Source organism: Pieris napi, chromosome 11 (genome assembly GCF_905475465.1).
Source record: "Pieris napi chromosome 11, ilPieNapi1.2, whole genome shotgun sequence".
NCBI classification, from domain to species: Eukaryota; Metazoa; Arthropoda; class Insecta; order Lepidoptera; family Pieridae; genus Pieris; species Pieris napi.
The window spans coordinates 144840-214738 of record NC_062244.1 but is presented as its reverse complement, the minus strand read 5'-3'; the positions used below and the strand labels follow the sequence as shown (position 1 = coordinate 214738).

The following is a 69899-nucleotide window of genomic DNA, read 5'->3' as shown; positions in this document are numbered from 1 at the left end:
TATTACAAACAGCAGATTGGAGAGGCTGCGCAAGGTCTCAAAAGTCGTGATAAACTCAACAATTACTATTTGGATACGAAAGATAAAAGAATAAATAATTACACATGACACAGGCACAAATTCAATTATACAGACTTTGATGGCCATTCTATATGCGTTTTTATTAAATAATTTGCAATCATAAATAATCTCATAACATTGTTTGACAATACGAAAGATAAATTTTGCCGCTTAGGAATACGCAAAACTTAAACACATTTCAATAATAGGTACACCTATTTACAATTATTTAGTTTTGCTTTAATACAAGCTCTTCGTGGATCATATCAATACGGCAGAACAAAAGAGCGCAACGCGCGCACCGAGAAAGGTAAAGGCGAGCGAAGATGAGCCTGGCACCACCGCTCTGCCTAATTTTGTTATCGTTTCACAATCCTATTATTACTGTTAATTTACATCTTAAATATTACTTCTCGTTGCGTATTAAAGTAGCACAACTCTATAGTTTAATTCTTTTATTGCCGTAATCGAGAAGCAACACTAGATTTTGATTTCAATTCCCAGGAAAGTAATTATTCTGTCGTGTTGCGCAGGTTACGTGCTTGTGAAAAAAAATTAGAGCAACAAATGCAGATATGTCTTTTCCGTGACTTCTTTTGAAATAGGGAACTTTATTAACATCTCTACTTAAAACATAAAAATGTACTCAATTAGATTCATTCAATTTGTACCTATGGTTTCTCGCTCCAAAATAAAACGCTACTTGATTAAATAAAGATAAATATATTTTTATTATTATTGCTGGTTTGAAACTTTTTGATTATTTAAATGTAACGTACCTTTGAAGTGTAGAACGGGTGCAGCACAATATGGCGCGTGTATATTGTTCGCGCTTTGCTCACTTACTGCCCAATACCGAATGGCAAGTGCCGCCGTGAACCCGCCGCGCCGGGCCCACCACCTCGGGGAAAACTGCTGCTCACAAGGGTAGAAGATATAAATGTATCATCAATCGTATATAAAAGAAACAATTACCATTATGGCATTTAATTTTATAAATGCTTTATTCTTTTATGTAAGGCTCTATTCTGAATCAATATTCAAACTCAAATATATATATATATATATATATATAGGTAAACAAGTACACTTATGAACGTCAAAAGAAGTTAAATTAATTGTAAATTTACATTTACTACCAGTTCGCAAGTCAAGGACGTAGAGCGGGTAAGAAGAACTGGCAAGAAATTTTCTGCCACTTTTTTTAATCGCCAAGTATTGAGTCATACAAATTGTTTGAACTGGAGAAAATCAATCCCAAGGATTAGGATCATTTAAGTATTCGTCAAATTTATAAAAAGCTTTATTGATTAATTTACGTTTAACAAGGGCTTTGAATTTATTTAGTGATAATACTCTAACTTCCCTTAGGAGTTTGTTGTAAAAACGAATACAATTTCCATATAAGGAGTGGTTTATCTTCTGGAGCCTGGTTGCTCGTACACTCAAATTAGTTCTATTTCACGTATTATATTGGTGAAAGTCACCATTTGTTTTAAAATCGTTTATATTTTTTTGTACATACAACAAGGCTTCAAAAATATATTGACCAGATAGTGTCATAATATTTAATTTCTTAAAATAATTCCGTACTGACTTCCTCGGAGAAACACAACAAATACCCCGAACAGCCCGCTTCTGCAGTACAAATATGGATTGAACCTCTGCAGCAGCACCCCACAGTAAAATACCGTACGACATAACGCTGTGAAAGTAGCTATGATACACAATTTTAGCCGTGTCCTTATCAGTAAACTGTCGGATTTTCTTTACCGCATAGTGCATATGCTGCAGAGTTCAGCCTATTCGAAAGAGTCTCTATGTGTGGGCACTGGAGTTTACTATCTATTATTCATAAACTGTATTCTAGAGAGGAATTACGTAAAGTATCTTGGTAACAAATAGATGATACAATTTTTCAACTTCGGCATATTCATTAAGTATGCAGAATTTAAAAACATGTGTTATGAGTAAATGAGGGTAAGATTTTATGGTTGAATTTATTTGTAGATCAGTTTAATTGCTATAAAACAAGTAAACTGTTGGCGGTGGCTAATGAGGTGAAGGAATTGTCAAATGCACCCCGAGGGAAAGCCTCATTGAGACTAGATAGTGCACGTGGGCGTGCCGCTTGCGTCATATCTGCGATCTACACGCATGCGCAATACATATGCTTTTCTCACCGGTACCGTCAGCATTTCTGACCAGAAACAGCCGATTTTGAGTAATAAATAGAAATATAACTTATTCTATTTGTAAAATACACATATAACAACTGCTTTAACCATGTAATGTGAATTTTGTAAGTGAATTATTTAATAAAGATGCCTATTTGGAGGTTAGTGAAAAAGGCGAGATTTAAAAGAAGTTGCAGATGCGGACGGTCCCCACAGCGAGCGGGACTGTGACGACTCTATTATCTAATTAGCGAGACAATGCATGCAATGCATATTCACTTCGAATTAATCCGCTATACACGAGTCTCGGAACTTTGCCTCTCTCCACTTAGCACCTTGTTAAGTAATTACTTAAAATTAGAATGAATTTATTCCTTATACCTATGAGAGCAGCCAAGGTTTTTTGTGAAGAGATAATCAAATCATTGAGACTAGATATTGTAAGTGTAGTCTCTTTATTTAAACCTTCAGAGTTAACTACCGTGAAGGCAGCCAATGGTTAAGGTGATGGTTTCAACTGAGTAATTGACAATTTTATTGTGGACTATTAAGCTTTTCTTCAGAGTTAGCTTAGATTTCGTATAAACATAAAAGTCAATATGTTTTAATTACAAGGGAGTTTATCCAGCTTCTATCTTATTTCTTAATGTTTTAATGAAAATCTCGGAATAACCAATATAATTAAAACACAGTATTACTTACGTGTTATTTACATAGAAATAAATAAAGTTTTCTAAATATAATATGCAATGTTTCAGAAGATAACTATAATCTCAAATGTCATTTGAGCCGTGGCATTTTGCCCAATAAATGTTAAAAACATTAGTAGAAGCTGATTGACATTATTTTATGCAGCAGTCGTTAAGGCGATAATACAATTATTGTAATAATTAAAAATGTCGTGCAAAGATCTCGTCATGATTGTAGACAGCATAATGTAAATTACAAAAACTAATATTTTACGCGAAAAAATCCATGACAACTGAGATAATTTTGAAAGATTTATAGCCGTAAATGAAGGTTTACTTTAATTGCCTAACAAATATTGTTTATAATTTCCTTTTAAATGATGTTCAAGTTCTGTAAGGCTGATATATATCAACCCGAGATGTGTCGGTGTACAACAGAGGCAAATATAATTTCATTTATTTGTGTTTTTATCGTTGTGGCACCATGTCGATAGCTGAGTTTGTACAATATAAGTGAAGGTTTTAAAAGCTCAAATTCATAGTTTAGAAAAACGTGATTTTATGTAATTGAGCAAGCTTCGATTGTGGTATACATTAAGGTTAACTAGTTTGTAGAACTTACGTACGCCCGCGGGTTTCGTACACGCGGAGGGCGTGCGTATTAGCTCTTAAGACTAGTTTTTCTCGAGATGTGTTACACAATTACAAAACCAGTACAAATTAGATGTGTGTGCTGGGCTAGCAGGATGTGTAATTAGGTTCAGTTACACTTAGGATGGTGAACTTTTCTATTCCCCTCATGGATTAATCAAAAGATAACTACGATCACATTTTATTTACAATATTTTGGCTGTAATAATATCGCAGTTTCCCACGGACGGGCATCGCTTGCAGTTCACGCACTGAGAGGTCACGATGTAGTGATGCAACGCTTGGTCGATGGTGTATAAATAAAATATACTTTTTTATGTGATTTACTTATAAACAAGAGATCGAAAGTACTTAACTTTTTCTTGTATGTTTTTATAATACCTAGTTAAGGTTAAAAACAATGTAGGTACCTATAGACTCACACGTTCATTGCGTGATAAATCCATTTTTCTTCTCTATTCATTATAAAAAAATAAAATAAAATAAAAAAGCCTTTTTATTTCTTGCAAAAGAACAGAGTTAACTTAATACTATTTTTACAAATATATTTTAAGAAAGTAAATTAGACAATTATTATTATTATTATTTTTTCCTAATATTTGTATATATTTCTCAATTATTATTTTGCAAGAACCCTTCCGCAGGTGTAGGCCTCCTCCAGGGATCTCCATGTTTCTTGATTTTGGGTGAGCTGCATCCAGCTCGGGCCAGCCGTTTGAGCAATGTCGTCCGCCCATCTCGTGAGCGGTCTTCCTCTGTTTCGTTTCCCAATAGGGCCACCCCACCTGGTCACCCTTATGGTCCATCGATCGTCAGAGAGTCTTGCTACATGACCTGCCCATCTCCATTTAAGCTTTAGAGCATAGTTTAGGGCATCAGTAGCTTTAGTAACGCTTCTTATTTTTGAGTGTCTTATTTTATTAATTTTTCTAATGTTAAGCATGCTCCGTTCTAGGCCCCTTTGACAAGTTCTGATTTTTCTTTTTATCTTCTCTGTATATTTCCAAGTCTGGCAAGCATATGTTAGACATGGCAAGAGACAGCTCGACATGGCTTTGGTTTTAAGTGATACTGGCATATTGCTTTTAAAAATTTCCTTTAGACTCCAGAACTTGTTCCAAGTGTGTTGAATTCGCCTTTCAATTTCTAAATAGTTGTTGTCCTTTTCAAAGCTGATTTGTTTTCCTAGGTAAACATAATTGTTTGTATATTTCAGAATTTCTCTATCGACCGATACTGTCATTTCTATACTGTTTGTCATTAACATTGTCTTTGTGAGGTTCATCTCTAGACCTACCTTCTTGCTAGCCGCATTTAATGATTGAATCATGACTTGTAATTGTGAGCTTGATTCGGATACAAGCACTAAGTCATCAGCAAAGCGCAGGTGACTCAGGTATTTTCCGTTAATATTAAGGCCGCTTGTGCCCCAGTCTAGATTTCTTATTATCGACTCGAGGATGGCAATAAACAGCATAGGTGATGTCGGGTCGCCTTGTCTCACACCTCTTTTTATGGGAAAGCTTGGGCCGACTTTCTCTAGTTTGACTCTGCCCGTGTTGTTACTATATATACTCTTTAATATTTGTATATACTCCGTCGCTACCCCTTGCTCCGTTAGTGCTTTCCAGATGCTTGCATGTGAGACGGTGTCGAATGCTTTTTTGTAGTCAATGTAAGCGATATAAAGTGCTCGGTGTCTCTCTTGGTATTTTTCAATGAGAAGTTCCAGAGTGTGGATGTGGTCAACAGTTGAGAAACTCTTTCTGAATCCCGCTTGCTCCATTGGTTGTTCTGCATCTAGTATGATACTTATTCTTCGGTTTATAAGAGATGAGAATAGTTTGTATAAGCACGGTAGTAAGCTTATTGGTCTATAATTAGCAACATCACATGGGTCGCCCTTTTTATAAATCAGTATTATATCTGACTCTGACCATTGTGTCGGTGTTTTAGCATTTTCCAAAATACGGTTGAACAATTGAGTTAGCGGTACTGCCAGTAATGACTGCACTGATTTTATAGACTCGTTTGTGATGTGGTCTGAGCCAGGACTTTTGTTTGTTTTTAGTCTATTAATTGCTTGCATAACTTCTGGTACGGTGAATTCTATACATCGAGTTGAGATTAGGTCGGACTGTAGTATATTATGGTCAGTGGCATTTTCGCACAAATCTACGCTGTAGAGTGTTTTATAGAAGTTAGTTGCTATTCCTATGATATCGTTGCGATTGCTTAGGATTGTTCCTTTACTTTTTAAACCGTCTATCCATGTTTTGTTTGTCCTCAACTGTTTGTATGCTTTTTTTGAGCTTCCTGATCGCATTAGATGTTTTTCCAGCGCTTCCGATCTATACTTTGTATAGTCGCTTTTTATACGCCTGCTTACTAACTTGTATAACGCTGAAAGTTCGTTTTTCATAGACCTAGACTTATTCTTGGTATTTTGCAGAAGCTTTCTTCTCTTCAAAAGTGCTAAAGTACGCTGTGATAAAATCGTATGTCTTGTGTCTTTATTACTTATTCTAGCTTCTTGGAGGCTGTGTGTGATTGCTCTTAGTATGTTGTCGTGTAAATTTTGTACCGATAAACTATTTTCTTCTAGTATGTTTGGTAGATGGGCTGTGATGCATTCCTTATATTTGTTTATTTCTTCTTCGCTTTGTAGGGTGGCATTAGGAGTGCTATTAAATCTAGTCCGGTTCTTTTTTATTTTTGACAATGTTATTGTTGCTCTTACTGGTCTATGGTCCGACGAAAAATTGAGATTCAAAACATCCATGTTGTGTACAATACTAGGTCTGTTTGATAGAATATAATCTATTTCGTTTTTGTACTCTCCGTTAGGTGAGCGCCATGTCCATCTACGTTCCGGTTTTTTCTTGAAGAACGTATTTAGGATCGCAAGTTTATTTTCGACGGCGAAGTCAATGAGTCTTTGTCCTCTTAAGTTCCTTTTGCCATAACCATGTGATTTCATTATCATATACTCATCTGCCCTAGGTTGGCCTATTTTTGCATTTAGGTCGCCCATAACTATATATGTATTATGTGCAAGATCCAAGGCTCGATACAAGTTTGCATAAAACGCTTCGAGCTCGTCTTCTTTTGCTGCTTCTGTGGGGGCGTACACTTGTATAAACGAGATTTTGGTGCCCTGCATATTCATGTTTAGTAGTGCTACTCTGTCAGAAATTCCAGTGAAGCTTTCAATGTTTTTTCTCTGGTGTAGGTTTATTAAAAAGCCGACTCCATATTGACCTTGCGTGAATCCTGCACAACAGAGTATACAATTATTATATTCTTCAATTTTTGTTCCTAGACGTCGAGTTTCCGATAAACCAATTATATCGTAATTTATATTTTTGAGTGCCTCTGTTAATTCTAAGAGTCGCCCATAAGATGACAGGGTTCTGACATTGTATGTCAGTATGTAGAGGTTGTTTGTTGCTCTTACAATATAGTTACGTTTTTGAACACTTTTGCTTGCATTGTGCGTACAGATAATTTGAGAGTGGAGTGGAGGGTTGTGGTCTGGCTCTCCCGCGGGGACCAGCCGTGGTGGGAGAGGTGGAGGGGGCGCTGGTAGTTGTTATTTAGCGATGTTTGTAGATGTTGTAGCTTCATCTAAAGCGGGGCGTTTTGAATTTATTGCTTTTGTCAGGTAGTTATCGATATGGTTGTTTTTATTTATTATTTTCGCGACTTTTCGAAGTTTATTGGTGTCGCGGTTGGCTTCTATCGGCTTTGGTGACGACGACTGGTTTCTCTTCTTTTTTTCTGGTCTTGACCTTTCAGTGTCAGTACTTTTATTCTTTAAGAAAATAATTTTATCGTACTTTAGAATCGCTAGTCTTCCTTTTTCTCGTTCAGTATTAACAACTATTTGCAATTCCTTGCGTTTGTTAAGAATTTCTAAAGGAAAATCTTCTTTAACATAGTACGGTGTTGATTCAAATTTTTTCTTTTGTTTAAGGATGTTTATTTTTATCCCCATCGTTGCTAGTGTGATAACTATGGGTCTGGTATTCTCTCCCTTTTTTCCTAGTCTTCTCATGTATCCAATGCTGTTTTTGTCGAATTTTATACCTAAACATTTATCGAAAATGTCCACAACGCTTTTTTCTAAGTCCCAGTAGCTTTGTTCATTTTCCTCTACTCCAAAAATAAGCAGGTTTTTTCGACGCGAGTTTCTCTCTAGTGTGTTTATTTTACTTGTTTGGATTTCGAGTTTTTCTTCTAATATTTTGTTTTGGTTTTCCAGCTCTCTAAACTTTTCATTTATGCTTCTATTAATTGTCTCTTTAATATCTTCCTTCATATCCTGCATGTCGCGTTTTTGTTGGTTTATTGCCTCCTGCATTGATTTTAATATACTTTTAATTTCTTCCATTGTACCCGTTCTTTTACTCAGAATGGAATAGAATATAAAACAAAATAAAAAAATAAAAAATAATATAAAATAAAAGATACACTATAAATTGAACAAGAATAAGTAACTAGATTTGATCTTTGATCCGTTGATAAAGCGTCGTCGTCGTACTGAGGCGGCCAGCTACAGGTTTGACGAAGTGGTTGAATTTCTTCTATATATATTTTGGTTTGGTAGTGACATTTAATGTGATAACTAATAATTATAAATGTTATCAGTCACGTATGCACTTTCACTGTGAAATATATTAATTAACGTTCCACTCCACAATAGATAGTAGCTTTTGACTCCTTTTTTTTTCCACTTCCAACATCACATGTCATTAAAAATGTTAATATTTGCAGGTCGGTCCGTGCTGAGTCACTTTTTCAATGCGTCGCAGATAATTTTGTTATTTCAAGCATTTGTTCGAAGTTTCTGCATTGAACAATTTTTTAAATCTTCTCTATTCATTATATCCGTTATTAAATTAACCAAGTCAAATAAAATGCAATTATATAAAAAAAACGAATACTTAATAATAATATAATATTTATATCTTTTAAAAATAATAATGTCGTTTAAATAAATATGTTATAATGGCCATCACTATCGATAATAACGATGTTTAAACAAACCGTGAGTTTAGTTCGCTCCAAATGATGTCTTGGAAACTCAGGACAGTGACATTTTAAATACGATGAAGGCCAGAACTGACAATGAGAAGGGATCTACTTCCTACAAGCTTTGCTGAGTAAAGTAGGTTTTCACTAAATAATAATCAAATTACTTTAAGTAAGATTCAATATTCAATACTTATCGAATACAGTCAAATTAAAAGGATCCTTAGTTCTGATAGTTCTCTCAAATCAAGGCCGTAGAACGGACAAATAGAACTAGCAATAACCACTCTCCCCACTCTTTTTGATTGCCAAGTTTCTCGTTAACAAACGAAAACATTAATACTTGTCAAACTTTTAGGTTTAGGCATCAGATTTCTGTTTCCAGATCAATTGTTTTTTCAATAGGCAAGTTAATGATCCGTCTTCTGTTCTTGACACACGCCGTTGACTTTTTTTTACATAAGAAAGCATTTATTCCAATCAATAATTAGTTTATATATAATATTTCGAAAACTTGAGCACTTTGTTAGCTACATGGACTGGATTTGTTGGGCATTTTCTCGATAGATGCGAATTGTAGACCAGTGCAGATAGCCTTTAAAATAAATAAAAAGTGAAAAAAATTACAGTAGGATGAAACCCATTAGAAAAGGAGGGGAATATGATCAAAATGAAAGGAAAAATAAATTACGGTCGATCTGAGGTCGGGAAGGGGTAGGGGGGGGAGTTTTAAGGGTAAAAACGGTTTATCTCGATTTCCGATTCCCCTTCCCTACTTCTCTATGAAATACGAAAATTTTAGCCCATCTAATGGCTAAAAATTTTTTTTAAGGTCACTCAGGTATATATAAGTTATCTTAAAATAGTAATAAATAGGCATCTAATTATAATTTAAAGAAGATTCATAGAGAAGTAGGGAAGGGGATGACGGGTCTGGGCGTTACTGCATACGATTTTTTGCATTTTCTGAGAAGATTTACTATGGTAATATATATATTTTTTTACCATAGGAAAGAAGAGATTTCAACGAACTGAAAGCACACCAACTTTTTGAAAAAAGCTGAAATTTTGACGTCAGAATTTTCGATTGAAAATTAGGGTGTTTTTTCGATATTAATTCAAAATAAGATTTTTAATCAAATAAATTACAGTATATTTGGGATATAATAAGGTAAGTTTTCACCAAATTTCGTTTAAAAAAATAATTTTTTGTAAAAGATAGAAATAAAAAACCAAAAAAATGGTTTTTTGAATTTTTCACATAAATTTTGAGGTTATGTGAAAAATGTGTGAATATAAAAGTTGTAGATCTTTTTATGACCTACAACTTTGCCATTTAGTTTTCTTCGATAGGACTTTTAGTTTTGCCGGAAATCGAGATAAACCGTTTTATACCCTTAAACTTCCCCCCCCTACCCCTTCCCGACCTCAGATCGACCGTAATTTATTTTTCCTTTCATTTTGATCATATTCCCCTGCTTTTCTAATGGGTTTCATCCTACTGTAATTTTTTTTTGTTTCAAAAATTATCGGCACTGGTCTATTGTTTGACACCTAAATTATCAAATTCATAATATATTTTGTGTATGTGGACATACAAAAAAACACATGTTTCGACTTGTAACCTTCGGGGTTTTACCTGTTTTAAATTATAGGAAGCATCAATCATTATTGAAATTCATAACAAATTGTGCCTTATAAAGCTAACTGGGACATAGTTATTTATGTTAACTGCATTGCTTTAAAATTATTTTCAGGCGCTTTTTTTCTTCTAGCGAAACTAGGATACGTTTAATCTTTTTGCATGTAAATTTAAAACAAATGCGTTTATTGTAACTAAATTATAAATAAAATTTGAATATATATTTTAATTTTAAGATATAATAAAATCTTATCTATATGAAAAATAATTGATACGAACAGATTTTGAAAGAATGTTTTTCTACTTTTTATTGTTTAGTTCATTTATATATATTTTTTTAAAAGTGACCTAAAAATGTTCTGAATAATTTACGTTAATTCTCTAAGAATCCCTCTACCATATGCGACAAGATATTTGCAATTGTTCCATGTACCCTGTACAAACACGAATTATCTGCATAATTCGCCAAAGTTTCGAGTTTTATCTAGCTATAACACTAATTATGAGGATGTTGATATTTTCCACCTCACCAAAGGGGATCTGTGGAAATATTTGAAGAGGGGAAGAACCTTGACTTTTGTTTAAGTAGGTATTAATAATTGTCGTTTGTTTAAGTTTCAATTTCTTCTTTTCTATATGTCTATTAATGTACCGCTGTTTTCAGTTTTACATATTTTGTTTATCAATGTAATGTGTTTTGGCTTTGTGTATTCTTTTACGTCTACGTGTTTTCTTATATTATATGGATAATGCATATGTGTTAGCTGTAACATAACTTACATAAATAAATAAAAAAAAGGAGAAACATAAAAAGGAAGCGAATATTTGTCGTACTTGTTTTAAAAGGCTTACTTGGAGTAAAATACTTTAGTGTTAGTCTCAGTTGCGCCGACAGTCGCACGCGCAGGCGCTGTCACAACGCCCTTTTCTAGACCGCAATAATTATTGATATTGTCACCTTATCGCTTTGTTTATATTAAAATCATTATATAGTGTGCCGTCGTCGAAGTAAGCGGCTTAGAAATAGTGGAAAGTGCATAATATAAGGTAATATTAGTTTTAATACTAGTGTTACTTGATAATAATACTATTATTCTTATTGACGAGGCGAACATTAATTATTGTAACCTTATATTTATAAATTTATAAAATATATCCTTTCTAAAATAAATCCTTTAATATATAAAACGAGATAAAATACCACTAAAACGATAAGTGCCGTTAAAACGCAAACAATTATTGCTTTTTGAACACTCGTTGCGTAAATAGTAAAAGTTACGCAGAATTCGTGTGTGATATATTATGCGTAAGGGTATTTTTACATTAGCCTTTTATGGTAATGGAGATTGTTCAAATAAATACATTATTAGAGGAGGTGTCTTTATAAATGACATATTTATTACATTTATATTTTAGCTGCTAAAATAGTCCTATCGTACGTAAATTCTCGGGTAATAGTTACAATAGGTAAATTAGATAAGACTGCCAATAGGTTTTATTGACTTTCCGTGGTTTAACAATACTCATTCAAAGTTTCATGTAAACGATAACAGTTAATGTTTTATTATTTCATATCAACTCAATGTTTATATAAAAGAAAACATCACACACATACTTAAATTAACCATTTACTTCAAAATGTTTCTCCCGAATTTCATTTTCTTTAACAACAATTCACATCACCAAAACCTACTTTGTTTTGAAGAGAGTGAGATTAATCTAATTTAATCTAAATATAATATTAATGTAATTACTGTAATTATGACTATTATGTGTGCCCGGCAAAACTTAATGGCCCTTATTGGCGGATATTCATTGTCCATAATTAATACTCCGACAATTAAATATCATTATTTTCAATAACACCGTTTCGCAACGCTTTAAACAAGTGTTTTTACAATAGTTAAATGATATTAAACCTTAAGAAAACCGAAAGACCGATTCAATACACTCAATCCCTTGAAAAGCCTTTTGTAGGCTTGGACGATCGCTCTGATCCGTTCATCTTTCGCCCATAAGTAAAACCTCCTCTTTTTTTAAAATAAAAACTCCTGAGGTATCTAGAGGGCCACCAGCAGATTAACGTTTATCAGTACGGTTTTCGTCGTGGTCGCTCAGCTGGTGACCTTCTTGTATATCTTGCACATAGATGGGCAGAAGCAATTGCTTCCAAGGGGGAGGTAAGTTTAGACATAGCTAAGATCCCCTTCGATCGGGTGTGGCATAAAGCGCTTCTCTCGAAGCTCCGAGTTCATCCAGCCAAGCAAGAAGACACAAGTTTGCGCGTTTTAAGCTAAAACACCCTTTGTCTGTCGCTACGCCTCTCTTCAAAGACACTCTCCTTAATGCCTCAGCTAGCACCGGAATACTGGGCGTTGACATATCGAATGAAATTAGGGTAAATTAGCCTTAAAGAAGCTTGGGGTGCTCAGCAAGGTGGGACGGTACATCACAACGTGCCAACTCAACTCAAAGCGCAAATTTGGATTTGAATTTCAATAAAAATCGATAAAACATTGGTTATTTATCAATATTCAAATCCAAGTTTAAAAATTCGAGTGAAAAACTATTTTTGAAAAATGCTTTTAAAATGCCTTTCCCGCTGTTCGGTTATTCTTGCAAATAAGTTAAATGCGTATGTAGGCCAATGCAGGAAGCAAACTGGCAGGTTAAGTAAGAAAAAAAACAAAGTTGTCAAAGAGTTCTTTTTTTTTCAAAAACTATTCACGCGTGCTTTGGTTTTGTTTTATTATTATAATATATATATTATTTTGTTATAATAAATATCCTCACGATTGTATTTTAATATCTAATTTTAATTGAAATATGGAAGTGCTTGATCAAAATGAAAAGCGTACGTTCCTAAATTATACTAATGAAGAATTAAGCTACTCGTCAAGATTATTGGCGTCTGTTTTCTTACCGCCGATTACCCGAAGTACATGACTTACCCAATTTGTAAAATGCCTTCCATGTTCACCATACATACATGCAAAATTGCACGAAACGATCTTTTTTTCTGCAACATTTTAGGTTTGGTTTCGAATATCTTCAAATAAATTAAACTTCAACTTTACAATTTCCAGTTATGACTTTAATTGGGTCACAATTATCCAATTTTTTCACAATTATAGAGAAAATGGAATGAAGAAAAAGAAATGAATCTATTTTTGTTTAGTTTTCTTGAGTACTTAGCTCGATGTTTAGTTACTAACAGGGCTATAGTCAATTCATTGTAGTAAAAACATACTATCGGTATTTATGATATAGCTATAAAAGCTATAGAACTCGAAATTCTTGTGACAAAGGTTCGACAACTTTGTGATTAGTTTCTGGTAATACGATCTAGTTATTTTTGCAAATAAAATATTTTTTCAAACATCCTGCTTCTGGGAATCAGTTTAAGATTGATTCCTGTGTCGCCTATTCACCCTGGCATCTTGACATCTTGATGTTATAAATTATAAAGTCTTATGAGAAATTATTAAGTTCTAACAAATCGTCCCATATTTTGAGTAGAATATAGGTTTAGAAATAACCAACCTAACGTTACATTTTTATCAGTTTGTTACAGAGCAAAATGTATCGTGTGAAGGCGATTGAGGTGGCAGAGGAATACCAAAAGAACCCTGGATTGACACCTGATGACATTGGAAAGCTACGTGAATGGCTCACTACACAACCCCACCTACCGTCCAAATATATCACTGGTACGTATGTATTAATAATATCTATGTTACCCTAAATAATACTACAACCTATCTGTTATTATCCATTTCATTACATTATAACCAAATATTTCTGAGTAAATACTTATACTACCAATATTTTTTTAATATAGCAAAAACTAAAACATTCAGCATGCATTATTGTTGCTTAAAAATCCTTTTAAATTTTTAAATGACTCAGAGCATATTTAAAAGTCAAAATACTCATCGTATATAATACATTATATTATTATTATTATTATTTATAATTAAATAATGCAGATTATCTTTCGCTGGAAGTATTTTTTACTATCATCAAAGATGAGATCTAAAGGCGTTCTTCGTCTCGTGCAATCTAATATTTATTAATACTTTAAATTTATGTTGTTAGGTATGTCTTTTGTCTTCTGTCCGTCTGATTTTTTCTTAATTTTTATTAAAATAGAAATCATATTCTGTGTGCACCTTAAACTACCAGTTGTTAAATATGGTATAACTAAATAACTAACTAATAGTGTAGCTTAGTCTGGGAAGCGTCTCTCCGTAAAGAATAAGCAATATTTATTGTTTTACTGGCTGGCCCGCGTGGATACCGTATTAGAGTTAATATAATTACAGCGAATAAGTACATTACAGAAATGTACTTGTGAAAAATGTGCTTGATCTTAAAAACAAGATAAGAGGCTCCTATTAAACACATATACTTACGGATTTAATATTTTGATATTTATCATGATCACGTACCTCAGATCTAGTCGGGAAACCTTGGAATCGGGTCTTAACTTTACTCGTACGTGTTTTATCACTATGCCATAAAGGGTAAGTTCGTGTAACTTTTGTTAAGTCGCTTCAAACCCTTTTATTTTTCAATTATGAAATGAAATATTGTTCATACACCTTCAACGATCTTAATCATAATTTATTAAGGTACAATAATTGTGTGATTCGACAGACTTGGATCTAATCCTAACGTACCACTGCTGCGAGAATAGTGCCGAGGTGAGCAAGCAGGTGTTGGACTTGCATTTCACGCTAAAGACCCTTTTCACTGCTTTCTTCAGCCAACGCGTCCTCGATCAACGCCTGCGCACTGCACTCAGAACTGCGTATGTACCTATCAGACCGGCCAAGCTGTGTGGACTTGCGCTTTCTTAATCTCTTCAACGTTTGGTCACGGTTACAGGCTGATCCAGCCGCTGCCCACACCTTCCGTAAACGGCTACAGAGTCATATACTGCCGTCTGCTCGACACTGACTCTAAAAACTTCATCTTTTCTGACATCGTCAAGCTTTTCTTAATGGTATTCGAGCTGTGGCAGTACGAAGAAGGAACCTGGCCAGGGTTAGTACGATTTGAAAGACCGCGAATAAAATACACACATTACATGGTAACACTAGGAGAGTCTCTTTTGAAACAAAATTAACCGAATAATAATGAAATATGTTGATTTGCTATAATATTTAAATTAAATTTCAGTTTCGTAATAATGGTCGATATGGACCAGGCGACGTTGGCCCATATCGCCCAACTGGACGTCATGAGCGTAAAGCAGGTGCTATACTTCTTGCAGGTTAGACTTATAATTGGCCTACTTTCTTAGAATAATGGTTACTTTGAACTTTAAAAACCACTTTTATTAAGTAAGAGTCTTTTTAAAAGCACTATACGACCAAATGATTAACGCTGTATTTTTGTCAACCGAAGAGATTGTATGAGTAAAATAGTATCCTATATATGCAGGAGAGTATGCTTGTGAAACTAAAGGAGGTGCACTTCCTGAACGCAACATCTTTGATCGACAAACTGATGATGCTTATCAAGCCCTTCATGAAGAAGGAGCTGCTTGACATCCTTCGTATTCACCAGCGAGATTCTGACACGCTAGACCCTTTCGTGCATTCTCACTCTCTACCCAAAGAGGACGGGGGCGACTTTAAGAGTAGGAACATACTTAAAGGTATTTACATAATATTATGTTAAATATATATTTTGTGATTACGTGAAATAAACTTATTAAAATACATCTCAGACACAAAACATATGGACACATAGAAATAATTATAATTAAAGTACATTTTCCGATATATAATTATTTTCCTCAATTGCGAATAAAGCGTTGCTATTTACCTGTCCCACATGAATGGAACTGCCGAGGACTCTTACAGTCGTTAAACTCACCAAGTGAGCGTGAAACGAGGAGTTGTCTATTATTTATATTTTAATACTCATAGCACTTAGGTCATCGGATGTGTAGTTATTTGTCAATTTAAGTCTTTTATCGCCGGAAAATTGTAAAAAGTATTCCTGTTTGCTGCTTATAACGTGTTCCATTTAAAACTTTCTATTTAATATATAACATAGTATGTATCTTTACAGTCTAACATTTCAATTTATACCGATAAAAGCGACATTAACTTACTTCTCTTGTTCATTTACTTTAACATCAACTATATTCTCCTCTTAGATGTGTATCTAGAAATTTCACCCCACAGCTCTTCTTTTTAAGGCTTACTTAGTCAATCGGTCTCTATAGCGATGACTTTATAAATTTAAATAATACAATATTAAAATTATTTAGTATTCTTTTAATATTTCAGAAGAGCAGTTGAGTCGAATCGAGGCAAACCTGGAGTTTTTCGAGAAAGAAAGTAAGAAGCGAGTGGACGAGTCAGTTCGGCCGGGCAAGAAGACCACCATCGAAGATGTGTTCGGAATACAAGGCAGCTTTAAGAAACTCGATATAGATTGACAGCGATCACAGATCACATGCCTACGTCAGTTGAAGGCCTAATCGCACCGGAGCCCAAAGAGGTTCACTGAGATGTTTTAGTCAATTTATGGGCGAACGGTTTAGTTAAGTTTTATTAAGTAGGTACTCAAGACTGGGGAATTTTAAAGCACTTGAATATGCAAAATGCAAATAATTGTTTAATTTATAATTGCTAAAAAAATATGATTGAGGAAATAAGGTAAACTACGCCGAAAGAATTCTCGGCGACTGTAATATTATGTATGACTCTATTTCCGTGTTTTATTCCAATTTCGTGCAACATTTAAACGTAAGAAAAACCAGCGAAAGCAGATAACCTTACCTTACATTGTCTATAAATTAATTAAGCTTCAGATCACTATTAAAAGACAATTTCATATATATATTAAATTATACCTTTTGCTATTTAAAATATTATATAACCCCACACACAAAACGAGTATTATGTAGACGAGTGCACCATCAAGTGAACTGTCGCTCTGTTAATGGTGCGAGTGTGTGAATTTCAATTTGCAATTAGACAACGTAATCGCACTCGATTCAAGTGCTTTTTATGAAAATTTGCTAAATATTCTATCAAGTAATTACTATAATGGACTCTATAAACGCTTCGTCGCCCATACAAACAGATTTAAATGCACCAATTATTTACAATCATTCATCACACAAGGATAATGCTATTTTTGACTTTGCAACATTGACTTTGGGACTAGTTTTGTGTGAAACGATAAGCGGCTTAAACAGTGATGTTCGGCCTATATAAAGTGATGAAGTATCGGTGTCCAGTTGTATTTCATTGTCGCAATGAAGGTTCTGGTGCTGTTGTTTGCGTTGTTGGCGGTCATAGTCGCAGCTGTGGTAAGTACATTAGTAAGTTGCTGTAAAGTGTTTATCAAGTATGCTTAGTGATAGATATTAGTGGATCATGTAAAAGTGGTTCTATAGGGCGTGAAAGGAAATGATCTGAGCAGGTATACTTTTAAAAGCTATTGTGTGCAGGGCGGTATGAGTGTGGGCCGCAGCGCGGGCTTTCAAGGTCCTGAGGCGCCCGCCGGCTGCAACGGCCGGGGACCGCCGCCACCACCACCACCGTCCAGTAAGTTGGTTTTATACAATTCTTTGTAGAGTTTTATGAGCCTAGTACCGCTAGTAAGCGGTTAGGTCTTCGACAGACAACCCCGACACACACAGTGTAACCCTCACTTGTACCGTGAAGGTGACCCAAAAACGCATATCGGGCACAGAAGGCTGATTCCTGCCGAATAGAGAATTTATTTACAGGATCACTTGGCAGATGTTTGACCATATTCTACACACACATAGTTGTAAGTACAGACCGAATAGATCTCCTGCTGACGCCTAATTTTGTTGCCACAACGATTACGGGCCACCACGACGACGATTTATGAGATGTTTCAATTTACTTTCAGATTCAACGGGCTAAATGCCGATAACCAGGACATCTTCTGGCTCAACACAAGCTCTCGACAACGGATACTGAATAAACTGTACAACTCTGTCTCTGATGTTTTCTTTCAAGTTCCAATTCGATTTTTGTAGGTTGCCGATGGTGTATGTAATCACACAAACAAACAAAAAACAATTTATTTATATTTATAATATAATATAAGATTGCGTTACAAATCGTCTTATTCCCTGAGTACTAATTAGTAATATTGTTTAACACTTACTTAAAATGTTTCAGAAAACGTATAAAAATATAAAAGTATGAAATGGTAACATTGGTAAAAATAAATAATTTATACATTTATTTTCATCGTGAACTTCTAGAAATATATTTTATACTATAGAGACATAACGTATAAACGAGAATTAATTACATTTCAATCAATTCTCTATGTAAAAGTGTAATGTTGGCTTTTAATACGCTTATCACAAATTATGATGCATAATAATTAATAGATTTATGAAAGACATACATTTTACATATTAGATATGTAATTCGCATACAAGATGACAATTTACATAACACGACATGTCACTGGACATGTACATATGTTAAGCTAAATCACTCGGCTTTATCCAATTACCGAAATTCACCGCTATGCTGTTCAAACAAAACAAACAAAAATATAATTATACAAATTGAGTAAATATGTGTTACAAATAGTCAATTTTGTTTAGTAATTTTTCTGAACACTGCATGTGTTTTCTTTAATATGCTGCGGTTTGAATCATAAAGAATAGACCGAGTCATAAGTCGGTCTATTCGAGCTGTTCTTCCTGCTGAAGCGCGTCTCGCTCGGCGGCGATGCGCGCGTGTTGCTCGGCGATGACGCGGAACAAGGACGCGTGGCGCGCCGCCGCCGCCACAACCGCTGCGGACTGACGCGGCACGTACGACTCTGAAATTTATACATTTCGAGTAAATAAAGAGAATACATTAGTAACATTATCGTTATGTTATTGATTACGTAAGAAAATTATACAAGCAAATAAACGCAGACATAAGAGCTAGAACAGGTGTGTCAGACATTCTCACTAAGATAGACCAAAGATGAGAGAGATGGACGGATCATATGCTACGGAGCTCCCATGTAAATGGGGCAAAATATTGACGGAATGGTATCATGGAGACGGAAAACGAAGAAGAGGTCGACCACGCAAGAGTTGGGAGGACGAACTGAAACTAACGGCAGGCTACAACTGGAGAGCTCCGAGATATACTGGAGTGAAAATATATTAAAGTTCATATATATAAAATCACAGAGTTTCGGAATTTAAAGGCTATATTATTATTGATTATGTAAGAGTTGGTTTACCAGTTAAAGGTTTTATATTTGCCACTACTCTTAATTAAGCCGCGTACGTAAGAAGCATTTACCGTCAGGATGCGGGTGAGTCGCGTGGTCCTCGGCGATGCGAGCGTAGAGAGAGAGATGCCGGTCTTTGGCGGCAGCCACGGCCTCGGAGTCTTGGGGCAGGGCGGGCAGTGGATCACTCAGCACTGGGTGAAATCCCTCCCGGTCAGCCACGTAGTCCACGGTACGAACACGTTGCGCCGGATCCACGTACGAAAATGTACCTGATATTAGATGTAAAGCTTCATTAGAGAATTATTCATTTGTCCGTAAATTACTTAAAGCAATAAAGGAATTTATCCCTTTTAGCGTAGATGTACGAAGTTTATTATATTAGTGGTACTATCTTCGAGTGTTTCACTTTTTATTAAAAAACAGAAATTAATGCGACGTTGGAACAAGAGTTGGTATTAATTTTTTTGTCCACCGAAGCGTCGACCTTCACTACAATAGTAATATTATGTAGGTATAATATTGGGAATAAAATTTAGTACTAAAAATTAAAAAGTAAAATAATTTTTTTTTGTCATAAAATAGATATGAATCTTTTAATATAATCTCTATAAAGCATATTCGCCCGCAAGGCTCGAAAAGGTCACTAATGAGCCGAAAACTGGACGCAAGAATTTATTCAAATGAATCGAATATACGACGACATCATCAGAACGGGTTTTAGGTCGTTTACTCTTAATATTTTGCCTCCATAAAATAATACTTTTTTGGCCAGATATTCTGCAATACACAGACTGGACACAAAAAGCAAATATGGTAGAAACAAGCACCTCTCACAACGCCACTGCCATCGCTGACCTCGGCATGCTGTCGGTCTGTGTGTCCGGGATAGCGTCCCGCCGTGTAAGAGAAGGCGTAGGGTCGCGGCGGCGGTTCCGTCGTCGTGATCTCTTGATCATCGGCGTCAGCGCGCACACCGCTCAGCGCCACCGAGCATAATAATAACGTCGCTGCTAACATCTGAAACCATCAATATTTCTGTTAGTCCACACGGAAAGTCGGAGTACGTTTAGTCTTTAAACTTTGCAACGAATTTTTTTAAATAATAGTTCCACATTTGGCCCATTTTTAAAGGGCAATAGGTTTCATTGAATGTTTGATAACATAGAGCGAGGCGCCACGGCCGGAATGTGAACTTAAAGCTGACGTCACTCTTCCGCATCGAGGACGATACACGAGGTGGTCTCCAAAAGATCCAATGCCGCTGCACTGCGTACTTTTCTTTAATAATAAACCCCAAATAATTATTGTTAAAGTCAACAATGTTTGCGATACATAATGTGTCCGCTATCCGCGAAACGTTTCAAGAAATAAGTGAAACATAGAAACATTAGCGAAATGATTGTAGCTTAAAGGTAATAAGTAATTGTGACCGAGTTAAGCTCGCAAAGAAACATTAGTTTCGCAGGAAGATCCTGTTTCGCGTCAGTGATCTAGAGGTTTCCGCACTTCGGGTCGATATTGCGCATCATGATACATTATTATCTATAGATCTCTCCGACGATGACATCAGATCATGATTTTTACGACTAATACTTTGAACAGATTATTGAAAATTGTATTTTGATATTATTAAGTTTTATTAAATTAACGTAAATGGTGTTTAATGATTTGCTTATTTATATATCTATGGTCACGCGTCACTCGGTTAGCGCAACTTATTACATATTTGTGTGAAATCCTTTGGCAGTTAGAAGGCTAAAGAACTTTTACTTTTAGTAGTACCAATTCCGCATGTATTTTTGAGACTTGACTCTCGATAGAAACAATTTCAGTCAATGTATATCAATTGTTGTCGAGAGCATTACGGAGCGGTGTGTGCGAGCCCAGCGAAAGTGCAAAGGCGCCCTTGACCGGCACCTATCACTTTCATCTGGACCTTGGCCCACTTGAGCAGCAGCTCGTGTACGCAACCCGATCGCTCGACCACTGATACTAACCGATACACTGTGACGCCCGCACCTAATTCTGCTCGGATGCTGCTGCTATTTGTTTACCACAATAATTATTTTATTATAGAAAGAGTCTTATTTTATCTTATAACAGAAAGAGGCAAAACGTGTGTTGGCCTCCCACCAACTTCCGCATCACATTTTAAACCCTCCCACTGAGGCATTGTCTCCACTCCTCCATTCGCCTACAACCGTTTAGTTGTTTTATTAAATTATTCATTAATTATATATTATATTATATATTATTTCATATGCATAAGAAACGCTAATGTATAAGGCAAAAATTTAAACCCTTTATTAGGATAAGTTGGAGGCCTATTTCAACCCTTAATCATGAATAATTGCGACATCTAACTGGTATTGAATTAAGACTTTGCTACCTATATTATATTGTTAAATCGGTAAACACGAGAGTTAGGATAGGGGTAGGATGAAATCGAAATGCAGTTAACGACGTCAGTGCTACTGACGTGGACTTCGGATTGGTAAAACAACAGTTGACCTTGTTCAGGCGTATGTTAGAAGTGAGATGAGCTGCTAATGTGGAGGAAAGGTCGCACTGCGTGGCTTACGTAACTCATTTTATCGGATCTAGTGTTGTTTTGCTCTATGCGAAATCTCCTCAATCCACAATAAGTAAGTAAATGTCCTATCCTCAATTTTTCAGTCCTCACTTCAGTTTGTTACAATTCCAAAGGTTGAAAAAATTATTATAAGTTATAATGCCTAGTTAAATAATTACGCAATTGATACTGATTACTTAATTTAGTAACAGAAAGGGTTATATAAATATTTTAGCTCGGTATAATATCGGCGAGTTAGATCAGCCTTGTGCAATCCCGGCATTCAGATGAGAGGCACCTCTTTGCGACGTCACTCATATTGTCATGTTAAGTATTTTAAGTTGTTGAGAGTAGAATTCTACTTGAAATAGCACAACTACTTTTACCAATCAAGCAAATAGGACAGCTGACATATTTTCTACCAACAATTACAGTAAAGAAACAAATACTTATTGAAGAAGCGTTTGCGATAAAAATGATTACACGGAAAGAAACTGCCTGGTTCATGTGTAAGTATATTGAACCAGGAATTAAATAATTACCGAGTTTGGAGTCGATAAAGCGGAGTTTATTAATACAGAACTGATGAGCACATTTTATTATAAAAATGTTTGTTACCCAGATATAAGCACATATCCACATGGAATCTTTGAACGGCATGCATTTCAAATAAAGCTTAGAATATGATAAGATACACATACTGAAGTTTAAGACAACGGTCACTATCATAATGAATTGAAAGTAAGTCAGTTAAAAAGATAAAATAAATCTGAACTATATAAAGTTTAAAACAGAATTAACAATAATCCATTTGCAATTGTTTTTACTGTCAAGTTCAAAAATTCCTCTACAAAATGGACCTTTTAATTACACAAGAAGTTAAATTCCTATTTCAACTCATTGACAACATTTAATCATTTCATTTCACGTTTAAAACTTACTTTTGCGAAATTTATATTGAAAAGCATACATATAGTTAAAACAGTCTCTACAGAGACTAAAGCTTTTGGAATTACAAACTAAGAAATATTAACAAAACAACAAAAATATTTCGCGTCAAATCTTGAAAACAAATGTAAAAAATGAACTCACCGTAATCTGAACGGAGCCCGATCGTTGTCGACACACAACACAAACTGCTCTAAAGTGAAGGTAAACAACTAGGAGAACTACGTGAACTGGGGATTGATGAACGAGGACCGCTGAATGGCAAGCTGTGAATGAAAGGTACTATATGTCCGCGACGTGCATTACGTCTTGGTGCTGCATCGTCTCGGAAACTGCTTTTACCCGACCGAAGATACAACGGTATTGACCGTGGATTACAATTATAACGTGTGTAAAGCCATTGAATGGAGCTAAATGGAGTAGAGCCCATATTTATTTGTCAGCAGAGTAAGCTTTGCGGCTCAGGCGATTTTCAAACCTGAGGTCGTGTCTTCGAACCCCCATCTATGGCTTCTCTAGAAACTATCGCGAGAAACTCGCCATTTCTAAGAGTAAATAGCTGAGCGACATCGAGCAAAATGTCGCAAACACAATTTTGCCGTATTTTTGTGCTAGGCGTATGATTTAGCTTCACCAAATAAAATTATCAAAAACACATTTGCAAGAAATAATTGCATGCTTTTATTCATTAATAGATTAACTTAATAATATTTCATTGTTATTTCAATAAAGTACATTATTTTATGAAAACATCCCATGTTAGAGACCTACGCCTTCCGGATGTAGCGCAGTCGGCCATCGCGATTCCTCTACGCCACTCGTAGCGGTCTGTGCCCTCGCCAGTATTCCCTTTCATGACTTGGAATAACGTTGCATTTGGTGAACGACCCCGATAAGCATGGGTAAAAAAGTTTTATATTATTGCTTAATTGAAACCCAATTATCGATCTGAAAACTTTTAGATTATAAGATAATTAACATCTGTGCTAGCCGAGAAATCGTACGTTTGGCTTATCTGGATTATTTATTTTTAATTTTATTATCGTAAATGTTCTTGTTTTTATTGGAAAACTTATAGTGAATTTGATTTAAATGCATTTTCAGACGTTCTGACCGTACCATCGAAGTATGCATACACAAACTGAATATTTGTGTCTAGATAAAATATTATTCGTGTACCTACAGAGAATTAATGTGAAACTTGTAATTATTATTATGGTCGAGGTGTGTCGTAGGAAAGCCCGTACGTGACACGAAACATCATTTTTATAAATGTAAATTTAAAATACAAGGGAACGTTAACATAATTCATAATTTTATTTGTTCACTAAATGAAGCTTTTAAGTTTTTGATTCACTTCTCTCCCATTTGCATTTTTCAAAATTTTAATGATCATATAATCTAAGGACTACTATATTTTTATTATGACAGTAAAAATCAAAGCCTTTTATGAGACTTCATAACGACGAATGAATAGTAGCTTTTTTAATTTCAAATATAACCATGCCTATCACTAGGATCATGACGCATAGGATTTATCATAATTTTAGACTTTTATTTATGATTACGATAAACTCGATAATGTGGCGTAGATTTAGTAATCAGATTTTTGTGTTTACACCAAGTAAACGTTGGGAATATAACTAAATTATAGGGGTGAGTGAGCGCCGATGGTATCACGACACATGTCATTATACAAATAAGTACGTCGCAGAGATATAAAAATCGGTCGCTTTCATAATTCATAGTTGTTAAATATCAATGTTTTTTCATTAATTTGTATGGCTGTTTATTTGCAACGAATAAACTTGTTAAAGATGTTGTATAAAAGGTAAGCGAACGAAGTATAAATGGGAAACAAAGTTATAAAACAGGTGTGGATGAGAAGCAATCTAACATTTCAAAACTTGAGACTCTAATCATAGCTGTTATGAGGCTATTACGACGTATAATACGCTCGTACAACTCTGTTATTACTAGTATTTTTACGTTTTCACATTATGTACCCAGAAGCCGAAACCGAGGCATCGTTTAGTTTTCCCCAGGAAGGGCCGCGAGAGTACCGCGCCGAGGGGGAGTGTACCGTTGGAGGAGCGCATGCCTTTATTTTGCGGGTACGTTACCGAAAATCAGTTATTCCAAAATGTAAACGTTTTTACAATTCCTATGTTTATCTTGCATCATAAGATGAAGAACCCAGAAGATTTGTAGGGTGAAAGGAGCGTGGTGTTATTGCAGATATCGCGCGTGTTCGGTTTAGCACCGCTACGATTCGAGGCGCGCGAGTTGGGCTGTGCGGGTTTCTCCCGCCGCCTCACTCTACAGCTATATACTCGTCACCGTACTCGGTAAGTCTAGTTCCAAGGACTACTAGAAGTAACTAAATTGTCTATATCGAGTGCGATGTGGTGTCGTAGTGGCTGGCACGGTGTGTGGGCTGTGCGCGGAGGTGCGTGCGGGAACGGCGGCGTCACCGCGCATGGCATCGCAAACGGCACAGCTGGTTTCTGCATGCGACGTGTTGGTGGTGACGCTAACAGCGGCCGCTGCCGTGTACCATGCGCCCGAGCGGATGCGTATCATAATCGCTTTTATGGACACCGTCGCCGATGTACGTATACGACACACACTGTCTCCGTAGTCAACTATCCTCTAAACAAATGTCGAAGATGTTGAAAATTGGTTTTATGTCGCAGGTGGATGAAAGCATTGGGGCGCATTTCTCGCGATCGCGAGAGCGGCGTGTGATCGGCGTTATGCTCGCCATCCTCGTTTTTTTTACGCTGCTTGTTGCCGACGATTTCTGCTTTTACGCCCTCCAAGCCAAGAAAATCGACAGGCACTGTGAGTGAGCAGTTGGTCACGTACCGCTCGACTATTCTGAAATATTTAATTATTTAATCATGCCTTTTACAGGGGAGGTAGTCCGCAACTACTGTGGGTTCTACCTATTGTGGTTCGTCGTTATCGTTCTGGAGTTGCAGTTTGCCTTCACGGCGCTATCGGTGCGTGCTCGTTTTCGAGCCCTCAATGATGCGCTGGCGCTCACGGCCGACCATCTCTGCCGACCCGGTATACATACTCTTCTTATATAATAGATATTATGAACAGATCGACTAATTTATATATTGAAATTGAAAATGAAATGTGTATAACAATATGAAAACGTTGCTGAACAGGAAACTACTTTCCAGTAGAAAAGACAAACGATCAGGGGGCGCTGAACGTGTTTGCGTTCCATGTGTGTGCGCGAAGCCGGCGCAATACCGCGCCACCCTCCAGGCGAAACCACCTCATCGTCCGAAGAGGTTTTTACACCTTTACCTTTAGATGCTTGAGTTTAATCTCTTTCGAATTTTGAGCTTAGAGAGGCGCTGAGAGAACTGTAAATAAAATTTCGATTAAGAGCGCGGTGGAGGCCGCGGACAACTGGCGGTGCCGGCGGGTGAAGCTTTGGAACGACTTGCAGTGTTGCAAGGCGCACTATGCGAAGCTTTGCACCGACTGGATGCCGCCTACGGACTGCCGTTAGCGCTGCTGCTGATATCGACACTGATGCACCTGATCGTTACGCCCTATTTCTTCATAATGGAGATCAGTGAGCATGCCGAACCTTCCCTCACTCGCACTTAAGCCTCCTCAAACTTATCTCTATCATTCATGTTATAGTCGTATCGGTGCACCGCATCCACTTCCTGGTGCTGCAGTTCCTCTGGTGTGCGACGCACGTTTTGCGTATCCTGGTCGTCGTGGAGCCCTGCCACTACACCATAACGGAGGTGACCCACGAAGGTTCACTTTGAATGTCTACGTGGGACCGTTCAGTCATCTACACGTATGTGCAGGGTCGTCGCACGGCGGAGCTGGTCTGTCGGCTGCTTCGGGCGGTGAGCAGCGGCCGCGGTTCGATGCTGGGCGGACGGCTTGACCTTTTCTCGCGACAACTGTCCTTGCAATCAGTTTGCTACTCACCAATGGGGTTTTGCACGCTAGGACGCCCGCTCGTCGCCTCTGTAAGAGAACGATTTAGTAAGCCTACTCCCCTTCGCAATGGTAAAATATCAAGACATGTCATATTCCTGTCGCTAGTGTATCATTCTGGTGAATAACCTAAAAGTTCATCTGTAAAACGTTAGAATATGAAACAATTTTGAAACTTCATAAAACACAAAAGAAAAGGTATTGTATTCGAGAAATGTTTAATTCAAAAGGTTTAATAATAATATTACAGAAAAAATGTGTAGTGTGCATTTTGTGTGTGTTTGTATGTAACTGATGCATGTGGTTCAAATTGGCTTGATTTAATGACATTAAATGTCTGATAAAGTTCTAAGGATATTTTTTTAAAGGGTTGCGACAGGAATGGAATACGTCTAGTGTTGAAAAAAAGTTGTTGTATAGTGCAGGTAACCGATAAATACTTCAAATACAATAATTTAAAATGCCTTACCGTTATGCAGTATTAGATTTGCTAGATATTTGTTAAGGGTTTGGTCCGGACGGCATTCCTCCTGTTATTATTACAAGTTGTTTGTATCATATTTAAAAAGTTCGAGCTCGGTGAATATCTCTCGGATGTGTTCACTCTTATTCAGAACTCATCTTCAAGTTGTACAAGATCTCTGTCGGTCTGTCTATTTTATGCTTATTATTTTTCAGATTTTTGGCGCAGTAACAACTTACCTCGTGATTCTGATACAATTCCAGAGATATGACGCGTAAACTCCAAGTTCATATATTTGTTTATTTAACACCATTTCACTCACGTACTTAAATATGCATCTTAATGAACTGATGTTCTTTAAAATTGAGACCAATTTTCAAATAAAACAGGCGATCTAAAATCCCTCTTTTTCTAGATTGAAAATTACATTGTTGTGGATTTAGTGATTATACTTTAACACGACAGCTAGTTTTTAATATACGCTGGGCCACCCGAGGTCCGCGATATCGTGGTGAAGGAGGTTAGTGACCACATTACCTATTAGTTAGGGTATAAAGCCTGATCTTTTAATAAAAGATGGTAATTCTCCAATAGCAATAGAATGAAATATGGGAATATATGTATGTGTAGTATTTCAAATACTTAGTCCAATACTTACGACACGCGACCCGAGAGACCGTGGAGTAGGGGGTAAGGGGCCACATTACCTAAAAGAAGGAAATAATAATGCAACGAAAATACTTATATACCGGAATAACTTGGGGAGCCGAAGGGTTTGATCCCACATATATCTTGAATTAGTGGTAATACATACTTGAAAAATGTTTTTAAATACATACTTGCGCAGGGCCCCCAGTGTGAGGAGGTTTGACTCCCCATTCACTATGAATAAAGGAATAGCAGTATGGGAGTGGGCATCCTGCCTCCAATGCGATCACAGGGGGTCAGAACGACCAATTATACTACATATATACCACTTGTTAACGGATTGCTTAAGGTATCAACTGCATATGTTTTTTACTCTAACTTAAAACGGTTTCATAGACTTAATACATGACATAAAAACCAGAAACCAATTCCTTAATTACTGCATACGTGTCGCAAAGAATGCGGTAATACTAAACAAATAATCGTAAATAGTTCGCTTAAAACAATACATGTAAACGAAGGCTCTTTGTGGAAGAGGACTCGTAGTCAGAGAGTCGAGCGGTAGCTCTTCAACCCTGGAACGCAATTAAAAAACGAGTATTCAATGGTCCTCTATTTTTATCCTAATACAACGTAATATAATATGTAATTGTAACAATGTAAAAATTATCACCTGCCAAAATATACCGAATATTTTTTCAATTTTCAATCGTATACTTAAGTACGAAAATTTTACGAGGAATCTAAATTTAAATTAAATAATTTAACTTGCAAGTTTTCAAATTTTGATGTAAAACTTTAAAATTATTGTTATATTGCTTTTAATTTTTAAAGAATAAAATGCATCTTGAAATAAAACGTTTTATTTTTATTTTATCCCTGAATTTTAAAACATCCGTAACTCGATTAATTATGACCGGATAATAGAAGTCATAGAAATTTGTTTATATAAACACGTACTCCAAATCTATAAATTTTAATTTGCACAGTTTTGCAGTTTTGTTTTTATCTGCCTTTATTCCTTTTAAAGAACCTTTTAAGGAACAGTCCACGTTGAATACATTATTCAGCAGTTTTCACTAGTAAACACCTTTTAAGATTTACTAAATTGTATCTAAGATTTACGTAAAAATTACTGAAAACTGACAGCGTATTGTTATGGGTCAAGCGATGATAGCGATTAGCTTTGCGTTTTCTCCTCCATTGCAGAATTGTTAATGAAAATATAGAAATTATATTTAAATTTTAACCTAATAAATATTAATAACTTCTCACATGATGAAAAAAAACAACAAATAAGTTATTAATTTTTATTAAAAAATATCATTCAATACATTTATTTTTATTAAAAGTAAAAAATTAAATAAAGGGTACAAAAACTACAATTTATAATTTTAATCATCTTCTTCCTCTTCGTCGTCGTCTTCCGGCTGCTGGAAAACTTCATTATCGTCTTCAACGATATTTGTCTCAAGTTCTTCCATGATTTCGGATTCCATCTTCGTTAATGTCGTTCTGATATGGCAGAGCATTGAGACAAGCTTGCCCATTACATTGGCCACAAGCTAAAGAGCATTGCAAGCCCGCTTTCCTGCATCCGCACGCGAACCACAACCACTCTTGCAGTTGCAGAAAATTGTATTTAGCAAACATTCTGGTAGTAAAATTGTCATGATAGGCTCCAGAAAATCGTTTCATATTGCCCAACCCCACACCTAGGGTTCCAAATCATGCCCTAACCAAGTTTGAACTTGATAATATACACGTTTGAAATGTTGATGAGCAGTTTTATTAAGTTCCCAGGTATAATTTTTGACGTAGGGGAAGGATTTTAAAATTTACAGATTTGAAAGAAGATGCACTTAATTATTTTCTATCTAAAATGTCATTAGTATAAAAAAAAATTAAACAAAATTTGTAGAGAATTTTGTATTCTACAATATTGATAATAAATACAAATAGCAAAAAAACCCATAGGAAATGAGATATTTACAAAAAAAGCGCAAAATACCGATTTTGTGACCTTAAAATTTAATATTTGCGTACACCCTACCATAATACATATGTAGGTTTTGAGACAACTTTTAGGGTGTCAATATACAAGTACTTATCTCGAATTCCGAGATTTTTACCTAATTTAAGCTTAAATGACTGGACTATCACGCTTGTCGTAAATATACCTGTGCTGAATTTCACATCTATTGTAATTATGTTTTTAAAATTGCATAGGACAAAAAAATTCGTCGATTACCACAGGTAAATCAATTCTTAATAAAGTATAAAATCAATTATTTGTCATTTATTAGCTGTCACCATCATTTGTCATCTAATAGCTGTCACCATAATTTGTCAAGCGTCAGCTGTTATTTATAATTAACAAAAAATAAGTAATTAGTAAGTACTAAAACCGAATTTCAAACGAGAATTCCTTATTTAATAAATACACTGTTCATGGTCAATCAGATTTTTTAAGTAATATTTGTTTAATAAGGCTTTGGCGAGATGGCGACCATACCGCTGGGTATCAAAACACAAACACAAAAGTTATGTAACCTATATAAACGAGCCATACGTAATTTGGAGTCGTACTATGATAGACGGTGAGCTTTCTTTGTTCCTCAAGTAATTTCTCTCTAAAACTTAATTTGAATACAACCTAAAAAGTTGCAATTCACCAAATACATTTGCAGTTCTGATCTCCAAAAATATTGCTAATGCTTTGGTGCTCATGTTCTTCATAATAATGATTTACCCTGCATAATTTTAGAGGTAATTTAAAAAAAATATCGTATAAAGTGAAGTAGTGTAAATCAAAATGTAAAAAAAAACAGTTATTGTATTACTTACTAGTAATGTGTATGTTTATTGATATGTATTATGTTGTACTTGGAAGACACATTTAAACTATTCATATTTTGTTATAAAGCTCCATGTAAGGTAGTACTGTTGTAAAATCTAGAAAAGTATAATATGGTAGCTTGTTATTATTGTTATGTAATATAGTAAATAGTGCCTACAACAGAGCCCATGTATAGTAACATACCTATATTTTTAGACATGTATTCCGTTTCCAAGCAGTATTGCTAAGAGAAAGATTTGACAAAATCGCTGCCCTGCAAGACCAGCGTGAATTTAATCAACGCCTCCAAGAAGAAGAAGACTCACTCTTTGCAATCATACATCCTATACCGAAGAAGTGTAAGTTTTCTTGACAAAATATATACATATTACCTGTATGAAAAAGCACAAGCATTTGTTCAGTATTGCTAAAAAGGTTGGTGTCAATACCCAAAAATTAGATTTTGCTAATCCTATAATAAACCTTGATTACCTTTTATAGGAAATGACCCTAATACCCTTCTGATTGTGGTAATATAATGGTGGGGTTGACAGTACTGCCATGGACAACAGGGTAATCAAGCCAAAAAGTGTACTGCGCTTTGGTTAGTTTGGCATTTTAGAGATGTTATATATGTGCTACATAGCTTATAAACATACTCAAATATGTTAACATTGTTTGGAAGAGTAGTATTCTAAATACTGCATTTAGGAAGTCTTACTGAACAGTAACATTTTTAAAACAGTAATGTTATATATGAGCAAGTCTGATCAACCAGCTCTTAAGGCCTCAGGCACACAACCCAAAGTATTTCTAAGGCACACATAATACCTACCATATTCAATTATTTACCATAAATGCAAGGTCCAGCTCGGAGTATACTTTTCTTCAAATGTGGTTAAACACTTTCATACTTTAATATATTCATAATGTATATTAATACAAGAGTAGAATTAATAGTAAATACATAATTTATTTATTCCAGTTCCTTTGAGTCCGGGTGGTGTTGCATATGCCCGAGTAGTGACTCCGCCTGACTGGGTACTGGACTACTGGCATCCACTGGAAAAGGCGCAGTACCCTGAATACTTCAAGCGGCGCGAGGAACGTAAGAAGGAATTTGTAGCCCTGTGGGAGAAAGAGTTTGGCAAGGATGAGCCAAAAGAGAAACACCATTAGACAGTTGTTTTAAGTTATAAAGTGTAAATCAAATATATTAGTGCTCATAATTGGTTTTTGGTTGTCATTTATTGATAAAGTCCAACTGAAGGTAACAATACTGAATAAATAATAATAATAAATTGTTTATTTGCCAAGATAGTGGTACAATTAGATCAAAAAGAAAAATCCGCACAATCAGCCATATAGGCATGCAAATGTCATATTAATGTTTTGCAATGTCATATAATAAGAACATTAACATCATGTCATAAATCATAATAAGAAGTTAAGTCATTTATAATTGTTAAACTTGACTTTCAAAACCTCTTCACCTTCCCCTTGAAAACATTACATGGCAGCCATCTATAACTTCTAGGAAGGTGATTAAATATACTTATAGCCATGCCGTAACAATTTTTGGAATATAGCGCGGTGCAACATGCAGGCACCCGCAGCCGTGTTGGATCTCTCGGTATATACGAGCAAGTTTCTTTATATGTTTTAAATAATGTTGGATGCTTCTTTACAGGCATAACTGTTCCAAGTTATATTTAGTGTACCTACCTACGTGATTTAGTTCAATAGAATCTAGTTTGTTAAGAAGTCCTGCTATATTTTGGTGTAATAAGTAAGAGCTTCTCTTTCTTATTAGGTCATTTCGTGAGGAACTTGAGTCTTCATTAAAAAATCTCTATTGTTTACATGTGAGTTCTGGCTAGGTCTTATCACGGGAAAATAGTACGGTATGGTACCCTTTCTAGGAATGTCGCCACGATTACATAGTTTTTTTAAATTTTTTTCTTGAAAGTCAAATTTTTTTTGGTATACTAATCATAGTCAAATATATAGTTTAACTTTTTACATACACTTGCCAGATATTGCCTTTTATAAGTACCACGTGCAATATCTAAATATGAACAATTTTTAGAACTATTACAAATCATTTTCAACATATTATTAAGTAATTTTTCATTAAGAAACCTATTAGTACAGACATTTAATAAAATTATATTTTTTGATAATTTTTAGTAAAGCGCATAGTTCTATAAATATTTGGCATGGATTGGTATCATTTTCACTTAAGCATAGTACCAGGTAATTTCCCACAATGTCATGCAAACCGTCAACTGTACTTAAGAGATCACACGTTTTTGCATTGAGTTTAATGATGTAGTTAATTTCAAAGCATGCGTATTGTGTATTAAATCTCGATCGTATAAGCTCCGAGGCAAGTCCTCGGCATTGTTGACTGCCTATTATATGTATCTTGAATTTTGTGTTAGGCAGATGGTCAGCTATTGGATAGCTAGCGCCATCTCACGAGGACGGTAAGCATTCTTTAGGTTTTATAAAATTGCTCCTGGAATCAGCGTTAAGAACCTCTATCGAGGTTTCTAATAATTATTGAAGAACTATCGCTAGGTACAAGAATAATCGCCAATAGCAGGTATTCTTAGACATGCGGTCAGCGGTGAAACTAGATCTGGGGACTCCCGCACAATTTTATATACATCTAGCCTCGGACTGCGAGGAGACTCATTCCTTTCAAATCGTACCAACAATATAATCGAAAGTGAATTCATAAAATCTCTTTTACAAACTTTAGACACAGGCCCCAAATTATGTTAAGCACCTTTACATCACAAAAATGATAGTACATTACATATTTAGAAAGATTTATCATAAGATGCTCCTTTGCAGCTGATATGCTATCTTTAGTAGAATCACTATTGATTATAATGGCAGGCATGTCACCGGGACACTTGATTGACTCAAGCCAGCCTATCTGTGGGCCTTAGGTCACCAACCTTAACAATCCACTAATGCCAAACACTCTTAAGCAGGCGTAAACTTTTATTGATTCGCCGGACACTATACACCATCCGCTCCACACTTCACTGGTTACAAGATCCGGTATAGTAGCACAAAATACTGCAGTAGCGAAGCCATCATACCAGAGCCATTAAGTCATCCGACATAGAATCAACGCGGCAATCCCCCAGCGTGATCCCTCAGTGCCTATGCCTAACTATACTTAACCTGGTGTTGTGTACTTATTATATCTATATATTACGTCTGTAGGTGATTAGTTTACGTGTCATAAAACTGTGATGTGTTCTGACAAGAACAGATCAAGAGTTAAAGAAGCGGTCGTGTGTTCTGAAAAGAACAGTTGTCATCGTTGTCGTAAGACACGGTAATAATATGTCCTGACAAGGACAGTTGTTAAACGTTTTGGTCAAGAAACAATAGTATGTTCTGAAAAGAACAGTTTATAAACGTTTTCGTATGATACGATAATATGTTTCGAAAAGAACAGTTTATTAGCGTTATCGTAAGGCTACGATATGGAAGTGTTCTGAGAAGAACACGTTCGTAGGCTTCGACGGCTGCGCGCAGAAAAGGGCCAACTTTTTGCCGCGTTTTTATCGCCTACGCACCCTGCGCATCTGGTGCCACATGTTATTACTAGTAAGTGTACGATAATTTTTGGGTATAAATGTACATAGCTTTGAAAATAAAAGGCATTCCATCTTCACCTCTTCTCTAAAAACAAGTAGGGAGTTTTATTTTAACACAACCAAATAACTCTGAATAAATCTACCCTAAAGGTCCTTACATACTAAAATGGCATTTTGTATGGAAGGAACAAAAAGTAGATGTTTTTTAAATAGAATAAATTTAATTAATCAAAGTATGCACCATTGCTATCTATACCATCTTATAGGTAGGTAGTTCATTGATCCCTTTACAAAAAAAAACATTCGGACGGGATTGATTCCCGTCTTTTTTAAAATCTTTGAAGGCGGTTACGACTGCCCCATCAGAGTTGCAAGAAGAATTTTTCACCTGGTAAGAAGTAATCTGAATTTCGAAAAAAATGGTAATCTTTTGGGGCAAGGTCCTGGGATTACGGTGGTTGTCTCAGACATGCCAATTGAAGCTCCTCTAATTTGGTAGCAGTTGTTGTGCAGTGTTTGGTCTAGCGATGTCGTAGAGCGATTGATCAGCCTTGTTTGGCTTTTCCGTTGTACCTTATTTGGTATTGGTATGTGTTACTGCAGGATAGTATGAAAGTTAAACAAATATATTTTCTTTGAAAAAAGGATTATAAATCAAAAAAGATGTTTCTTTGTACAGAGGTGTAATTGGAATGAATTAGTAATACTACAAACTAAAGCACGCCCTTGTTCTGTTTGTAGCAGTTAAGACAATTGTAGTAGTTGCTACTCAATAATATTCAGGCGCTATGCACCAACATGCCCCCAGGCGTTGAAGGCTTGGCTTCAACCAATCCACTCGGCAATGGACAAATTTTCGAAAATGATCGTCTCACATTTCCAGTCGACGTTCTAATTTCTGCGACACGAACAACATCATCTGCACCAGGAAAGAGCGCCACGATGCGACCCAGCTTCCATTTCATAGGTGGCAGATTTTCCTCCTTTAGCAAAACAAGTGAGTCAATTTGCAAAGGGTTTCCTTGGGTTTGCCATTTTGTCCGTTTTTGGAGTTCTGAGATATACTCCTTGCTCCATCGTGTCCAGAAATGTTGACGAAGCTGTTCAATTCTTCGAAATCTTGAAAGATGACTATAATTGTGGTCTACATAACTTTCAGTTGGAATAGCTGTGAGTGGACGTCCGATCAAAAAATGTCCAGGGGTCAGTGGGGTCAGATCTTCAGGGTGCGTTGATAAGGGAGTGAGTGGTCGTGAGTTTAAAATAGCTTCTATTTGCGTTAAAACTGTATACAATTCTTCAAAAGTTAATTTAGAGTTCCCTAATACTCTTAATAAATGGTATTTCGTAGATTTAACTGCTGCCTCCCAAATCCCACCAAAATGTGGTGAATACGCAGGTATGAAATGAAAGTTTATGCCATCATTGATGAGATCAGTGGCAAGAGAGTCAGAGTTACGCATTAAGAAATTAGCTAAATCTTTACAAGCCCCAAAAAATGTAGTACCATTATCTGAATATAAGTGCAATGGTTTACCCCGACGAGCAATGTTTCGACGAAAAGTAGAAATAAAACTGTTACTTGTCAAATCACCCACTAATTCCAGATGTAATGCTTTAGTCGTAAAACATACAAATATAACTATATAAACTTTGACAACACGAGAGCCTCGACCTTGACGACTAACAGAAGCAATAGGACCTGCATAGTCCACGCCAACAAACTCAAAAGGATAATTACCGGGAGTTACTCGACGCTGGGGTAAATTACCCATAATAGGAGCTTCAATCTTTCCTTTCATGCGTGTACACCTGATACATCGTCTATAAGTAGCCTTTGCTAAATTTCTACCACCGATAGGCCAATAAACTTCTCTTATTGAAGATAACAATAACTGTGGCCCAGCATGCATAAGTTTCAAATGTTCATGTTGAAATATTAATTGTGTTAATCGATGTGTGGACATTAATAGTAAAGGATGTTTTTTATCATATGAAAATTGTGAATTACTAATACGACCGCCAATACGCATTAAATTATTTTGATCTAAAAATACATAAAATTTTAACAAAGCGCTTTTAACTGGTAATTCTTTCTTTTGTAAAAGAATATCATATTCTGGAAAAGATTCTCTCTGAGCAGAACGAATAATAACGTTAAGTGAATTACTTAATTCTGTTTCAGTAAGGTAATTAGTTACAGCACGTCGACCCTTACACGATTCAATAAACCTAAGTAGATAAGCTATAGCACGTCGTAGTCTGTTAAAATTTGAAAAGCGTTCAAATTGAATGAATTCTATTGGATGAGCAATGTTAAGTAAACATACCTCATTACGCATTTCTGGCAACGGTTCACATTGTACTAAAATGGAAGGCCAATCAGTATAAGACTTCTGTAAAAAGTTTGGTCCTGACCACCATATGTTTAGTGATTCAATATCATCGACTTTAACTCCTCGAGAAACATAATCAGCTGGGTTTTGAGCGGTAGGAACATGACGCCATTCACAATCACCGGTTATTTCTAAAATGTCTCCGACGCGATTCCTTACAAACGTATTTAATTTACTTGGCAACATCTTAAGCCAACCTAATACAATGGAAGAGTCAGTCCAGAAAAATGATTTCGTAACTTTAATTCTTAACGAACTACAAACCTTTTTATATAGTTTTGCAGCCACTTGAGCTCCACAAAGCTCGAGCCGTGGTATTGTAGTTGGTTTAATCGGTGCTACCCTACTCTTAGCTGTTAATAAACGTACTAATACATTTCCGCTACGATCACTACTACGTATGTATAAACAGGCACCGTATGCCCTTTCAGAAGCGTCCGAAAACACATGAATTTCTAATTGTTCATACGAGTTAATCATTACATGACGTGATACCCGTAAATTATTTAACACATTTAAATTTTTAGTAGCATCCATCCAGAGTGCTTGGATGTGCGAAGGAAGAGGTTCATCCCATGATAGATTCTGCAACCATAAACTTTGTAATATAATCTTAAATTTAATGACAACAGGAGAGAGAAGACCTAAAGGATCAAATATTTGTGAGATCACTGAAAGCAAGGTACGTTTTGTGTTAGCCGCAGTAGAGAACCCAATTGGGAAATAAAGATCATCACAAACAGGTAGCCAACCTAAACCTAAGGTCTTACTTGGCTCATTCCCCCCAACATTAAGATTATGCGAGGCTTCTGTTGCAGACTCTGAAATTAATTGAGGCTCATTAGACTTCCACTTTCGTAGGAATAAACCAGCTGAGCCTAGTGTGGTTATTACTTTTTCGCGAATATTCCTCACTAAATTCAGATCATCCCCCCCACTCAACAAATCATCGACGAGAAAATCATGGAGAATGACTTCTGCTATCTGGTGGTCTTGACATTCGAGTCCCAATTGTTTCAGACATCTTGTAGCGAGAAATGGTGCACTCGCGGTACCATATGTTACAGTATTTAATTGGAAAGCTCTAAGGGATTGAGATGGGTTGTCACGCCATAATATATGCTGCAGGTATCTATCATCAGGATGAACAAGTATTTTTCGGTACATTTTCTCTATGTCAGCGACGATAACATACTTATGTTGTCTGAACCTTAAAAGAATAGACAAAAGATCGTCTTGTACCATCGGACCTACCATTTGAATATCATTCAAACTAATATTATTCGAAGTAAGTGAGCTCGCGTTAAAAACTGCTCTTAACTTAGTGGTGGTACTGCTTTCACGCAATACCCCGTGATGTGGGATAAAATATGCATTTTTATTCAAATTAACCTCACATTCTGTCATATGACCCAACGATTCGTATTCAGTCATGAAATCGCGATACATATTATAAAGTTGTGGGTTTGTCCGAAGTCTACGTTCTAATGAGTAAAAACATTGTTTCACTCGTTGAAATGAATCACCTAAGATAGTGGGACTTTCTTTTAGAGGAATTCTAACACAAAAACGACCATCAGACAAGCGAATAGTATTTCTGACAAAATGTTCTTCACATGTCCTTTGTTCATATGAATAACCAGAACAAGTTGAACTTATTATTTCTTCTAATTGCCAAAATTTTATAAGTTGATTTTGAATTTGATGATTAGAATTAATATCATCATCAATTAAATTTTTATGAACAAAATTGCACTGAATACGATTAGGTCGACAAGTTGAAAATAAAACCGTATCACAAATTGGACCAGAAACTATCCAACCTAACCTTGTTTCACAAAGAGTAGGTTTATTATCACCTAACTTAATTCTTTGGTTTCCTACTATATCCCAAAAGACATCAGCGCCTAATATAAGGTCGATGGACGCGGGTTTATAAAAATGAGGATCCGCTAAACAAATATTCGTAGGAATATTTAAATTTAAGATATTAACTGTACTGTTTGGTACACTATCAGTTAACGATGGTAAAATAAAACAATTAATGTTACACGTAAATGAGTCATCCAATGACTTAAAACGCAGATTACACATTTTATCGATTTGGGTAATTGCATTATTAATACCCTGAACGGATTGACTTATTTTATTATACGACAGATTTAACTGTTGAAACATCCTGTACGATAAAAGGCTAGATGTGCTACCAGAATCTAATACAACACGAACAACGTGTTCGCGATTGTTTGAATCGTATAACTTGACTAGCGCAGTGGATAATAAAACCAAATTTCCGCGGCGACAATTATTGTCTTGACCGGCAGAAGAAACGCTGGTTGATAATGTCAAGTTATTCGGATTACTGATGGCGGGAGTAGTATTAGAACCAATACCCTCACCACGCACTAACAGCTTCTGCTTATCTGCAACGTGAACTAAAACTGAATGTTTTTTCTTACATATTTTGCAACCTGATTTTTTGCAATTATTTGAGAAATGAGATTTAGAGAAACAATTAAAACAAACCTTAAATGTTGGCAATAATTGAAGACGCTCTTCGTTATTTAAGGCTAAAAACTGAGAACACATATTCAGTTTATGCTCGCCATCACATTTAGGACAAATCTCTTTAATGTTATTATTATTTGTCTGTAACGTCATAATTTTGTGACTGGGTTTAATTTTTGAATTTGTGTTGTGCTCAACTGAATCTAATAAAGTAATGCGAACACGTAAGAAATCTAATAAGTGTAAAAGTTCAATACGTGTGTCGGTGGGTAGCCGGCCTTTATATTCCTCCCATTCTCGGAATGATTTTGTGTCTAACTTTTGACTTATTAGGTAAACTAATAAAGTATCCCAATGTTTAGTGGATTCGCCCAATGTATCTAAGGCCCTTAGATTTTTATTTAATTGGTCAACGATACCCTTTAAATTACATGCTGTCTCCCGTGTGACAGTTTCAATTTTAAATAGTGCAGCAACATGATGTTGGATTAATAAGTTTTTATTATCGAATCTGTCACACAGTAATGTCCAAGCTACGCTATAATTCTTTCCTGAGAGCTCAACGGAAGATACTACCAAAGCAGCGCTGCCCTCTAGAGACGACTTCAAATAATGGAATTTGTTAATATCGTCTAGGTCGTTGTTGGTGTGAATTAGGCTCATAAACGTATCCCTAAAACCGATCCACTCGTTAAATAAACCGTTAAATTTCGGTATTTGGATCGTGGGCAATTTGACAGGATTCAGTTTAACACTATGTATGACACTACCTTCGCCATCAGATGGAAGAGGAATGTGAGATTTTTTATAATTTGAAAGAATTTTCTGAGCATTACTTAATGCCTTATAATATCTATTTTCAAATTCCTCACGCTCCCCAAACACCTGACTCTCATCATCCTGTAAACATTCCAATCGTGTTTGCACCTCATCGAACTTATTATACAATGCATCAAACCTCTTAATGCGCAACTCCAACTCCTCATAATCCCTTTCATCGGGAGGTGATGGCGATTCAAATGAAGATAAAAACCCGTTGAAAATGGTAACTTGACCCTTATAGCTGCTGCGCTTTTTAATAAGTTCAGCTACTTCGGTGTTTTCAGACATGTTTGCAGAGCCAGCAGTTAAATCCTGGAACTATCGTCAATATTCTAAGGTATATAATTAAAAAAAACCTACACACACAATCAACCAATATAAAACAGAATTAAATTATCCACTTCAAAAACGCTAAAAGAAATATATATTTTGAACATAAGTAGTAGGTAGCAGTATTCAAAACGTGGTATGTAAAATAGTACGTAACACCTACAATTTTATTAAAAATAATAATATCCAACTACGTATATAATAATTAACACAATCACTTTTATACATAACAATAATTAAATCAGGTTTTTAAATCATTTAAATAATATAAGAAAAAACTATACCGACTCACGACACACTCCTTTACAAATCCTTTTTTCTTCTCGATAACCTCCACTGACCTTGATTGAAGTAATTAATTAATTATTTATTTCAATTATTATCCGTGCTCAAAGGACCAATGTTACTGCAGGATAGTATGAAAGTTAAACAAATATATTTTCTTTGAAAAAAGGATTATAAATCAAAAAAGATGTTTCTTTGTACAGAGGTGTAATTGGAATGAATTAGTAATACTACAAACTAAAGCACGCCCTTGTTCTGTTTGTAGCAGTTAAGACAATTGTAGTAGTTGCTACTCAATAATATTCAGGCGCTATGCACCAACAGTATGTTCTTATAAGGTACTGAGTATTGTAATGAAACGATAGGTACTCTTTAGGACAGGACTATTTAATACGAGTGTTGGTACAATACTGACTTATATTAAAACATAAGTGCATTTATTTTAATCGTGTAGGCACAGTACATCCCCCTTAATAAAATAACAATACTTAGCAAATGTTATAAACAAAGTAGAATAATTTCTATGACACGTGACCAACTCAAGAACTTAATTTCAGATGTGAATACACAATAAACATAAAATAATGAAAATTAACAATATTTGATTCCGTAAACCAGATTAAACACCCTTTATAATTAAAAAAAAATACAAATCTGTAAAACGTTTCAGAGTCTTCATTAGAACAAGACGTCATAAACGTCAATCCTAAAATAAAGACTGCCATTAAAATAACTCCACCATTAGGTATGTATATATATTATGTTTAAAACGCAAATCTTACGATAGGTTTAATAAGTCGTCCGAATCTCGATACTTTTGAACTATTGTTTACTAAAGTGCATCTAGGTCTTTGGAGTGTTTGATTGCATACGCACTACGCAGCTGGCTTTTAATGATCTGTACTAACGACTTTCTGTGTGTCTCTTTGCATACTTTTGAAATATTTTTCTGTCTTGGATCAAACTTGAAATGGACCTATATATGGTTTAGTAAGAGGTTTAGTGACCTTGTCAACACGTAAAATACATGTGTACACGTCTTCAATTCTGGTTGAACAAAATTTTTTCCAGGACGTTGCTCTTTCCTTGGAATTGATATCATCCTTAAACTTGCTCTTACTCCCATTAGAACAGTTGGTAATTCTAATGTTTTGTTCTCCCTCTGCACATTAATGCAGCTTTAAGCGACCTGTGCCATCTTTCTACGAGGCCATTCGCCTGTGGATGGTACGCTGTTGTTCTAAATTTATTTATGCCCATTCTTCTGGTCAAATGTGTAAACAATTGTGACAAAAATGTGGATTCTTGATCGGTAGTTATATGTATGATGTATGTATGTGTCCATTGAGTCACATCTTTATTCATTCCATGCCATATTATGTATCTATGTTGCATCATCTTTCTAGTTGTGCGCGTGCCAGGATGATTGACACTGTGTATCGCGTTGAAAGCTGATACGCGAAACTCTATAGGCATGGTCTGCAACGCCCTAACGACACATCGCAATAAACACGTGTATTACAATTGGGTACAATGACCAGCTGAAACATTAGAGATTTCAATTTCAACAGATTTTCCAACTCTGGGTCGTTTCTTTGTGCTTCTGCCAACTTTTCATAATCTATATGTGATACATCTTATGCTGTTATTCTTGACAAACAGTCAGCAACCACATTATCTACTCCCGAAATATGCTTTATCGCTGTACAAAACTGCATTGTAAAATCAAACTGGCGTATTCGTCGTGGCGTATCATTTTTTCCAATAGTATTTTTCTGAAGTGAATGTACAATAGGCTTATGATCTGTATATATCGTGAATAACCTGCCTTCTACTCAGTATCGAAAATGTTAAATGGCTTGGTATATCGCTAATAACTCTCTGTCATATATTATGTAGAATATCTTTGTTGAGCTTCACTTAGTTTGTTGGAAAAGAATCCAAGGCCAATCCGACCCCGGCACTAGTCCACCAGATGCTCACAAGTAATTTTTTGGAGTAAATTTTCGCTTGGGGCACGATTTGGATGGTTCGGCTGGGATGCGATGAGCGCTTCCGGTTATCGTACAGGATCCATTTTTTATCGCAGGTAATGGTTCGATTTAAAATCCCTTCATTATTGTGCCGGTTCAGTAACGCAGCAGTCGAAGCGTGTGTGTCTATTTGCTTCACTCAATTCGTGAGGTACCCACCTTTTAAGCTTGTTTCAAGTTAAGTGGATTAACACAGTTTTATCACTAACACCTTGAAGCTTAGTAACTTTGGTCTCCGGCCGTCCATGGGGCTTGTTCTGTAGGCCTAAATTTCCAGAACGAAAAAAGCTGCAACAAAAGACGTACTCCTCATGTACAAAGAGTTCAAAATGCTGTAGACTTCTTCATTTTGCTGTATGCTTTTTAATTTGGTCATGACCATAACTCAAAATACCTCTACAATAAGTGTGGTGTTGTGTTGGGTGAGTGAGTTAAGAATATATTCATATTATATCTGCAACTAGCGACCCGCCCCGGCTTCGCACGGATGCAATGCTGATACTAAATTCAAAGTGCTATAAAGTATAGGGAGAACCGCGGCCTCCGACGCGCTGCGTCCCGCAATTTTTGAATTTGTAATATCTTCGAAATATTCATTTAAATCATATGCTGTAAAGGGCCATATAGATCTATATTAAATGAACAATGTATTCAAGATATTTAATTGGTTAAGGATTAATGCTGTATTGGTTAAAATCGCTTCGAAAATTAGCCATTATTTGTCGTAAAAAGTAAATGACAAAAAAAAGTTATTGTGGGTTATCCATAAGAGATAGACATATACCATCACGGACTTTTCTGTAGACCTTTTCAATGTGTACAATACTTAGTACATTATTTTGATAAAACTCGTAGGGTTCAGCCTGCGTTTGCAATGTAAGCGGAAAAAATGTAATTATTTACGACATCACATTAGAAACCTCAAAAATAACAGTACTTCTCCATTATTTAATGGATGTTATTATACATATAAACCTTCCTTTTGAATCACTCTATCTATTAAAAAAACCGCATCAAAATCCATTGTGTAGTTTCAAAGATTTAAGCATACAAAGGGACATAGGGACAGAGAAAGCGACTTTGTTTTATACTATGTAGTGATGGTTACGAGTACGTTACCGAGGAGTTGCACTGCTCCTTTTGTAAGAAGCTTTAGGTACAGTGCTGGGATATTCTGCCACCACCATTGCGAGAATCAAGATCAATAGTATATATTCGAAACAGATGCACAGAATTACTGTTGGTGGCATTTACTAACCAGACTCGGTCGTACACAAGCACGAACCGAACCTTACCTACTTTCTTAATGTATTTTTTCTTCGCAAAATCACATCAAACATCATTTAACTCAAGACAGAATATTTATCAGGAAAGCATAGGTACCTACGTACATATCTTACAATCACACCAATGTTATCTACTCGTAAGGATTGTTAACATAATACCTAATTGATATTCTCAGCTATCAGCTTATTAGATTATATTAAGTGACTACCTACTCTTGCGACGGGGTGATAACCATCGGCACGTGTGCTCAATCATAATATTAATGAGAATCAATAAGTGTCTACCTATATATAATATTTGGAGTATCGGACATATACTGAGTGTATCTGTTTATTCTTACAACTCAATGGTATGAATCCAAGTAGACCGTAATTTCGATCAATACTAATACTACTTTATTAATTTACTACAAGCACGACAGACCTTGCATTAAACTTCTCAGCTTGTTAGATTTTGACATCACTTCGATATAAATTGGTACGCTATATGTATTTCTTTTCCAGCATAGTTGACTGAATTTTTAGTCATGTGTTCGACAGTCAAATATGGATATTCGGCGGTTACAGCGGTTTTTAACATTTTTTGTAATGATACATCTAGTCGTAACCACAAAAAGTAACACGCCAAAAATAAAGTATTACATTATAGATAAGATAGCTTAACGTGGATAATGCTTATCGAGTTATAGCAATAATATATAAATAATTAAGGTATCGTTAATCTTTATTGTTCGATGTGATAACGTCGGAATATCAAAATGTAAAAGCAGTAGTTATCGCGTATTTATGTAGCTATATACTTATCATAGAAATAAAAGCATGAAACATTTTTGAAATACAGGTACCTACCGGCTGTTAGTGACAGAAAAACAAAGACACGAACAGCGACGCAATTCCACGTTCAATAATCAATGTACAGTTAAAGTTTACATAATATTGTTACTGCGAATTTATCTTACAAGTTACAGTAAGAGATCATTAGATTATTTAGAAGTCTTTCTAAACCCAATTAAAATCCTTTATCGACAAATCATTAATTAAAGACAGCAGAAATATATGTTCATTGTAGCTATTTGTGCAGTTTTTTAATGGTGTATGGGTACCTGCATTAGTGAGAAACCTCTATAAGGGAGAATGAGATTGTGCTCCCTTGAACTCTCGCTTATCCAGGTTTGACTATATTTCTAGGTAGTTTCAATTGATAATCAAATTATTTTATTACTAGATATACTCGTAGATAACGGACTAAAAATTATCCATATCTCCTTCCTTCCATGAGTCCTTAACTTATAATAATATCGCATTAATGTACCGAGACTCAGATTAAGCTATTGTAAAAACAGATTGATCATTACATTTTTTTGCAAAAACATGATAGTCTTTCCGGAAAATACAAAAAATTTAAAACTTTTATCTCTATTAACTTTTATCGATCGCATCCTATACTACCTCCGTTTAAAAAAATACTCAATTCATGGAGTAGGTACACAGTACTCAATTTGCCCCACGTTACAACGCGAGCAGGAGAGCGGCAGAAGCGAGCAGCGCGGCAGACGCGGCGTTGCTTATGGCGCCGCTGCAGGCGTGCGGCTCGGGTCCCAGGCACGTGGCGTAGGCCATGAGGTGCGGGAGTCGGCTCTGCTCATAGACGCCTCCGAATAGACCGTGCTGTGGCCCTCGCGCGAACACACCGACGTCGTCGCCGCCGTGTGTCTCCGACGACAGTGGAACATCCACGTGCGACATCCATCGCGTCGACCCTTCATACGACAATAGTTAATACAAATCGTTCTACTATCTTGCACGTTGAAATTTCTAGAAATTGTGGTGACTCACGGTAGTCCTGCTCGAGCGTGACATCGCTTCGAGGGCGCGTTCCGGGTGCGCGGTGCCCCGGGCCGTTGGTGTAGGACAGAGTCATGTAGTGCACGCCATCCGAATCCCGCGTCCCGGACGGTCCTAACACGCTGTTGCCACGGGCGCTGTATCCGTTGAAGGCCATGACGTGCGCGTGATCGGCCGTCACAACGAGCAAGTCCTGCTCGGCTGACAGAAGCTCGGTGGCGCGCTGAACGGCGGCGCTCAACGCCAAGGTCTCGTCCAATGCCAGCTCGGGCAGGTTTTCATGATGAGCGTGGTCGATACGTCCACTCTCCACAAACAAAAAAAATCCTCGCTGATTGCGCGAAAGCAACCGGATCGCCGTCTCCGTAAGCTCGGCGAGTGAAGGTTCTGTGCGATTGTCAGCCTCCATGTGGTATTGCATGTGGCTGGCTTCGAAAAGCCCGAGCAAATATTGCGGACCCTGCTCGCGCGCCTCCAAGAGCTGCTCACGGTTCCACACATAGCGGAAGGTCTCGTTACGACTCCTCTTATCGGCCTGCCACTCCTCGATCAAATTGCGCTTGTCACTTCTTCTACCGCTGGTTCCTTCTTCGTCCACTACACTGGACGGTAAAAACTCGCGTCTTCCTCCTCCTAATATCACCTAAAATTGTGGAGTTTAATATTTTGTGTGATTACTCCCGACTGTACGTTATGTGCTTTTTAGTTATGTGTTTAAATAACCTAGCAATACCTTAAAGAGTTTCCCTGGCTCCTCGTTTACAAGCTGCGCAGCAATGTCGGGACACTGAGTCGAGTCGACGTCGTCCGTGGTCACGTCAGTGTCGCTCTCCCAGTCGCGGTTGGCGGAGCGTGCGTACGCACCCGCCGGGGAAGCGTGTGTTACTCGTGCTGTCGTCACAATACCTGCACATGTAGGAAAGAGTTCTACATAGATCGCAATTTAATTCATTTATGTAATAAATTTATTTACAATCATTATGAATAAAATATTTATATGTTTAGTTTTGCAGCGGTTTCGTTGCGCTGTATTACCCGCGTCTCTGCCGTCGGCGAGAGCCCAGGCGGCGATGGAAGTGAGGCGAGAGCTGGGGACCTGAGAAGCAGCGCAGTCCCGCCGGCGTACAGCAGCAGTAACGCCTAAAGTGCCTTCGTTGGCTTTCGTGCCGCAAAGGTACGCCGTCGCCGAGCACGCGGAGTCCGCGATCTGCGCGTCCGTGCAGTACGTCTAAAAGAAAATTTTATTGAGAAGGCTAGATTTATCTACCTAAAGCTAATAAAAACTCAAGGTTTTACCTTACTGAGACCGACAGTGGGAAACTTTTCAAATGACAGTTGCGCTTCTTCTCCGGTTCTTCCACCGCGCTGGCCGAGCAAAGTGCGTGCGGCGGTTATCGTCGGCACCGACATGCCGTCCCCCAAGAACATGATGACATTACGAGCGGCTCTAGTATCCCCAGAGTACCCCTGGTGCAACCGGTCCTCGATTCCGGCTCGCGCCTCTGCCGCCCAATAGTCGGCAGTGATTTCAGCGGCCTCGGCGGCGTAGGCCGGTACGCCATACTCGGATGTCGCGGCGTGATAGCGGTCGGAGCGAGCTCTCGCAAGGAGACAACAGAGCATAAGATAGAAGCGGGTCGGTAACATGGCGAAAGTTGTGTTAATAACATTCACTCGCGCTTATAAGAACTTTGGCGCAATCTTATCGGTTTAAAATTCAGGTATTATCATTCTTCATAAGCGCGGTCTTATTCTCGTGATCTAATCTTGTAGGTTATGACGCGACATGAATTTAATTGTCCCGCATGCTACATACTGCTATTTTACATCGGATAATTTATTAAACATCATATTGTCAGCGGCGACTGCAGCCACCTGTCCCCACTGGCGACACCCTTAATATTGAATAGATATTTATTATACCAAAATTGTCTAAAAGCTTAGAAAAAAAGCTAGGCTATTTACACACCTGTGTACAGGCGTCGATAGCTCCAAGGCGTTCAAGAGAAGTCAGCTGTAGAGTTATGGGATCTGCAGAGTGGTTAGGTTCTAGGTTTTTAGCCTCTCATAATTATATTTAGTAGCCAACGAAAATTGTTCGTTCATGGAGTGTTGCAAAAAAAATGGTGGCCACGTTTGTCTCCAAAATCGGCCATTTTGCGACTATTCCTCTTGAGGGACAAAGAACGGTTAATTCAGAATGGTATGCTATCATTTGTTTGCCACAGGTCGTTTCTGAACTTCGTAAAGAGAACTGCAACCGCCGCATCATCGTCCATCACGACAATGCGAGTTCTCACACCGCGCACAGAACAAAAGAGTTTTTAGAGCAAGAAAACATAGAATTATAAGACCATCCGCCGTACAGCCCCGACCTAAGCCCTAATGATTTCTATACTTTCCCTAAAATAAAGAATAAATTGCGTGGTCAGAGATTTTTATCACCTGAAAAAGCTGTGGACGCCTACAAAACGGCCATTTTGGAGACCCCAACTTCCGAATGGAATGGTTGCTTCAATTATTGGTTCCATCGTATGGAAAAATGTGTCAAATTTCGCGGAGAATACTTCGAAAAGCAATAAATACATTTTTAAATAGTAATGTTGTGTCACTTCCTTGATTCCCGAAATTTTCAGTGCCGCCCTCGTAGCTCTATACAGGGTGGCCAAAAAGTCGTGGATCAAACGCAAAAAGGGGATAGATGATGTCATCAGCTGCAAAAAATTGTTCTACGGGAGGTCTCGTCTCTAAGCTCAACCCCTGCAGAGTTATAATTTATTTCGCGTTTTTATAAGAAAATTGATTTTTTTACTATTTTTTATTAAAATTCGAAAAAATCTACACCTGTATCTTTTTCATTATATCCACTAGATTGGACCTGATGAGTTCTTGCGTTAGACTTACTATTTATAGTTGTTTATTGAGTGTATTGAAGATAATATTAAGTTAAGTAGATATACGATATTAAAATTTCTCAAATCATAACTTTTTGTTTACGTTGGACCCCACTGTGAAAAAAATACTCTACCGAAAAGTGACCCTGTATTACATGTTTTGGCGCATTTAATAGGGATTTTGAAAAGGTATTACACATGGCCATGAGTCGTTCTAAAATCTTTCTAGGAAGAATTACAAACAACGATTGTTTAAGTATCTACGTCTTTATTTGGTAGAAGTCGTAATTTTGGCAATAATAATAAAAACAAAAAGCATGTACTATTTGAGAGTGTAGCTGAAAGTTGTTATGATTGTGAACTGAGTGTGTTAGTTTTTGAAACCTCAAAGTCATACCAAGATAAGTAGTTATGCCTCTGTAGATTCGAAATCCAATTTGGCTAGTGTAATTTCTATGTGACTTGCGAGTTTATATCTGGATAGTTTGACGATCTCAGAATAAGTGATAGTCGGTAATCACAGAAAGTGATATTATGATGACATAGGCACTCGTCTCATTCGTCGTTCAAAAATTGTTTTATCGGTTTATCCATCCATATGTAGCAGCGTATTATGGTTTTTATATTTTTCATAGCATATACAGGGAAACTGTGCGGCCGAAATACTATTTGGTTGATAACGAGGTCAACTAAATAGCAAACGTAATTTCGTAGCGGGTTTTACCCACCAACGCGTGTCTCACGCGTCGCAATTGATATCATGATATGGGCGAATCCCATCGGGTACACCCCGCATCCCCTCAACCGAAATGACTCCGACTCCGTTATTGTTATGATAGTCAGTCGCAAAAAATTCGCCAACCGTACCAGACTTGTCGTGAGCAGTTTTTGTACCATTAGAGACTTTGGTTACATCAGGGAATCAGCCGCAACAATACAGAGATACAATGAATGTGAGTATCTACTTGTATAGAATATAGATGTTATTGTATGTTACATACCTACAAGCTGTGCATATGTTATTTAGACATACGATATTTTAGTAATTTTGATAAGATTTTTAATAACTCGTAAATGACCTTGATTATGTGAGTAAGCTTTGTCTTTTGCATACTGATGAAATCTTTGTTTTTATTAGATAAATAGAGCTGGGCTCGGCGAGTTCTGTGTAGTAGAATGGATCCAGGGCAGTAAAGCCGGTACGCGTGAGACGGTGTCGCGAGACTTAGTCGAGTTACAGCCTGACGTAGGACCTGGCGCCTGCAAAGTCCGTTCTCCATTTTCTAACCAGTATTCTCCTGCAGTTTTGCACTTTCATAATGGTAATATAGTTTCTAAATACGAGTATTATCTAGACATTCTATTCATCACCCTTTGCTTTAGATTTGGCGACATTTATATTTAGATTATTATAAAACAAATTTGATTGCTAAAAATGCATTATTTATATTTCTATAAATAATGTAAATTATTATATACGATAATAATTAAAAAATAATTATATAAAAAAATAATTATATACGATATTAAGTGTATCTCGATGTTCAAATTGCTGTCAACTAACACAGCGGAGAAGAACGCCGTGGTCCCGAGCGACAAAGCCTCACGAAAGCGCCAAAGACAGCGTTCGCCGCGGGCAGTTCAGCGAGTGGGGGCAGGACATACAGGTAGGTACATCTCTTACAATTAGGGTTATATTTATATTTCAACAATCTGTGCTCGGTGACAGAGGAGTAGAGTTTGCCTAATGAAAGAAGATAATTGAATTATTTAAAATATATATATATATATATAATTATTAATAATAATAATAAATCATTTATTAATAATAATAAATCATTATAATAATATTTGCAAGAAAGTGGTACATTTATATCGATCAATTATAAAAATCCGCACAATCAGCCACACAAAAATAGGCATGCAAATGTCAGATTAATTTTCATTAGGTCATAATATCTGTCATAATAATAAGTCAAGCTATTTATAATTAATTGTTGTCAAACTTATAGACCAAATATTCGCCCACGCTTTAAAAGCACCTTGACTTTAAAACCCTAATCCCCCTTGAACAGCTTGCTAGTTAGTGGAAAGTGTGTTTAAGATTTATATGTATTTAATGTCAGGAGTATCTGAATAGTAAATGTAATGTATGTATAAGCAAGCTGCACTAGATGACTAAATATATGAGAGGGTGAGACGTAAGAACCTAACAACCCTACGTTACTTTTATTTTTTAATTGATTCATCCTGAACTGTTGAATTTTATACTTGCTACTGTCGTATGTCTTAAATGATGTTGAAGGGTGAAAAATATCGTGCACTTCCTGTAGTTTTTTCTCGTCTTTATCTAGTTGTTCTATTGCAGCATCATATATTTGTTTAATATTTTTTTCGAAGTAGTTAGTTTTAATGTAATCATGTGATGAGAGAATGTCCTGTTTTGTTTTCAAAATATCATTATTATTTTTTGCTCGTGAAAAAATGTTTTTAAATAACAGTCGTCTTTCTTGTAAGTAACTCCCAGTCTTCCTCGAACTAGAATCCTTTCTTAGGTTATTGAATAGTCGTTTTATTTCTAGGCTGTCACTCTCCTGACTTTGTATTAATGTATTAATTTCTTGTATAACCATTTCGTCTTTTATGTAAGTCTTCTTTTGTTCAAAATGTCTTCTTCCCTATCCTAACCCTAGCCAACTAACTAAGTACTGCGCGTATCTGCGCCCTCAGTACGGTATATGCGACTTCTCAAAACACTGGTGAGATCCGCTGGTGGAAGGCCAGTGACCGATCCGCTACCGCAAGAGTGCTTTCCAACAGAATACACTCAGTACAATTACGTACTCAAGATCACCACAAACTAATGCAATTGGGGTTCACCAGCCTGTGGGTCACTCAAGCGTTAGTCCCTACGGGGGAAGGGAGGAACCGCGTAGTTCAATTTTTTTTTTTTACTCGAAGGACGTTTGAAGGTGTGTTTAAGATTTATATGTATTTAATGTCAGGAGTATCTGAATAGTAAATGTAATGTATGTATAAGCAAGCTGCACTAGATGACTAAATATATGAGAGGGTGAGACGTAAGAACCTAACAACCCTACGGATCCCTAAGCCCTACAGACGTACCCTAACACATAAATAGTGAATATATAAATATATAAATAAGTACGGGATGTCTGCACCAAGAGACCTAAGGTAACAGACGGAGCCCTACGGGTAGGATCAAAGGTTCGAGGTAGTGGGATTATCTCAAATTACCGGGCAGGCTCACCACGATAATTAAGGGCTTGAAGTAGTCTTCGCCACTTTGAGAGGAAGCGAGAAATGAACAAGACAAAGCAATATTCAAATCTGATTTATTGTTATAAAACAATACCTTAAATACTAATTACACCTATTCACACATACATGGTATTTTTCTAGTGAGCTGTTGGTGTATCGCACAACCTCAGCTATTATAATTTGGAACACATATGAGCCGTATCAGCAGCTGATCAATATTTAAATAAAATATTATTAAAATTGCTATTCAGCTGCTAATATTTAGCAAACACCGGATCCATGTCAGCAGTTTGTTATGTTCGAATGATGAAATCTGAACACCCCTTGAAAACATTACATGGCGGTGATCTATAACTTCTAGGAAGGTGATTAAATATTCTTATAGCCATGCCGTAACATTTTTCGGAATATAGCGCGGTGCAACATGCAGGCACCCGCAGCCGTGTTGGATCTCTCGGTATATACGAGCAAGTTTCTTTATAATAATAATATAATAATCTAGCCTTTAAATTCCGAAACTCTGTCGTTTTATATATCTGAACTTTAATATATTTTCACTCCAGTATATCTCGGAGTTTGGTGTGCCTCTTGGCAAAGGCCTCCTCTAACTTCCTAGTATTGAGCGATGCTATATATATATATTATGTTTTTTTGTTAGAGGGTGGTGGTCTGATCTTCCCGCGGCGACCAACCGTGGTGGGAAGGTTTCTTGATTAGGTTGTTTTAAAATGTGTTTCTTCCATATTTGTTTTGCTTTTCCGGTTTTAGTTGTTGTTGTTTTTGTTTTGATAGGTTGCTCGCGTGTGTTTGTTTTTTGAAATGTCGGAGGTCGAAAACGATCTATCTCTTCCTATATATTGTAGTATGTTTGGTTGTAATATTATTTCTTTTTGTCCTACATGTTAGATGTGTTCTGTTTTTTCTGTGTAGACAAGTTGGGAGATACAGTTTTATCTCTCTTCCTTTTTTCGCGCTGGTTATCCTGCAGTTTTTTAATCACCAATTGGTCTCCTCTCAAAAAAGATTTGTTTCCCTTTTTCCATTCTACCTCTGTTTTTGGCTGTAGTTGTTTTCTAGTTTCTAGTACCTTCTTGGTGGGGTTCTCTTTTTCAAATGTGCCTTTTAATACTATAAGTTTGTCGTATCTTATGAAGGCAGTATAGCCTTTCTCTTTTTCTTTCTGTAACTGGACTTGGAGTTCCTTCCGCCTGTTAAGGACTTCAATCGGATAGTCCTCCTTAATGTAATACTGAGTATTTTCTAGACAGGTTTTTTTTTTCAGAATATGTATCTTGTAACTCATGCTGTTAAACGTTATAACAACTGGTCTTATGTTATCACCTTTCTTTCCCAACCTTCTGACAAGTTCAATGTTATTTTTGTCACATTGAAATTCAAAGAACATGTTTATTATATTTACTATAATATTCTCTAATTCAAAATAAGTATTCTCACTCTCTTCTACTCCGAACATGACTAAGTTCTTTCGTCGTGAATGCCTTTCTAAGTTATTTAATTTGACTTTTTGTTCTTCAATAATTTTTTTTTAATTGTGCGTTTTTCAATTCAAGGTTTGCAAATTTCTCGTGAATGTTGTTAATTATTATGTTTTTTAAATCCTCTTTCACGTCCAACATATCTTGTTTTTGTTGTTTGATGTCTTGCTGTAAGTTCAGTAACATTTGATGAATTTCTTCCATAGTGTATCAGTGCCCTCTATCCGAAGAAATATGAATTTTTCAACGAAGTTAAAATTATTATCGATAAATTTATATTTTCCTAATTCTAGAAATTTTACTAGATGGCGGCGTTTTGACGTATTTGTCCTACAATATTTGTTTTGCATGAGCAAATAAAATCAATAAATAGTGTAAGTCAGATTATGCGAACTTGGACCGCTTATCACGTAGTCGATACCCTTATATAAGTGGCTATCTGAGATTATGATGAAATGAACCAATGTTTGGTATAGTAGATATTTTTGTAACCAGTTCATATTGATGACTAATGTCTGTTTAATATTTGTATTTCGTTTTGCACTAAGATTTTTCAGAAGACACTTTAGTCACTTTTAGCACTAGACGTCACAACCTCACAAAAATGCAACAGAATAGTATTTCATTTCATAGAAATACAGTTACTATCACTGTAAAAAGTAATAAAATAAAATCAAGTAAGTTTAATTTATAAAGTATATCAAACTTCTATACTATTTTTTTTATTTGCCGCGCTTTTTCGTTATCTTCTTTCATTCGCCAGACTCTAGCAAGTTCGGAAGTCAATACTAGATTGAATCTTTCTTTAACATAAATTATTTCCTTAAGTAATACTTAAGCCAGACAGCTACTTTTGTGGATTAGGGGGTTTTATTGGTGCCTGTTGCTACAAATCTTTCCAGTCGCCAATACCAACAATATCGCCACGAGCTTTTTTTATTTATGCTATTATAGGCTTTGGTACGGACCAGTTATGAGAGGTAGTAAGGAGAGACGGTCCAGGTTGTGGAAAGCGTGGTAGAGGACTATCTCATAATGGATGGAACGTCATATTTACAAACTTGATGGGAAATTTATGGCAACGCGTCGCGCGCAATGAAATGTAGAAGAATAGTGGAGGGCTTTGCCACTTGGCAAGCGGATGAGGAGCTGGTGATAGATACAATATCATTAGTATAAGAGCTAATATTGTAAATACTTTTTTTCCGAATAAAAAGCTTTATTATTATTGTTCCAGACCTAGGACATGACGGGCCACGTGACTCGACGGACGAGCTTCGGTACATCGTTCTTCAGTTCATCTCCGATTCATCTCAAGAATATGATCCTTTGCGTCCACAGTACGCTTGTGTGCCGAGGAGCTGGATAAAAGCAAGCACCGGCACTAGCCTGGCCGCCGGCACCTCCTGTATGGTGGCTTGGCCGGCCCAGATGAGCGGCGCTAAGGCAGACATGGAGGAGCTCGGCTCTAGGGCTTGCCATGGTTGCTCGCCCTCGCCCAAGTGGGGTTTCCGGCGCTTCAACTGCGTGCACGCCACAGGTATACAAACGAATAATATGGAATAATTAATATTGATACAATTATATCCATTTAATATTTTTGTAATTAGTACTTACATGGTTGTAAAGATGCCGTCTGTTTTTTGTGCAGCTAACTATGACGCTGGCCAGGATTGGATTCGGACAATGACAAAAGGTCAGGCGATTTACTCAGGTAATCAATTTTTGTATAAAAGAGGTGTAGAGAGCAGGAGGCTTAATCGATGTTAAGTGATCCGCCCATGGACACGACACCCGAAGCTCGCAAGTGAGTTGCCAGCCTTATAGTTTATACGCTCTTATCTTGTGGGACCTAAATCTAATTGATTCAGAAATACTTCAGTGGGTAGCTGGTTCCGCATAGTGGTAGTGCGCGTCAAAAAGTGCCATTAAAACGCTCAGTTGAGAATCGACGGACGGAAACTAAACGGTCCGGTATTCTGTCTCGACTTCCGATGGTGAAACTCAGCAGCAGATATTAATGCGAACAACTCTGAATATTCCCCATGGTAAATGCGGAAGAAGATGCAGAGAGACCGCACATATCTTCGCAACACAAAGGGATCAAGCCGCTCGAAAAGTAACTTGGTGTCGACGATTTAAATCGCTCATCGTTGAATACGGTCAAGTGGAAAGAGCTCGTACTGCTCGTAACAACTCTGGCGAAAGCTTTCAAGTACAGAGCAGTAGCCTCCAAACTTCTAAGAGGCTAATTTAGCCTTTCCTTCTAAATAACTGCGAAGCTAAACGTCGTTTGATTTGTCACCGCCCAGTGCTCCGATGCTAGCTGAGGCTTTAAGGAGAGTGTTTTCGAAGAGAGGAGTGGCGACAAAGGTTTCAATTAATCTCATTGACTACTCAGTGTAAAACACTCCTCAGACTCATCCAAGTGTCGGACAGTATGACAATAAATAATCAAGTCATCTATAAAAATTTGTTTAATTTAGGGCATAAAGCATTCTCTCGCATCTTCTCGACCTTCCTTTAGAATCGCCGATTTATGTTTCAGGTGACCCTCGTCCGGCCAAGATGCCCCGCATTTCCGACTCTTCTCGCCGCTTCACCGGCCTCCAGCTTACCAACACGCCACTTCCGTCAATAAGCGCAGTCGTCAATGAGCTCCATGAAATGTCAGTCTGTCATGACACAGACGACTGCTCTTCAGACTTGCCGGCGCCGTATAATACAGAAGAGTTTCGAAAACTTATAACAACATATAATTGTATCCCGAAGCGTCAACGACCCGCGAATTCTGTACCAGATCATACGGTCGCACCTACACCAGTTCTCGACTCACTCGCTAATCTTCCCTACTTAGAACCTTTACGATCTACCTCAATCCGTGAAAACTCCTCTTCTGCTGCTAGAAAATCACGTAAAACTACATCGTTTTCTACTTCAGCGAAAGTTATGTTTCATAATGCACCATCGACTTACACATCAGAGATAGGAAGCCTCCAACGACCCTCAGTACCTACCCCTTGGCTACCATCTAATCTCGCACCAGCCCCGTCTATCCCGTCATTTGCGTCGTCTTCAGTGCCTACCCCCCTGCAACCATCTAATCTCGCACCAGCCCCGTCTATCCCGTCCCTGCAACCATCTAATCTCGCACCAGCCCCGTCTATCCCGTCCCTGCAACCATCTAATCTCGCACCAGCCCCGTCTATCCCGTCCCTGCAACCATCTAATCTCGCACCAGCCCCGTCTATCCCGTCCCTGCAACCATCTAATCTCGCACCAGCCCCGTCTATCCCGTCCCTGCAACCATCTAATCTCGCACCAGCCCCGTCTATCCCGTCCCTGCCACCATCTAATCTCGCACCAGCCCCGTCTATCCCGTCCCTGCCACCATCTAATCTCGCACCAGCCCCGTCTATCCCGTCCCTGCCACCATCTAATCTCGCACCAGCCCCGTCTATCCCGTCATTTGCGTCGTCTTCAGTGCCTACCCCCCTGCAACCATCTAATCTCGCACCAGCCCCGTCTATCCCGTCCCTGCCACCATCTAATCTCGCACCAGCCCCGTCTATCCCGTCCCTGCCACCATCTAATCTCGCACCAGCCCCGTCTATCCCGTCCCTGCCACCATCTAATCTCGCACCAGCCCCGTCTATCCCGTCCCTGCCACCATCTAATCTCGCACCAGCCCCGTCTATCCCGTCATTTGCGTCGTCTTCAGTGCCTACCCCCCTGCAACCATCTAATCTCGCACCAGCCCCGTCTATCCCGTCCCTGCCACCATCTAATCTCGCACCAGCCCCGTCTATCCCGTCCGTGCCACCATCTAATCTCGCACCAGCCCCGTCTATCCCGTCCCTGCCACCATCTAATCTCGCACCAGCCCCGTCTATCCCGTCATTTGCGTCGTCTTCAGTGCCTACCCCCCTGCAACCATCTAATCTCGCACCAGCCCCGTCTATCCCGTCATTTGCGTCGTCTTCAGTGCCTACCCCCCTGCAACCATCTAATCTCGCACCAGCCCCGTCTATCCCGTCATTTGCGTCGTCTTCAGTGCCTACCCTCCTGCAACCATCTAATCTCGCACCAGCCCCGTCTATCCCGTCATTTGCGTCGTCTTCAGTGCCTACCCTCCTGCAACCATCTAATCTCGCACCAGCCCCGTCTATCCCGTCATTTGCGTCGTCTTCAGTGCCTACCCTCCTGCAACCATCTAATCTCGCACCAGCCCCGTCTATCCCGTCATTTGCGTCGTCTTCAGTGCCTACCCCCCTGCAACCATCTAATCTCGCACCAGCCCCGTCTATCCCGTCATTTGCGTCGACTTCAGTGCCTACCCACCTGTCACCATATAATCGCGCACCAGCCACCGCTAACCCGGCACTTGCGTGGACTTCAGTGCCTACTACGATACAGTCTACTGCTGCTTCAGTCCCTTGTAGCGAATTATTATCTTTTACTTCAGCCATCTCTCTACAATATGTCTCACCAGCCACCTCTACTCCTTTACTTCCCTTAATTCCTTCAACTTCAGTAGTGACTCCCTCGCAAGCTTCTACTTCTGTAGACCACACTTCTACCACCGTATCCTCTTCCATCGCTCGCACGACACTTCCTAAAGCCCAATCTCCGTCTACCACGACGCGAGCCGAACCTAACTCGTCACAAATTATTACTAAACGGCAGATTCGATATGAATTCATTAATTTAATAAGTAAAATTACTGTACTAGATGAAGATTTAGAAAAAATGTGTACCAGTACCGTGAAAGGAATTCATTCGAGTTCTTTAAAATTTCAAGAATCTATGAAACCTTTTTACAATTATTGTTTATCAAAAAACAATGACGTCGCCGTAGAAGAAAATTAGATTTAGCTAATTGTTTTACTTAGGCTCGATAGGGATTATACTATTAAGACAGTACGGTTCCAGGTCAAGTTCCGGGGTGCTTTAAATAATAGAGGATTTTATTTTTACTCTATATTTATACACTCCGTACAATAGAATATGCGAAATGATGTTAATTGCTATGAAAGGAATGAATGCAATAATGTACACTATACATTTTAGTGACAACAATATAAAGAATTTTAGAAATTGAAAATTGAGTGGGATTCGTGACGCTTATAAAACTAAGAAAGCCCGACTGAGCAATATGTACAGCTCGGCTCGGCTCTGACAAAGATTAAAAATAAACTCTCAGATATTTTTATTATTTTATTTTTAGACATCCCTCTTACACTATCCCTCGGTATACTAACATCGAACAAGATGGAACTATTGAAAACCCGTACATCACACATTAATACGCAAGATTATCATAATACCATATACCTATATATATAAACTTATCAATAGAAATCGTAATATTTAACAATCGTGTCATGATAGAGATACATATTTTATAGGAGAATAATTTGTACACAATATTTATTGAAGTAAAACTTCTTAAGGCGCGACTAGGGAGTAACTCACATTTTTTTTCTGACGGAAGTAACGCTTACTATAGTTTGTGTAGTTTCCGCTATTTAAAAATAACAACGATAGCGCATTTTATAAGTCCGTCAGCTGATTTAAGTCAGTTTCTTGGTAGTGTTTATTTATTCACTCATTTTATTTGATACTGATTCTTGTAATTATGTTATTATTAGTATATTTATATTTAAAATGAAAATCCATACAAGTAACATGTGACCAAATTAAAATTCCACTAAAGAGGGCAGGTTTCCATCCTAGCTTGCTTTTCTTTTGTTATACATACGGCCAGTTTTTTTCGCTCAATTTCGTATTTTACCATTTTGGAAGAAGTAAATTAATACCAAATTAATTATCCTAAAAATCTGGTCTATTTTATATAAAAATACCAAAGTTGTATAAGAGAATAGCAAAGTAAATTAAAAAAAAAAATGCCGCAGTTTAAAAAAAATAATTAAATTGTAATTTTTTTGAAAATATACTTATTGATTTATTACTTTTAAAATAAGTAAATTAATAATAAATAATTTCAGTGATATAATATGCCGTCAACGCCACACAAGTTTTACTTCCATCGCGCGTCTTTCTTTTACATTTGACATAATTTATCGAGGCGTCCCTCGATTACCTACGTGCGAGACGTGCGAGACGTGCGAGACGTGCGAGACGTGCGAGGAGCGAGCTAGAGCTTGCTGTGCGCGCCCTTGCGAGGCACCGGCGCGTAGGGCGCGGGCAGAGGCCCCAGGCCTCGGCGGCTCTTGAACTCCACCAGGTCCGTGATGAGGGCGGGCTGCAAACGGCCGACTCGTTTATCACGGCGGTTCACCGCTTCAACTTAATCGGAAACGAGAGCTCACCCGCCTACGCGCGTCCTCGGGCGCTCGAGTCGCGTCTTCGCCTTCCGCGTCCGCGCTTTCGCCGTCCGCGTGTCCGGCCCCGCCTTCCGCCACGGACACCACGTGGACGGACAGCTTCCGCGCCTCCGGCGACGAGGAGTGGACGTGTCTCTGAAAGCACCCGACCGACGCGTCAAGAGCGGCCTCGAGGAGGAGGAGGAGACGCGAGGAGGACGCTCACCGAGTAGAAGTCGAGCAGCTCCCGCTTGGTCACCGCGTTCAGCTCGTCCACCTCCACGCGCGCTCGCTCGAAGTTGTACATCTGGGGACACGACGTCGGCTGAGCGGAGAGGTCTCGGAGCGAATCGAAAGACGAGAACCGAAAAGACGCGTCACCTGCGACGTGATCTCTCCCCAGACCCGGCCGGCCTTCTCCGACAGCCGCTTCGGCCGCTCCAGGCGCTCCGCCGCCAGCGACGAGCGGTGCTTCAGGAACTCCTCCTCGCTCATCTTCTCGAGGTAGTCCCTCGCGGAGTCCAGGAAGGCGACGATGCGGGAGTCGAGGTGGGCCGGGTGGCGGTCGCCCTGCACGATCACGCGCAGCCCCTGCGCGCCCGCCGAGCGCCGGACGCCGCTGAACACGATGTAGCCGAGCTGCTCCCGCGTGCGCAGCGCGTGGAAGCAGGGCTCGCCCACCACGTGCGCCAGCAGCTCGAGGGTCACGTTGGCGCGCGACGAGCGGCCGCCGCACGACAGGTACACGGCGGCGCACGACGAGCGGTGCACGGAGTGCGGCCGCGAGCACAGGTGCCACGAGCCGGCGTCGAGCTCCACCTCGCGCGACGGCGTCAGCTGCGCCGCCAGCAGAGGCACGGCGTCCTCCGGGAACCTGCGAACGGAAAGGTCAGACCGGGAACCGGGGGAGAGGCGATCGACGGGCGCGACGGAACCTCACGTGGCCTCGAGGTGCGCGGCGAGCTCCAGGGCGGCGCTCCGGCTCACGTTGCCCATCACGAGCGCCTCCAGGTGGAGGCCGCGGCGCACGCGCGACACGAAGTCGTCCAGCATCTCCGGCGTGAGGCCTGGGGACGCGACGGGGTCGTTAGGCTTTCGGGTCGGGACGGGGTCGCGGGGACGAACGGGACGCGACACTCACGCCGCGCGGCCTCCAGCAGGTCTCGGCGCGTCCACACCTCGGCGGACAGACACAGCGCCTGCGCGTACACGGCGTGCTGCGGGCGCACGACAGGTTCGTTAAAAGACTCGTCCGAGTCGACCGAGGCCGGCGAGGCTCGGCGAGGGCCCACCTGGTAGGGTTGCTCCGCGTCGAAGTTGGCGAGGGCTCGCAGGTGCGCCTCCTTGAGGATCTCGAAGCGGCGCGGGTCGACGCGGAACGACAGCAGCGCCTCCGCCACCCGCCGCGTCAGCGCCGGCAGCCTGTCGTCGAAGCCCGCCGCCGTCACCTGCGCGGAACGGACGCGTGATCGGCCGTCGGAGGCGGAAGGGGGCGGAAGGGGGCGGAAGGCGGGCCGGAAACTCACGTTGATCGATCGCTTGGCGTTGGCCACGCCCCAGCGCAGCGAGGCCAGCTCGGCGGCGTACAGCTCCTGCTGCAGCGCGTCCCGCAGCAGCGCCGCCCACAGCGCCGCGAGGCCGGCCGCCGTCGGCGACGAGTACAGCAGCGGACTGGCGAACTCCAGGGTGATGAACGCTTTCGGCAGTCGGAACTCGTCGTCCCGCTTGTACCACACGCGCATCAGCGGCGTGTCCTGGAACGGCCGGCCCGGGTCAGCGGCTCGGAGCTCGAGGCGGGAGGACGTCCCGGCGAGGTCTCACCTTGACGATGAGCGGCGCCGCCTGGCCGGCCGTGGGGTCGTCGTCTTCGATCATCGTCAGTCTGCGGGGGATGAACTCGTTGGGCGGCGGCAGATGCAGCTCGGCGCCACCTCGCGCCGTCCGCCATTTCTGGAACGGAATCGCAGTTGACGGACGCGGACGCGCGCGCGACGCGGGCGGACCCGGAGACGCGGGCGCACCTGAAGGGTCTCGTCGTCGATGTCCTCCTGCAGATACTTGGTGCCGTACCAGGGCTCCGTCAGAACGCAGCGGTCGGCGAAACGTCTGCAATTGGACGTGAAATATACGTTTTAAACTCGACTAGAACTCGTCGCTAGACTCGGTATCGGATAAAGTCACTCGCTTGGCGACGACGGCCAATCTGACGCGGTCCGGCGTGAGCAGCTCGAGCGTCTCCCGGATGAGGTCCGGCCGCCACTCCGACAGCAGGTACTGCGCGCTGAGCACCTCCTCCGTCGGGTACTCCTGAAACGAGGCGGGCGAGGCCGTTCGTGAGCGAAATCCCAAACGTGAACGTCGCGACGAACGAAAGGCACCTGCAACTGATGCGCGTGCGCGTGGGCCAGCGTCCTCGGCTCGAGCGCGTCGCGAAAGCGGAACTCCAAGGCCGACAGCTCGCGCTGCTCCTCCCACACCCACCGCTGCTCGCCGACCTCGCGAAGCATCGCCAGGTACTGCGGACAGAGACGGACGCGATAGACGCGATCGGCCGACGACCGGCGGGTCCGGGCCGGTCGGGTCGGGCGGTCACCTCGAAGAGCAGCGTCACGACGTCGTCCGTGTGCTCGACGCCCTCCTCGGTCAGGTCCACTTGCACGCTGAAGAAGCCGAAGCCGCGGGCGCCCAGGCGGCTGCCGCCCACCAAGCTGTTGCACCAGCCGCGAGCCTTCAGCGCGGCGAGGAGGCTGCCCGGCCCCTCGTGGCCCAGCAGGTGCGACAGGTACTGACTCGGCTGCGACGGGCGAATCGTGTCAATTCGATATTAGCTCTGACGATACACGTACGCGCACCGACCGGACGACCGCTGAGGAAATATTACACAGAAGCGGAATTCACTATTTGTATTCTCGCGTCTTTAGTACAGTTTGTTACACGAGTTCCGCGTTTTTAATGTAATATTTCCTCCGTAAAAAAACGTGAAACGCGTCTATGCGTCACGAATTAACTCCAGATTAGGCCTGGCCTACGCGTACGCCTATCGGCGAATTAAACGGGAAGAACGCCCTGCGCCTCCCGTGCCTCACCCCGCTTTTGTAGTGCCGACGGAAGTCGGGAAGGGGGAAGTCGACGGACAGCGAACGCAGGTCCTTAACGGGCTCGCAGTAGGCGCGCTTGCGCAGGCAGGCTCGGGGGAAGGGGGAGTCGTCCCAGCGGGGAGGGGACGCGCCGCCCGCCTTCACCGCGCCGAACAACTCCGACACCAGCGCCTCCAGCTCGTCCGTCGACTCTGTCGGCGCGATCGAGGAGCGGTCAACGAGAGAGTCGGTCGAGAGTCGGTCGACGGCGCGACGGAAGACGCACCTCTCCCCACGACGACGAGCGCCATGATGTCGGCGGAGTACCACCGCGCGTGGAAGGCGAGCAGCTCGGCCCGCACGTCGACGCCCTTCCGCCGCGGGATCGTCTCCAGCGTCTCCCGGTTACCTGCGGCGACGAGGCGCGTCAGTCGAAGGACGAGATCGCGGGGAGCGCGAAGCGAGGTACCGACCGGTGCCGAACTTGTGGTACGGATGTCCGGGGTCCGCCGTGCTCTTGTTGAGCTGCTCGAGGCGCCAGCCGTCCGACGCGCGGTTCTTCTCGTGCTCCGAGTCGACGGCGCTCAGCTCGCGGCCCGTCGCGCTCTCCGTGAACAGCGGCGCGATGAAGAACTGCGCGAAGCTGCAGAGGAGAGGAGGGCGCGAGGTGAGCGAGGGCGATAGGGGGCGAAAGGGGCGATTCGGCCGAGCGGTACGAACATGTCGAGGGAGGCGCCGAGGTGCGACGGCAGCACGTCGAAGTAGAACGTGGTGTGGTCGGCGGACGTGCTCGCGTTGGAGGAGCCGCCGTGCTCCGACAGGAATTTGCTGTACTCGTTCTCCTACCGAATAGAAGTCGGAAAGTAATACCCGGTTTTAAAAGCGAACGTTCGACATTAAAATGGCGCATCACCTGGGGATATTTCTCGGTGCCCAGAAACAGCATGTGTTCGCAGAAGTGCGCCAGCCCGGGCAGCTCCTCGGGATCGCTGAGGTACCCTGCCACAACAGTTCGATTCGTCACACGAGTGGGCCGAGAGGGCGCGGCCGAGCGTGATACGTACCGACGTTGACGTCGAGTGCGGCGGCCGCCTTCTCGGTGTCGGGATCGCTCACCAACAACACCTTCATGCCGTTTCCCAGCTGCAGTCCCCTGCAATTTTTTTTTATTATATAAATTGACATACACACAAAAATATCAAAAGCGGTGCCGTCCCTATAACACGTGGACACGACCAGCGAAAACAAGTAAATTCAATAAACAGTGTTAATATAAACAAACAACACAAATTAAAAACTAAAACCAAGAAAAGAAATTATTCTGGAGATAGCTTTGAGGATAAAACTTAGTGAACTATCCATAATGACACCCAAATGTCTTATGATTTTAACCTCTTGAAGTTTTTGGCCCCTTATGCAGTATGTTAATGGTGAAGATTTCTTTTTTTTCCAAAATTAATCATAATAATAATGAATCAAAAATTAATCATTGTACATCATCGCTTAATTTTGTAAGTTTTCATATAAATTTCTGGACATCTCGCTCGGCTCGCTTTATTTATTTACGTGTATAGAAAGATCATACCGGTATACTCTCTTGTCCTCTGGACTTTTGATGATTTTCTCATAGCGTCGCAGCACTCGGTCTACTCCAGTGGCAGGAAGAGCGCTGCCTCCGGAAGATGGCGGAGTGGCCGGAGTGCCCGGGGCGCGACCCAATGCCGCCTCCGGCATATTGTGCTGCGCTCGGCTCGTTTGCCAACTGCAACATTATTTGTATATATTATGAATGTAAATAAAACTGCATGTGCACATTTAAGCATCTATTCATAGAGTGAAATATCAAGCGAGTGCGTACCTACATTTATACAGAACATATTTAAGACTTCCAACATAAAAACTATACTATAATCTAAAAAAATATAGAGCAAGTACATAAATAATATATAAAAAAATAAACAATTCAAAGAATATAATATAGTTAATTCTCTTAAAATGTACACTGATTTTGTTATATTTCACCCATAGAAGTATTATTTAACTTCTCGGCCCACCAATCTGAGTTGGGTATTTCTATAAAATTTTCATATTTATTTCCTTTATTTACCCTTTCCAATTCATCACACACACTTGTTCCACCATTGCTGTTATCTGAAGCAGAGTCCATTTTTTTGTTGGTCTTTGTTTCCCCTCTCATTCTGTTCTTTAATTTGTTTTCCTGAAACTTTAATTACCTGATCTAATCTCTGATTCATTGGACCCACTTATAACAATGAGACGCAAGAACAGCCACCCTACCCCGTTTGCAGCATTCCTGCCAACGATGAAGTCATCTTTAAGAAATACCCAGATTGTCTCTGTCACTGTCATTTGTATATGCGGAATCTAAATCAAGTGCTGTGAAATATTTCTCCCTTGCTACTGTAGCAAATGCTTCATTTGCAGTTGGCAGCAGATATGTATCCGTTTCTATTGCCTCATTGACAGTACTCCATCACCACACAACCGCAATCTTATTTCTCCTGATTCCTTCACAGTAAGTACAACAGGTGTAGCCCCCTCAGATAAAGCTTTTTTCTTCTTTTATATTTGCCAGTCTGTAAGATTTAACTCGGTAACACTGCTGGAGAATCGGTCCATGTCTTAAGACATAATTTACAAAGTTGTAAAAACACATTGGTTGTATTTGAGGTAGTATATTTCCAACTTTTCTTAAACTTAATTAGGTAAGAAAAATATTATCCAGTGTCAGTTTGAAATTGTCTAGGTATACCATCCACAATAAGACAAACCTTGTATAGTGGTATACGTTTTAATCATTCTATCATATTGTAAATGCCCTTTGAATCATAACCATGTTCACAAATCTTAAGATCTTTTACAGCACTTTCTGAAGACAAAAGAGCATCCACGTTCTAATTGTTGCTATGCTTTAAAAACTGATACTGTAATTGTTCATAAATCATTTCAAAAACTAATCTGACTCTCTGTATGTGTTATAACTTATTAAAATTACAGCCTATGTGCTATTGATGCTTTAAGGATGATTGAAATCAATTAATAATAAATGTCTATTAAAACATTTTCAGTAATTAATTTTTTGCTTAACCTTACCTGACCTAAGCCAACAAAACCTGGAATCTAAGTTATTATTTTAATTTTTTACCTTTTAGTAGTCCTGTTAAGATTGCGCCTAAAGGATATTCTACAAAGTCCAGTTATGAACAAACGTCTTGAAGCCAGCTTGTGCCTTTAAGAAAAACAAGGTTAGTGGTTCCAATAGCACGATATCGGACAAGGTAAATTTAAAGTGAACCCAATTAGATGCTTTTATTATTATTATTTAGGCCCAATCGTTAAATGTTATCTACTGTTATGAAATTGAAATACGGACTTGCTTATTGCTATAATATATATATATAGTCGTATTTTTAATTAGATGAAGTCAACTGACATTTACCGTGTTGTCATTTGTCAGTTTTTGATAAAATAAAAATAGTGATGTAACAAAGTGAATTATCGAAAAAGTTTAGAAATTTAGTGTGCCGAAATGCTGAACCGATATTGGGTACGGGGTTCGAATTTTAGTCGTGCTTTGTACATATCAACGAGTTTTCGACGACTATGTTCCAATAGTATCTACATATACTAAATACCGAGTGTTTTAAACATTAAGGAAAACATTGAAAGGAAACTTGTAAGACTGTCCTATTTTCAATACATCATGTCGTTGAAACTATAGATGTATAAAATATAACAATTATAGGTAAGTAATAAAAATAAAAAAACATCGCTTATTACATACTTTGTTATTATTCATCATCAGATAAAAAATCATCACTGTCGCTTTCGGTGATATTAATTATTAATATGTCTGAAACATTTTCGATCATGTGGTCGAGACCCATTTTGTCTTCTACACGCAGCTACTCCATTTTTCAAGTGTGATTTTAAAGGTTTTGTTATTTCTTGCAACATATTCTTTAGCGCCCATACGAACTCAATGAGATTGAGCACACAGTGGTTAACTTGACAATTCAAAAGTGTACTTGGTTACCCACTTGAATAAAGATATTTTGAGTTTGAGTTTGGTATGAGGGCAGACGTAAAACAATAATCCCATGCTGCGCAAGTAACTTATATCAGAGCACTTTTATACAATTTTATTGTAAAATAGAAAAAATATTCCTTTATAGTTTGAAATGATTAACTATTCAAACTCATTGTTCTTTCATGTGATTTAACCAGAACTGAGCTAATCACTAATACTTTAAATATGGCAATATTATTTTACAAAGTGACATTAGCTACTGTCAGTTGGCTTCGTCTAATATAATATATAGTCGTATTTTATATTATAATGGTATCGATCGCTTATACGAGTACTGGGGATAAATAAGGCGCAACTGCGTTTCTCTGTGAATACAAAAGATTTATTTACAAAAGAAATATCTATTAATGTACATTTAATAAAAAATATATATTTACAAATATTTCACTCACCTGTGAATACAAAAGAAACAACATTTAAAGCCTATATTCTAGGTTTTATAAAATAAAATAATATAAAGAAAAAATTAAAACATCTTACATCTATTATGTCAAGTGACAAATAAAACATCATCGATCAGACGGCCAAGAAGAAAAATAAAATATAAAAAGAGTTTGTATAGGAAAATATTAAATATGTTTTCTTTACATAAATATTATATTAGGTTGGGGAAAAAGTCTTTTCGCATTATGCTTTGTATGAACTTGTACATAATAAAATCTCTTTGGCTTTACTATTTGGTATTTGCCTGTTTTTGTTATCATTGAAAGTTGAGATTTTAAAGAAGATAATTCCAAATTCATATTAAGATAATGTGTGATTTTTTATTTATTTTTCGTACCGTCAAGATAAGTGAATCGAATGAAGAAATTCGATACATTTTAAAATTTTACTACAAAAAAGGTAAAAATGCAACGCAAGCCGCGAAAAAAATTTGCGATGTTTATAGACCTAGTGCAGTGTCTGTGAGAGTAGCACAAATTTGGTTTAAGCTTTCTCAATTTTTTTTTAAAATACGATACAAATAAAATAATATATATTTTGTATTATAATTTTACACGGTTGTACTAAGACATATTATTATGTCTAAGTAATTTGTTCTGATTTCATTTGAACATTGACCAACAGATGAAAAACCACAATTATTATGTAACGGCATTTACTCATAAACTAGCGAATAGATTTTAATTCTTTTTTCTTTTAAATGTTGTGTGATTCATAATGAACGTTTCAATATATAATTAGTCATAGTTTTACTTAAATTTACAGAAATATGAGCCGTTAAAGAGGTTGTATATTATCGGCATTTACTTAAAAGTTACCGAATGGATTTGGTCTTTGATTTCACTCTGTTCTTCGTCGGCGTCCATCTCGCGAATTCGAACTCGCGACGCAGTGTGAACAGGCACATCAGACTTTCGACTTTTAGTCATATGCGACTTACGACTAGTGTGTACGGGCTGTGACAGCCTCTAAATTCCTCTCTCCTCCTCTAAATTTCACCAACATCATCTTGATGGTTGGAGGTCATCCACAGTCCGTTTAACAAGGCATTTTCTTTTGCGAACTAGCGAACTGTGGAATTGACTCCCGGTGGGGGTCTTCCCTCAGAGATACGACCTCCAAATGTTTATAAAGCGAGTGTACTCCTCCCTCAAAGGCCGGCAACGCACCCACTAAAATGGGTGTCTATGGGCTGCGAAGGCTGCCCTTTTTGGTCGTCCCGCAAGCTCGTTGGACCCCCTATTGTAGTGTATGAGTGAAGAGCGTGTGTGCGTGCGCACGAATTGAGATACCTAAATGTACCATTGTAGTGTGCTGTGCGTCAGTCACCAATAAACCTTGATTCGTATTACACGTAGTTTCTTTATTATCTCAGTGGCGACGAGGATTGGTTTTCGTAAAAAGTTAATAGTTTCTAGACAATTAAATGCCGATCGGGAAATTGACGGAATTTAATGTAAGGACTGGAAATTGGACTTTGTATATCGAAAGAGCGGAGATGTTCTTCAAAGTGAATGAGGTGAAAACAGATTTGTGGCTACCTACTTTAATCGCGGCTATGGGAGATGAGTCTTATGAATTATTAAGTAATTTGACTAGTCCAGATTTACCAAGCTCAAAAACCTACACAGAAGTCGTAAGCGTGATTAAAAACCATTTTCAACCGAAACCATATTTTATATCGCAAAGGTATCATTTTCGACAGAGGCGACAAAATGCGGGTGAGTCGATATCGCAATATCTCTCGGAGTTGAAGAAAATGGCCAAATATTGCGAATTTAAAACTGCTTTAGAAGATAACCTAAGAAATCAGCTGATTTGTGGGTTGCGGTGTGAATTAATCAGACAAAGGTTATTCGCGGAAGAGAATCTGGTGTATGGAAAAGCAGTAACCATAGCCTGTGCAATGGAAGCGGCAGAAAAAGACGACGGGTGGCGTGACCGACCCGGGTGGCGGCAGCGAGACCGGCAGCGCGGCTAGTGCGCTGAACGCCGTGAACGCGCACTCCGCGCGGCGGAGCGGACCGGGCCACCGGGGGCGAGGGGGCGCATGCGCACCGGCAGCGTCGTCGGGGCCGGATCGGAAAGGACAGGGTGACTCAAGATACAATTGTTATGCGTGCGGAGCCGCGGGACACGGCAGCGATGAGTGTCGCCACCGACGCTTTATCTGCGGGAGATG

General features: G+C 38.8%; 8 protein-coding genes across 10 annotated transcripts in view; 4 read left to right on the top strand and 4 right to left on the bottom strand.

Annotated features, from left to right (window-relative positions):
* LOC125053750 (glucose dehydrogenase [FAD, quinone]) overlaps positions 1–912 on the bottom strand; it is a 13617-nt gene extending 12705 nt beyond the window's left edge. Inside the window, exon 1 of the mRNA XM_047655285.1 lies at positions 840–912. The gene's annotated coding sequence lies outside the window, so the exon portion shown is untranslated. The remainder of the gene's footprint in view (positions 1–839) is intronic.
* A 10200-nt stretch (positions 913–11112) lies between these two features.
* Positions 11113–18250, top strand: LOC125053881 (clavesin-1). 2 transcript variants are annotated; one of them, XM_047655490.1, is made up of 9 exons: positions 11113–11300; positions 13828–13963; positions 14913–15066; positions 15144–15302; positions 15438–15531; positions 15702–15918; positions 16559–17589; positions 17731–17827; positions 18162–18250. In XM_047655490.1, the coding sequence occupies exons 2-7, from the start codon at positions 13834–13836 to the stop codon at positions 16708–16710; spliced, it is 906 nt and encodes a 301-aa protein (XP_047511446.1). In that variant the 5' UTR covers positions 11113–11300; positions 13828–13833; the 3' UTR covers positions 16711–17589; positions 17731–17827; positions 18162–18250. The 2 variants fall into 2 exon arrangements, with proteins under 2 accessions (XP_047511446.1, XP_047511445.1); XM_047655489.1 differs by having other exon boundaries at positions 13818–13963.
* Positions 18251–18324: 74 nt separating this feature from the next.
* LOC125053882 (cuticle protein 16.8-like) lies at positions 18325–23330 on the bottom strand. The gene is made up of 4 exons (XM_047655491.1): positions 23173–23330; positions 20336–20525; positions 19577–19777; positions 18325–19097 (listed from the first exon to the last, which is right to left on the bottom strand). Exons 2-4 carry the CDS (start codon positions 20523–20525, stop codon positions 18958–18960), a joined length of 531 nt encoding a protein of 176 aa, XP_047511447.1. The 5' UTR covers positions 23173–23330; the 3' UTR covers positions 18325–18957.
* A 2145-nt stretch (positions 23331–25475) lies between these two features.
* On the top strand, positions 25476–26897 carry LOC125053939 (gustatory receptor for sugar taste 43a). The gene is made up of 6 exons (XM_047655570.1): positions 25476–25639; positions 25725–25872; positions 25945–26100; positions 26208–26336; positions 26435–26626; positions 26698–26897. Exons 1-6 carry the CDS (start codon positions 25508–25510, stop codon positions 26829–26831), a joined length of 891 nt encoding a protein of 296 aa, XP_047511526.1. The 5' UTR covers positions 25476–25507; the 3' UTR covers positions 26832–26897.
* Positions 26898–30413: 3516 nt separating this feature from the next.
* Positions 30414–32188, top strand: LOC125054049 (NADH dehydrogenase [ubiquinone] 1 beta subcomplex subunit 9). Of its 2 annotated transcripts, XM_047655717.1 has the most exons (4): positions 30414–30514; positions 30612–30720; positions 31176–31318; positions 31945–32188. In XM_047655717.1, exons 2-4 carry the CDS (start codon positions 30623–30625, stop codon positions 32136–32138), a joined length of 435 nt encoding a protein of 144 aa, XP_047511673.1. In that variant the 5' UTR covers positions 30414–30514; positions 30612–30622; the 3' UTR covers positions 32139–32188. The 2 variants fall into 2 exon arrangements, with proteins under 2 accessions (XP_047511673.1, XP_047511672.1); XM_047655716.1 differs by having other exon boundaries at positions 30480–30720.
* A 13264-nt stretch (positions 32189–45452) lies between these two features.
* On the bottom strand, positions 45453–48081 carry LOC125054198 (membrane-bound alkaline phosphatase-like). Its single transcript, XM_047655949.1, has 5 exons — positions 47384–48081; positions 47123–47315; positions 46821–46993; positions 46079–46730; positions 45453–46002 (listed from the first exon to the last, which is right to left on the bottom strand). The coding sequence occupies exons 1-5, from the start codon at positions 47732–47734 to the stop codon at positions 45752–45754; spliced, it is 1620 nt and encodes a 539-aa protein (XP_047511905.1). The 5' UTR covers positions 47735–48081; the 3' UTR covers positions 45453–45751.
* Positions 48082–49721: 1640 nt separating this feature from the next.
* LOC125054052 (uncharacterized protein KIAA0754-like) lies at positions 49722–58967 on the top strand. The gene is made up of 8 exons (XM_047655721.1): positions 49722–49934; positions 50120–50303; positions 50502–50648; positions 54997–55299; positions 55411–55473; positions 56308–56778; positions 57184–58081; positions 58151–58967. The coding sequence occupies exons 1-8, from the start codon at positions 49929–49931 to the stop codon at positions 58626–58628; spliced, it is 2550 nt and encodes an 849-aa protein (XP_047511677.1). The 5' UTR covers positions 49722–49928; the 3' UTR covers positions 58629–58967.
* An 851-nt stretch (positions 58968–59818) lies between these two features.
* Positions 59819–66653, bottom strand: LOC125053745 (insulin-degrading enzyme). Its single transcript, XM_047655269.1, has 21 exons — positions 66329–66653; positions 64748–64924; positions 64227–64315; positions 64076–64161; positions 63883–64004; positions 63636–63805; positions 63449–63571; positions 63172–63374; positions 62679–62879; positions 62464–62601; positions 62271–62392; positions 62107–62191; positions 61907–62035; positions 61612–61839; positions 61378–61533; positions 61227–61302; positions 61026–61152; positions 60467–60959; positions 60312–60392; positions 60092–60241; positions 59819–60024 (listed from the first exon to the last, which is right to left on the bottom strand). Exons 2-21 carry the CDS (start codon positions 64894–64896, stop codon positions 59917–59919), a joined length of 3036 nt encoding a protein of 1011 aa, XP_047511225.1. The 5' UTR covers positions 64897–64924; positions 66329–66653; the 3' UTR covers positions 59819–59916.
* Positions 66654–69899: the final 3246 nt, after the last annotated feature.

Coding starts and splice junctions, on each gene's coding strand:
- LOC125053881 (XM_047655490.1), top strand. CDS start 13,834: ATGTATCGTGTGAAGGCGATTGAGGTGGCAGAGGAATACCAAAAGAAC. Junction 13,964..14,912: donor ACCGTCCAAATATATCACTG/GTACGTATGTAT, acceptor GTGATTCGACAG/ACTTGGATCTAATCCTAACG. Junction 15,532..15,701: donor AGGTGCTATACTTCTTGCAG/GTTAGACTTATA, acceptor CTATATATGCAG/GAGAGTATGCTTGTGAAACT.
- LOC125053882 (XM_047655491.1), bottom strand. CDS start 20,525: ATGTTAGCAGCGACGTTATTATTATGCTCGGTGGCGCTGAGCGGTGTG. Junction 19,778..20,335: donor TGGCAGTGGCGTTGTGAGAG/GTGCTTGTTTCT, acceptor ATCTAATATCAG/GTACATTTTCGTACGTGGAT. Junction 19,098..19,576: donor GACTCACCCGCATCCTGACG/GTAAATGCTTCT, acceptor TATAAATTTCAG/AGTCGTACGTGCCGCGTCAG.
- LOC125053939 (XM_047655570.1), top strand. CDS start 25,508: ATGGCATCGCAAACGGCACAGCTGGTTTCTGCATGCGACGTGTTGGTG. Junction 25,640..25,724: donor TTATGGACACCGTCGCCGAT/GTACGTATACGA, acceptor TTTATGTCGCAG/GTGGATGAAAGCATTGGGGC. Junction 26,101..26,207: donor CGACCATCTCTGCCGACCCG/GTATACATACTC, acceptor GTTGCTGAACAG/GAAACTACTTTCCAGTAGAA.
- LOC125054049 (XM_047655717.1), top strand. CDS start 30,623: ATGGCGACCATACCGCTGGGTATCAAAACACAAACACAAAAGTTATGT. Junction 30,721..31,175: donor GAGTCGTACTATGATAGACG/GTGAGCTTTCTT, acceptor CTATATTTTTAG/ACATGTATTCCGTTTCCAAG. Junction 31,319..31,944: donor ACATCCTATACCGAAGAAGT/GTAAGTTTTCTT, acceptor TATTTATTCCAG/TTCCTTTGAGTCCGGGTGGT.
- LOC125054198 (XM_047655949.1), bottom strand. CDS start 47,734: ATGTTACCGACCCGCTTCTATCTTATGCTCTGTTGTCTCCTTGCGAGA. Junction 47,316..47,383: donor CCACTGTCGGTCTCAGTAAG/GTAAAACCTTGA, acceptor ATTTTCTTTTAG/ACGTACTGCACGGACGCGCA. Junction 46,003..46,078: donor CACGCTCGAGCAGGACTACC/GTGAGTCACCAC, acceptor TGTCGTATGAAG/GGTCGACGCGATGGATGTCG.
- LOC125054052 (XM_047655721.1), top strand. Junction 55,474..56,307: donor AGGTCAGGCGATTTACTCAG/GTAATCAATTTT, acceptor TTTATGTTTCAG/GTGACCCTCGTCCGGCCAAG. Junction 56,779..57,183: donor ACGACCCTCAGTACCTACCC/CTTGGCTACCAT, acceptor CGTCTATCCCGT/CCCTGCCACCATCTAATCTC.
- LOC125053745 (XM_047655269.1), bottom strand. CDS start 64,896: ATGCCGGAGGCGGCATTGGGTCGCGCCCCGGGCACTCCGGCCACTCCG. Junction 63,375..63,448: donor GCTCGTCGTCGTGGGGAGAG/GTGCGTCTTCCG, acceptor TCGCGCCGACAG/AGTCGACGGACGAGCTGGAG. Junction 60,242..60,311: donor AGCTGCTCGACTTCTACTCG/GTGAGCGTCCTC, acceptor GGGTGCTTTCAG/AGACACGTCCACTCCTCGTC.